The sequence below is a fragment of the Camellia sinensis genome, unplaced genomic scaffold (assembly GCF_055761805.1).
Source record: "Camellia sinensis isolate YWXY unplaced genomic scaffold, ASM5576180v1 Unanchor10, whole genome shotgun sequence".
Taxonomy (NCBI): Eukaryota; Viridiplantae; Streptophyta; class Magnoliopsida; order Ericales; family Theaceae; genus Camellia; species Camellia sinensis.
The window spans coordinates 58876-130964 of NW_028128988.1; the positions used below are offsets into that span (position 1 = coordinate 58876).

Genomic DNA, 72089 nt, shown 5'->3' on the forward strand with positions numbered 1-72089 from the left:
CGAAATGCGTGCACACGGGCACGCAAACCGAGGCAATGCATACGCAATGCAAATGACATGGAAAATGACAAATGGACTTATACTAATATGAGAGAGCCTCAGCCGCACTCACATGAGATGCCGATGGCAGAAAATGAGGTGCCTCGAAATGCGTGCATACGGGCACGCAAACCGAGGCAATGCATACGCAATGCAAATGACATGGAAAATGACAAATGGACTTATACTAACATGAGAGAGCCTCAGCCACACTCACATAGGATGCCGGCGGATAAAAATGAAGCGCCTCGAAATGCGTGCACACGGGCACGCAAACCGAGGCAATGACAAAATATGATGAAATGACATGGAAATGATAGCAATCATTCTAATGGAATTTCAGCAGTAAAATATGGGGGAAAACAGCCCCGAAATGAGGCGAAATGACATGAAATGCATGGAATTGTCCCGAAATGCGATTATGGCACCCGAAATGGCCTACAGCTATGCCAAACATGCATAATTGGCACATGGAATGTAAATACAGAAGTAAGGCAGTCCCAAAATAAGCACTTTTCCAGTTTATAGCATGGCCAAACAGTGGACAAAAACAGGGCAAAATATGCATGCAAAAATGGGGAATAAACACGAGATTAAGAAGCAACTCATAGCTGCTGTCCCCAAACAGGTTCGGGCCCTTCAACAACATTGAAGAGGGACCAAAAATAAGCACTTTCACAGAACTGTAAAAACCTCAAAAACAAACATAGATAAGGCTAAGTTCTTATGCAAGAAAATGGACCAAAAGGTGGCCAAAGAGGCAAGTGGTATATCCAATGCCCAAACTGAAAATTTCCCTTCTACAACATTGAAGAGGGACAAAAAATAAGCATATTTCCAGAACTGTAAAATCCCAAAAACAGTATACAAACATGCTAGAAATGCAATGCAAAATAAGGCTCAAAAGAGGCTATAACATGAAGTATGCAAAATATTCCACAAATGGCCAAAGACCCTTAATGAAACATGTTAAGAAGGTCAAAATAAGGCCATCTCTAGGCCTGTAAATCGTCCAAAAATGGAAGCATGATAGGATGCCAAAGCATGCAAGAAAACGGTATTTAAGGAGGATATTGAAGCAAGTGCAATATGGAGGGCTCAAACAGGGTTGAGCCCTTAATGAAACAAGAAAATGAGCTCAAAAAAATGACCTTTTCAGTTTTGGTCGGAGCTCAAATTAATAAGCATGTATGGCTTAGAGATGGTGCAAGAATGAGCTAGAAAAGAGGGAAATTGGACTTACCTTTGAAGACCAACACTTTTGTTGCTTCTTGGACCAGATTTGCTGACTCTAAGCTGCTAGAATTCTTCCCCTTGCTGCTGGAATGGAAGGGTGATGGTAGAGCTTGAAGATGATGAAGAAATGGAACCCAAAACTTGAAGGAAATGGGGTGCTATGTATGTATCTCCTCCAAGCAAGCCTTGTAACCTCTTTTCTTGAGTTGGGAGGCCAGCAAAATGTAAGAGAGAGAGAGAAGAGCCTCCCCCAAAGTGTAGTGAAAAATGAGCCTTTTTCCTCTTTCAAAAGGGGCCCCGGATGTAGATATTTTTTGGGGGAAAACCAAGGCACAGCTGGAATGCACTCAACCTGAAGAAGCAGGCCGGCCAGTTACTTTTTCTTCAGATGGCCGGCCAGCCACTTAACATAGCCGGCCGGCTAGGTCAAAGAAAAAAACGGCCGGCCGGCCAGAAAAAATGGCCGGTCACCCCCTAGGATGAAGCCCCAGAAGTTAGCTTTCCAATGGCGCAAACCTTGCATTAAAATTCCTCCTGTAGAAAAAGTTATGCCCTTTTCCGTGAAGCCGCGCAGATTCAGTCCAAGCGGACTTCAACCAACCACATCTCTCCCCCCCGGACTTGGACTTGGGAGATTTTGAGTGCAAAATGAAGCCCCGGAAGTAAGCTTTCCAATGGTGGTGGCCTCATATCTTAATTCCTCTTGTGCAAAGAGTTACGCCCGTTTCGGTGAAGCCGCGCAGCTTTTTCTCCTTCCCGGATTCATGCTGAACCACTTTTGACCAAAAAGAAGTTGGCTTTTCGGCAAAATTACTAGCCTCCCACCAACTTTTGGTGTCCTCTCATGTGTGTAGATCACATATATGTGGTTTGGGGTTGGCAACAGTGACTCCAGGGTGTTCAACATTGCATTGGAAAAGGAGGGGCAAAAATGGAAAGAAAAATTAATGGCCGGCCATAAACTTTTAGGGTCCTCCCAAGTGTGTACATCACAGATATGTGGTTCAAAGTTCAAGAAAGTGGGCCCAAGGTGTTCAACATTGGCCCGGAAGAGGAGGGGCAAAAATGGAAATAACAATTAATGGCCGGCCATGACTTTTTTGGGTCCTCCAAGGTGTGTAGATCACAGTTATGTGGTTGAAAGTTGGCAACACTACCCCTAGGGTGTTCAACATTAGCCTGGAAGTTGGAAAAACGGGCGTCGGGAGGCTCCGGAGGAGAGATAATTGGTTGCTGCAACAATTACTGGCCTCCCACCCTTCAGTGACTTCCCTGGTGATAAAACAGAGGTACCTGCCAAAAATGAGCAAAAACCGATGCAAAACGGATGTTCGGGGGCCAAAACACGCAGTTCGGGATCCCGAAAATAGGCTGTTAAGCACCGAAAGTGGCGTTCGGCCACGAAGTGGGTTTCTCAGGCCCCAGTGTCCCTCAAAAGGGAGCAAATAGGAAGTATGCCAAAAACCGGGGCAAACGGAGATGGTTAGGCGGTCCCGAACCGAGGCACATGGCCTGACGGCTCCGAAAACCGGAAACCGGACTCCGAAATGGGAAAAATGGCCTACGGCCACCAAATGTAGCCTACAGACATTGAGAGATGGTCTGCTGGACCTCTCCCTCCCCTCAGGAAAAGAAGCAAAGAAAACCGAGTCTGGTTCGCAAACCGAGACAGGGCACAGAAGAGGGTTCGGAAGTCCGGAGGCAGGGCTCACGGCCGCGACTCCGAGACTTCTGAACGAGCACATCATGCAACATCACCAAGCGCTCAATCGGTGACGTCTGAGTCTTAAGGTCGGTCAAAAATGGGGTGTCTACAGTTGCCCCTCTTTGACAGAACTCGGAAGTCACAAGTGACGGGAGTGAATGTCAAAGCCCAGAGACGACCCATTTTTGACAAGGTCGAAGACTTAGACAAACATACTGGATAAACAGAAATGCGCCCGCAGGCAGGGGCAAAATGCAAAATGATATGCAGAAATATTTTGAAGATTGGACTTATACGCTACGCGAAGCCGGTTTGATAATTGGACTTATACGCTACGCGAAGCCGGTTTGAAGATTGGACTTATACGCTACGCGAAGCCGATTTGAAAGTTGGACTTATACGCTACGCGAAGCCGATTTGATGAGTGGACTTATACGCTACGCGAAGCCAATTTGAAAGTTGAGGATTCATGCAATGCACTGTAATGTAATAACTGAAATGCAATGTAATAGCTAGGAAATGAAGGTACCTCACAGGGGCAATTGGTAATGACTTACCTCATGCTGCTGGGGATCTCTCGCTTCTTCTTGGTTGAACCGCAGGTACTACTTTTCTCCCTGACTATGGTCGCAGCTTTCCCTATTCTCCAACAGGGTGACAGACTAGGTTGGATCAGTATCCAGAATTGAGGTGCATACAGATGCTATCTCAATCTATGGGGCTGCCATACAGATTTCAAGCCGAGGATATACCCCTGGGTATTTAAACCAGACTTTAGTCTCGGAAATCCCGAACCTTTGCGTTCTAGGGATAAGCCATTCGAACTCTAGTTTCCACCGTCTCAGTTGGTCTCCTAAGAACTCACCGCAAACACAGGCAGGTGGCTATACCAGACCATGACGAGTCGTTCGGGCACGACAAACACCAAAGGAATTGCACCTTTAGAGAATTTAAGGTCTCCTAGACCGGAAAGTGCACGAGACGGCGCGAATAAATGCAAATGCGATGCGCAAAACAGCGCGAATGATGATGCAGGATTTAAGGTCTCCTTAGACCAAGGATAAGGTCTTCTTAGACCGGGCGAGTGCACAAGACAGTGCGATGCAGAGTGAATGCACAAAACAGTGCTAAACAGATGCACAAAATAGCCTGATGCTAAAGGTGTACAAAACAGTACGAGCAAGGTGAATGCACAAAACAGTGTGATACAAATAAGGTGCGCAAGATAGCGCGATACAATGCACTAACAAGTACAGGTGAGATGCGCAAGATAGCGCGATGGAATGCATGCAAAATGCAAGTAAGGTACACAAAATAGTGCAATGCGCAAGAAAGCGCGAGTGATTTGAAATGCACAGGACAGTGCGATACGCTAAACAGCGCGATTGAAATGCACTAAACAGTGCGATACGCTAAACAGCGCGATTGATTTTGAAATGCACAAAAAAGTGCGAGTGAGATACAAAGTGTAAGTGCACAAGATAGTGCGAGTGAATGCATGTTCTATGCAAATGAGGTGCATTTTCTATGCAAAAGATACGAGCATTTTCTATGCAAGTATGGAAGAGTGCATTTTCTATGCAAAAGATACGAGCATATTCTATGCAAGTATGGAAGAGTGCATTTTCTATGCAAAAGATACGAGCATATTCTATGCAAGTATGGAAGAGTGCATTTTCTATGCAAAAGATACGAGCATATTCTATGCAAGTATGGAAGAGTGCATTTTCTATGCAAAAGATACGAGCATATTCTATGCAAGTATGGTAGAGTGCATTTTCTATGCAAAAGATACGAGCATATTCTATGCAAGTATGGAAGAGTGCATTTTCTATGCAAAAGATACGAGCATATTCTATGCAAGTATGGAAGAGTGCATTTTCTATGCAAAAGATACGAGCATATTCTATGCAAGTATCATAACGATGTGCGGCACGCATGCAACAACAGTGTATATGAAAATTCACATTCTATGTAGTAGGGGAGTATCAAATATGTACTATGGTGCCTCTGATTTACCTCTTAGAGGACTTTGCAACACACTTAGTTCAAAAAGGGCACACCCTGTTCATGTTGGCGAGAGGTAACATCTGCTGCTGCTGCTTTAATTGCCGTTCTGACTTGAAGCATGCTTAAGCTTGGAGTAGAGGCACGCTCATTCTTCAGGGCACTGGCAAGGCCTGAAGAGGTACATACGGGTTGCAATCCCAGAATTTTCTGAAGGTGAAACACACTCAAATACTCAAAATTTTTCCTATTTCTTTTGCTTCGCAGTCCGGAACTTATATAGCTTCAAATAGGTCCTTGTTTTGCTGCTCTGACAATGACCTGGGTTGAACCCTGCGGTTTTATGAAAGAATGAATCTTGTTTTGCACAGATGTGGAGAACGGTACAGCACTCGGAGCGCAAAACGATTTTATTTTGGAATTGGTAAATGAGCTTTTGACCGGGTATCGGGCCTACGACTGAACATAGCGAAAAAGACCCAACAAGGAAATAAAAGGCACACAACCTAGACACATCGAGTAACACTCGAAACGACTCAAAACAAGAAACGAGACAAACAAAGCAAAAGACATGACACACAGGCGTGCACAGGGAGCCTGTTTCACCGGGTATTATTCCCACCCTTTCTTATTTGTGATTCTCACATCACTCGGCTCTCAAGCTCGGTTTTTCTGAAAAAGCCCTCTTCTCACTTTTTCTCTCATCGCACATCTCTCTATTCTTCATTCTCTCATTTTTCATCCCTCCCCTGGGTGGTTGATGGACGAACAGCAAACTGTGGGCTCGTGTCCCTAGCATTCTGCTAGATTCTCTTTCTTCTGCTCACAACTAGTGAATTCCTCCCATGGAAAGGTTGCGCTACAACTGGGTGTGTAGCAAATCTGCAACTAACATCAGTTGATGATGCTTTGTTGGGGAGTTTGGACGTGGTAAGATCTGTCCGGATGATAGAGTGGAATATCTTGCCCAATTCTAGTTCGTGCTTCGCACTTTGCTCGATACCTCGTTGCTTGGAGGATGTGAGAGCTTTCTGCCCTTTGTTGTGCCCTTTTCTGGCAGATAGAGTGCCCTTCTTGGCAAGTATGTTGACAATGGGAAAGACAGGAAGCCTGACTCAACTGTGCCCGTAGTTCATCATTTTGACCATTTTTTAGTTTTAGTTTTCTCCTAAAAAAAAAATTGACCAAAATGAGAGTTAGATTAACATGCTTGTTCAATTTTCTGATTTAAAATCATGCAAGTTAGGCTATAAGCACTGAAAATTTTCCTCTTTTGGGTCCAAGAAATGGTCCAGTTTTGAAAATGGAATACTTTTCGAGAAGATTAGTCAACCTCAGTAAAAAAATTCTCAAAAACTATTTCGCAAACGGTCACTGCTGAACGAGCACGGAACCTACTCTTGAGATGCACAACCTTGGATCCATAGCAATGAAAAATTGCCCCTTGTCTGAAGGACACTACATGGCAACGGAAAGTTGCCCCTTGTTTGAAATGACACTACGGCGTTTTGAATGGCAACGGAAAGTTGCCCCTTGTTTGAACGGCGCCACGGCGCATTGAATGGCAATGGGAAGCTGCCTCTTGTCTGAATGGCACCACAGCGCATTGAATGGCAACGAAAAGTTGCCCCTTGTCTGAATGGCCCCGCAGCACATTGTAGTCAGTCCTCAGAGTGACGAACACAACCAAATTCTCGGATACAGAGAAAGCGAAGATGATCAAAACCATTACATGGACGCAGTCGAATTTGAAGTGTTTTACGGCTGGACTTCAGAATGAAGTTGCCTACGTATCCCATAGATGGGAATCAAGCCTTACGTAGTTCGGGGTTAAGGTACACTCGGGTATTAACCTCTCCTTTTTATGCTCTAACTTTTGCCAAGGCGCCTGTTGCAGGTTTTCGACCTTGCGAGCTTCGTTTTTCTTTTCTTTTCGATTCTTTTCATTTCTTTTCTTTTGATTTTCTTTTTTTGTTATTTTCTTTGCATTTTTCTTCACTTTTCTTTCTTTTTTTGTTTTCTTTTTTTCTTTTACATTTTTTGCTTCTTTTCTTCTTTTTTGTATTTTTCTCTTGCTCTAACTTTTGCCTGGGTCGCCCTTCCGGGTTTTTGGCCCAGCGAGCCTCTCAAGGGGTAAAAGTGTAACAAGTCCATGCCAAATGGTTTTAGGATCTCGAAGCCATCCGTATCCAAGAGAGTGGCTGCTGTATTGATTTGCAGAAGGATCCATCTTCGGCTCTTCAAGCACATCGGACATTTTCACTCCTAGTTCGAGGGGTGTTTCTGTTCTAGCTTCGCAAGCTTCTTCTGATGAGGTCTGATCTTCCTTATCTAACTTTGGTGCCTCTTGTTCGAAGGCTGTTTCAAATCCGGCCACACAGGCCTCACATCGTAGTTGACTGTCGAACCTTCTGAATTCAAGTTCAAGGTTTGGAAGCGGAGGGGTTGAGTCTCGAGGCTGAGAGCGATCCTAAGCTGCACAATCTCAAGAGCGATTCCACACAGGTCTTCGCAGGACCGCTCAAAACATTTTTTTTGAAAGTTTTTTAAGGAAGCGACAAATCGCTCGCGCTGAAAATAGTGTGAAACCAGTCTGGATCAAGCCAGGGTCCTTCTCAGTACTCACGCTAACAAGCATGATTTCATTCATTAAGGGCTTAGCACGCCTCTCTTTCTCTCAAATGATCAAAGTTTTGCAAATCCCGAGGAATTCCTTCCTCTTCGTTTTCACCGCAGTGTTCAAAAAAAAGTTTTGAAAAACTTAGGTCGATACAATGATTTTGGGGTGCAGAAGAGTAGGCGAAAAGTACTGCCATTTCATTCAAACTTTCTGGTACAATTGGCGCATGGCCGAGACAACCACAAGAGTGTGAAAATCACTGCTGTTTTATTCAAATCTGTTGGCACAACTGGCTCCCCGGCAGAAACAGACTCAAAAGAAAACAAAAGGACAAACACAAAACAAAATAGTGATATCCGAAGTAACACCCCCGGAATCACCCGACTCTAACAAAACAGGACTGACTCGATACAACAAGACAGACACTTAATCAAAAAGACCGACTCAAAACAAAGAGACAAACTCAAAACAAAACAACAAGACTGACCCAATACCTAAGTCAGAATGTACAAAAACTGGTATTTGCAAATTGCTCAGAACAGTGCATGCCATTCCCACGCCTGGAGTTAACTGGGTGCCGCCCGCAGGTGGTTCAACCTCTGATCAGATCACATTATCCCCCCACAAATTCACTGATCAAGTGCCGATAGACTTTGCTAAGCTCGGCGGGAGGATGACCCCATTGTCAAATAGATCCTGTACTTCATGGCGAAGACGGAAGCAGTCGTCGATAGTATGGCCAGTTTGTTGATGGTACGCGCAGTATTGGGTAGTATCATGTGTAGCCGGAAGAGGGTTCGGGAGAGGCTGAGGCTCAAGGGGTTTGAGATGGCCTTGTCCAACAAGGATTTGGAGAGCTTTGGACAAAGGCATATAGAGGGCATGGAAGACCCTCCGACCTCGGGGTTGGTACTTCTGGGTTTGTGGATTTTTGCTGGACGCACCAAGAAAGGGATTGGCAGGTGCTGGCCTGGTTCGCTGATCTCTTCCGAGTGGAGGACTAGAGCTAACAGGATTGCCTCTGGTATAACGACCCTTCTCCCGGTTTTCCCTTTGATTCAGACTGCTCCCAACTTGAGTAGCGAAAGTGTCATCCACAGCTTTTGCAACAACTGTGAGGACTTGCTCTTTGTCCAGTCCCTTGGCTTTCAAAGCCTCAACAGCCAACAAAAGATGTTCATGGGGATCCATGTTCGTCCCTATCTTGTTCTTTCCAATCGCATTTACCTCGCCAAGGGATTGGCATTCCTCAAGTACCGCCCGTCCCAAGACTGGGGAGCCTTTTGACACGAACTCCCTGGTATGAGATGTGGTTGATGACGGAGCCAATGTCCCGGAGGCCAAATCTGTCACAGTTTTTTGAAGATCTTTTATCATTCCCATCAACTCAGAAGTAGTGGGTTCTCGGGTTTGAGATGATTGGGGTTCAGGTGCACCCATCATGCATAAGTCCATACTTTCTGGAATAAACACCTCAGGTTTGGGTAGATGGGCCAGGGTGATGTATATGCTGGGGTCATAGGTGGATGGCAGTATATGGATGAGATTGAGGTAGGCAGGAGATGTTTGGTCATTGGGGTCTGAAGGTGGATACGAAACAGATGCCTCAGATGGGCGTTGCGTTTCAGCACTGGTCTTATTCTGCATTGCAGTTCCCTGATTTAACGCTGCTATCATGGCCACAAATTCTTCCGAACCCTGTGCCATCACGGGTCTGCTGATGATGTGACTGGTGACTGTTGGATCAAATTGAACAAATGAACCCTATCTGGCCCTCCTTTGCCTTACCTCAGCGAAGGAACACTGATTTGCCTTTGAACTGAATTTCCGACCTGACAAAGTCTATCAACACGGATCCAATGTACCCGGGGGATATCGGAGCCTTCTGAAGCTATAGTTCCAGGATTACCCTAGCAAAAGAGAAAACGTGCAGCATCTCAGCTTGATTTCACCTGAACAGATATGAACATAGTTGAATGAGTGTGCTCTCTACTGAATTCTGCCCAAAATTCTGCCGGTGAATCGATACCCTCAGGCAAAACTGATTCCCAGATACTGATTGATGCCCGCAGGCCTGATGCCCAAACTCATACACTGATACATGCATTCTTGTAGAGACGCACTCTAAAGCACATAACAGATAAGTGAGAGCCAAAACACCCCTATGTTGGGGTAGGGTTTCCCTGTCCTATTTTGTCAGGAGCTAGGGTTTCACTATGCACGCAGCGGTTTCAAACAACCTATAAACGGGCAAGCAACCTGTCCTAATTTGGAATAGTCACTATGGATCCGAATATGCACTAGGTCGAATGGTCAAAGAGGGTGCCCCGGTAAAACCGGGGTTTGTGTTCCCATACTGGCAGAGCCCACAACCGGTCAGCCTTATGGTCATGCCTTGACAAGACAAGCCTCCGGCAAACCGTTCAGGAATAGCAGATGGCAAACACGGTGTCCTAGGCGCACCAATGCAAATGCAATGCAAAGAAACACACAAGTGTAGTAAAAAAAACAGATATCATGAGTTCGAGTCAAGTTCTCTAAATCCCCAGCAGAGTCGCCAGAAACTGTAACAAGCCCGCGGGGGACCTCGCTACAGCTCGGACTCGACTTTGTAGTCACGGTTCTAAATCTGAACCAAAGAGTCCAAATCCGGCAAATCGTTTTAAGAAAACAGATTTTTGAAAGAAGTGCCAAACATGGACTGCTTTGCCAGATACAGAGTCGCCACCTAAATATTTTATTTTGGGAAATTTAGGAAACCCTGACTCGGTGCCAAAAGGCCACGTGTCTGTCATCACCAAAGTTGCCTCGGCTCGGGAACTTGGGTACGATTGGGGAAGGTCACTTCGTGAGCACCCCCGCTCGCCCGGTCATAGACCGGCCTCTACTAACCATGATATCAATTTTTGAAAACATTGTATGTTCTTATTCCGGTTATTAGCCTAGGTTACTATGTGATGCTCGCAGCATATAAATATAGACTGGGTCGTCCGAATTGGAACAAAACATTTCATACTTGTTTATTTGAAAATGGTTTGATGGTGCTACCCGCAGGTAGGCTAAGACACGGATTTGCCACCCTCAGGTGGGCTTTTGGAAAAGATGGTTTTGCCACTATCTAGTGGGCTTAAAACAAACATTTGATGAATTGTCCCAATTCAAGTAACCCAACCTTCACCCACAGGCATTCAGGCAGATATTTCACATAAGCACATAGCCTCATGGTAAGCATGCTATTCATGGCAGTCACTCACACACATGTAAGGATGCTAAAGCATAAAACTTACCGAGTACTCCAAGCCAAAATAGGAATTCATTAGAAATCATGCATGATCCTAACTGTACAGAAATGCCTAATGCAACACATGCAAAATGCAATTTATAGCAGACTCGGCTATTCTAAGATGGCATATGAAATGTTACAACTATCATGTATTCAACTTTGAAATTGAAAGTACGATGCAGTTAGTGTGATGCGCCGAGCCCGGTGCATGCAATACAGATGAATGAATGCAAACATGCTGTCATGCTGTATGCTAATTTAAATATGCCCTAATCTAACCATCATAAGCGGATAAATAAAAGGGAGAAAGACGTGGGGTTGGAAGACATACATCACACTCACGCACACTTATTACAGTTGTGGCCCTCGCGCAGAGGGTCCGAATAAATATACAGCCCCAAATAAAAGAATATTACAGTCCAAATATTACAGTCCGAATATGTACAAATTCCTAATTAATTTACAAATTAATCTAGGAAAGCTGTAAAACTGGCATGCAAGCCAGGGACTGCTTCGCTTCTGATGGATGATGCATGTCCGGATTGTCTTGCGCGGAAATCCACCGGAATGCCCCAATTAGCCTCTGTTTACACCTGTTCTTGAAATGCGTGCCAAGTCCCAAAAGGTTGCTGATTCTTCGTTTTGCTGCAACAGAGAGCAGGAAAGGGGCATGGCAATGTATTTTCACAGATATATGCATGTCTCGATCCTCGTGCCACCAATCACGCATACCGAGGCATGATGGCCGAGGAGTCGAAATGCACAACTCAATATAGGATGAATGCACATGAAACTACAGCTAAAACCTAACTCCATCATGGATAATCCGGAGTGTCGGTGACTGGGGAATTGAGACACATTCCGTCACTCGGAGTACGAAATGTACCTCGTTTCCCGTACCCGGGCTAACTCCTATTCCGAACACGATGCAATATGCATGATATGCATGAAATGCAACTAAGATATAATCCTAACATACTCAATGCTATGGAATGATATGCCTCGAAATACGTGCATGCAGGCACGCAAACCGAGAAAATGGCAGAATGCAATCTAAGACACAACCTAGTACGCATAATGCTATAAAAATGATATGCCTCGAAATGCGTGCACACGGGCACGCAAACCGAGAAAATGGCAGAATGCAATGAAAATGAGGTGCCTCGAAATGCGTGCACACGGGTACGCAAACCGAGAAAATGGCAGAATGCTATGAAAATGAAATGCCTCGGAGTGCGTGCACACGGGCACGCAAACCGAGAAAATGATATGTGTCTCGAAATGCGTGCACGCGGGCACGCAAACCGAGGTGATGATATGTGTCTCGAAATGCGTGCACGCGGGCACGCAAACCGAGGCGATGATATGTGTCTCAAAATGCGTGCACGGGGCACGCAAACCGAGGCGATGATATGTATCTCGAAATGCGTGCACGCGGGCACGCAAACCGAGGCGATGATAAAATGTTATGAAATGACATGGAAATGACAGATGGGCCTATACCAACATGAGAGAGCCTCAGCCGCACTCACATGAGATGCCGATGGCAGAAAATGAGGTGCCTCGAAATGCGTGCACACGGGCACGCAAACCGAGGCAATGCATACGCAATGCAAATGACATGGAAAATGACAAATGGACTTATACTAACATGAGAGAGCCTCAGCCGCACTCACATGAGATGCCGATGGCAGAAAATGAGGTGCCTCGAAATGCGTGCACACGGGCACGCAAACCGAGGCGGTGCATACGCAATGCAAATGACATGGAAAATGACAAATGGACTTATACTAACATGAGAGAGCCTCAGCCGCACTCACATGAGATGCCGATGGCAGAAAATGAGGTGCCTCGAAATGCGTGCACACGGGCACGCAAACCGAGGCAATGCATACGCAATGCAAATGACATGGAAAATGACAAATGGACTTATACTAATATGAGAGAGCCTCAGCCGCACTCACATGAGATGCCGATGGCAGAAAATGAGGTGCCTCGAAATGCGTGCACACGGGCACGCAAACCGAGGCAATGCATACGCAATGCAAATGACATGGAAAATGACAAATGGACTTATACTAACATGAGAGAGCCTCAGCCACACTCACATAGGATGCCGGCGGATAAAAATGAAGCGCCTCGAAATGCGTGCACACGGGCACGCAAACCGAGGCAATGACAAAATATGATGAAATGACATGGAAATGATAGCAATCATTCTAATGGAATTTCAGCAGTAAAATATGGGGGAAAACAGCCCCGAAATGAGGCGAAATGACATGAAATGCATGGAATTGTCCCGAAATGCGATTATGGCACCCGAAATGGCCTACAGCTATGCCAAACATGCATAATTGGCACATGGAATGTAAATACAGAAGTAAGGCAGTCCCAAAATAAGCACTTTTCCAGTTTATAGCATGGCCAAACAGTGGACAAAAACAGGGAAAAATATGCATGCAAAAATGGGGAATAAACACGAGATTAAGAAGCAACTCATAGCTGTTGTCCCCAAACAGGTTCGGGCCCTTCAACAACATTGAAGAGGGACCAAAAATAAGCACTTTCACAGAACTGTAAAAACCTCAAAAACAAACATAGATAAGGCTAAGTTCTTATGCAAGAAAATGGACCAAAAGGTGGCCAAAGAGGCAAGTGGTATATGCAATGCCCAAACTGAAAATTTCCCTTCTACAACATTGAAGAGGGACAAAAAATAAGCATATTTACAGAACTGTAAAATCCCAAAAACAGTATACAAACATGCTAGAAATGCAATGCAAAATAAGGCTCAAAAGAGGCTATAACATGAAGTATGCAAAATATTCCACAAATGGCCAAAGACCCTTAATGAAACATGTTAAGAAGGTCAAAATAAGGCCATCTCTAGGCCTGTAAATCGTCCAAAAATGGAAGCATGATAGGATGCCAAAGCATGCAAGAAAACGGTATTTAAGGAGGATATTGAAGCAAGTGCAATATGGAGGGCTCAAACAGGGTTGAGCCCTTAATGAAACAAGAAAATGAGCTCAAAAAAATGACCTTTTCAGTTTTGGTCGGAGCTCAAATTAATAAGCATGTATGGCTTAGAGATGGTGCAAGAATGAGCTAGAAAAGAGGGAAATTGGACTTACCTTTGAAGACCAACACTTTTGTTGCTTCTTGGACCAGATTTGCTGACTCTAAGCTGCTGGAATTCTTCCCCTTGCTGCTGGAATGGAAGGGTGGTGGTAGAGCTTGAAGATGATGAAGAAATGGAACCCAAAACTTGAAGGAAATGGGGTGCTATGTATGTATCTCCTCCAAGCAAGCCTTGTAACCTCTTTTCTTGAGTTGGGAGGCCAGCAAAATGTAAGAGAGAGAGAGAAGAGCCTCCCCCAAAGTGTAGTGAAAAATGAGCCTTTTTCCTCTTTCAAAAGGGGCCCCGGATGTAGATATTTTTTGGGGGAAAACCAAGGCACAGCTGGAATGCACTCAACCTGAAGAAGCAGGCCGGCCAGTTACTTTTTCTTCAGATGGCCGGCCAGCCACTTAACATAGCCATCCGGCTAGGTCAAAGAAAAAAACGGCCGGCCGGCCAGAAAAAATGGCCGGTCACCCCCTAGGATGAAGCCCCAGAAGTTAGCTTTCCAATGGCGCAAACCTTGCATTAAAATTCCTCCTGTAGAAAAAGTTATGCCCTTTTCCGTGAAGCCGCGCAGATTCAGTCCAAGCGGACTTCAACCAACCACATCTCTCCCCCCCGGACTTGGACTTGGGAGATTCTTGAGTGCAAAATGAAGCCCCGGAAGTAAGCTTTCCAATGGTGGTGGCCTCATATCTTAATTCCTCTTGTGCAAAGAGTTACGCCCGTTTCGGTGAAGCCGCGCAGCTTTTTCTCCTTCCCGGATTCATGCTGAACCACTTTTGACCAAAAAGAAGTTGGCTTTTCGGCAAAATTACTAGCCTCCCACCAACTTTTGGTGTCCTCTCATGTGTGTAGATCACATATATGTGGTTTGGGGTTGGCAACAGTGACTCCAGGGTGTTCAACATTGCATTTGAAGAGGAGGGGCAAAAATGGAAAGAAAAGTTAATGGCCGGCCATAAACTTTTAGGGTCCTCCCAAGTGTGTACATCACAGATATGTGGTTCAAAGTTCAAGAAAGTGGGCCCAAGGTGTTCAACATTGGCCCGGAAGAGGAGGGGCAAAAATGGAAATAACAATTAATGGCCGGCCATGACTTTTTTGGGTCCTCCAAGGTGTGTAGATCACAGTTATGTGGTTGAAAGTTGGCAACACTACCCCTAGGGTGTTCAACATTAGCCCGGAAGTTGGAAAAACGGGCGTCGGGAGGCTCCGGAGGAGAGATAATTGGTTGCTGCAACAATTACTGGCCTCCCACCCTTCAGTGACCTCCCTGGTGATAAAACAGAGGTACCTGCCAAAAATGAGCAAAAACCGATGCAAAACGAATGTTCGGGGGCCAAAACACGCAGTTCGGGATCCCGAAAATAGGCTGTTAAGCACCGAAAGTGGCGTTCGGACACGAAGTGGGTTTCTCAGGCCCCAGTGTCCCTCAAAAGGGAGCAAATAGGAAGTATGCCAAAAACCGGGGCAAACGGAGATGGTTAGGCGGTCCCGAACCGAGGCACATGGCCTGACGGCTCCGAAAACCGGAAACCGGACTCCGAAATGGGAAAAATGGCCTACGGCCACCAAATGTAGCCTACAGACATTGAGAGATGGTCTGCTGGACCTCTCCCTCCCCTCAGGAAAAGAAGCAAAGAAAACCGAGTCTGGTTCGCAAACCGAGACAGGGCACAGAAGAGGGTTCGGAAGTCCGGAGGCAGGGCTCACGGCCGCGACTCCGAGACTTCTGAACGAGCACATCATGCAACATCACCAAGCGCTCAATCGGTGACGTCTGAGTCTTAAGGTCGGTCAAAAATGGGGTGTCTACAATCCTCTGACTTGTTATCTGTTCATCAATTGACTTCTGATAATAATTGTTCTATTACTTTTAATGATAAGTCATTTGTTGTTCAGGACAATCTTAGCAACAAGGTGCTATGTAGAGGTCCATACTACAATGGTCTTTACCGTTTTCCTTCTTCATTTTCTGCTGCTCCTACAGCCTTTTCTAGTACTAATTCTCTTGTTACTACTTGGCACAAAAGACTAGGGCATCTATCTTCTGATGTTTTTCATACTATGGAAAATAAATGTGGCTTTCATTTTTCTTATAAAGATTGTTCTTCTCTATGTAATAGTTGTTGTGTATCCAAAAGCCACAGACTTCCTTTTGTGTTGTCTGCTAATAAAACTACATCTCCTCTTGCTTTAATTCATTAAGATGTTTGGGGGCCATTTGTTCAATCTGATTCTTTCAAATATCATGTTGTTTTTATAGATGATTTTAGTAATTTCACTTGGATTTATCCTCTCTCTTACAAAAGTGAAGTGTACTCTAAATTTTTGGATTTCAAAGCTTATGCTGAAAAGCAATTCTCTGCATCTCTTAAGATCTTAAGGACTGATGGTGGAGGTGAATACACTTCAAGACAGTTTCAATTTCTTCTTCAGTCTACTGGTATTATTCATCAGCTGAGTTGTCCTCATACCCCATCTCAAAATGGTGTGGCTGAAAGAAAACATCGCCATCTTATTGAGACTGTCATTACCTTGCCTGCTCAGTCTTCTGTTCTTTTGAAGTTCTGGTTTGAAGCTCTAGCTATAGCCACATATTTGATAAATCGAATGGCCAATCCCAAGTTGGGCTATCTTAGTCATTTCGAAGTTTTATACAAAATTGCTCCAGACTATGCATTTCTCAAGGTGTATGGGTGTAAATGTTATCCCTGGTTACGTCCCTATACCTCTCACAAGTTGGAGCCTCGATTCGAGGCTTGTGTGTTTATTGGCTATCATCCTAGTTACAAAGGTTACAGGTGTTTGGATCCTCTCTTTGGTACTGTTTATATCTCCAGACATGTAATTTTTGATGAGCTCTCTCTTCTTTTTGCTTCCTCACCTGTAACTCTTCCTCATTTCCTTTCTTCTACGGATGCTATTACTTCTTTTTTCTAGGGTTCTACTCCCTCTTCACCTACTAATCCCTCTGCTTCTATACTTTCTGCTTCAAGTTCTGCATCTTTTTCTTCTTCTAATTCCTCTACTTCTACACTTCCTGCTTCCAGTTTTGCATCTTCTGATGCTGTTTTACCTGGTTCTGGTTCTTCTTCTCCTACATCATCTTCTACAGCTCCATCAGCTCCTGGCTTTATTTCGTCTCCTATTTCTTCTTCTCAACCAGGTATTTAACTTAATATTCCAATTTTACCTCCACCAACTTCTACTAATTCTCATTATATGGTTACTAGAGCTAAAGCTGCTAAAGTTGCTAAAGCTGCTGCTCCTCAATTTGGTCTCACTGCTCTTTCTTCTTCTTTCTGTTCTGTTATTACCTTTGAACCACACTCTTATAAAGAAGCTCTTCAATGTCCTCATTGGTTTAATTCTATGCTTGAGGAGTTTACTACCTTACAAGATCAGCATACTTGGACTCTGGTGCCACCTTCTCCTACTCAAAATATTGTTGGCTGCAAATGGGTGTTTCGAATTAAAAAATGGTCAGATGGTTCAATTGCTAGGTACAAATCTCGTCTGGTTGCTAAGGGCTATCTACAGGAAGAAGGCATTGATTTCTAGACACTTTCAGTCCAGTTGCAAAGCTGCCTACAATTAGGGTTTTTATTTGTATTGCTCTTTACTATACCTGGCCTATTCAACAATTAGATGTGTCCAATGTTTTCCTTCGTGGTCATCTTGAAGAAGATGTTTTCATGTCTCAGCCTCCTGGCTTTGTTCATTCTCAATTTCCTACCTATGTTTGCAAGCTTAACAAGTCTCTTTATGGCTTGAAACAAGCTCCACGAGCTTGGTTTTCCAATTTCTCTAATTTCTTGCTTACCCTTGGTTTTGTTCATAGTCATTGTGACAATTCTCTGTTTGTTCAAGCCACTTCTTCCTCATTAACCTATCTTTTGGTTTATGTAGATGATATTCTAATTACTGGCAGTTCTCCTTCTCATCTCAAGCATCTTATTACTCAATTACATTCGGCCTTTTCTCTTAAGGAATTAGGCAATCTCTCTTACTTTCTTGGCATCTCTGTTACTTCTACTCCTTCTGGTTATTTTCTGTCTCAATCCCAGTATGCCTCTACTCTGCTCAAGCGTGCTGGCATGACAAATTGCAAACCAGCTTCTTCTCCTCTTTCTGCTAAACCAGTTATCTCTTCTTCTGATGTTCCCTTCTCTAACCCTGCTCTTTATCGCAGTCTTGTTGGTAGGCTTCAATACTTGACTATTACTCGTCCAGATTTGGCTTTCGCTGTCAACCAAGCCTTTTCTGTATATGCATAATCCTTCTCAAGCTCACTTTGCTATCGTTAAGCGACTTTTACGTTTTGTTAAAGGTTTTTTACAGCCTGGTTTGACATTTTCCTCTAGTGCATTTGATCTTCATGTTTTCTCTGATGCTGACTGGGCTGGTAGCCCTTGTGATAGGCGTTCTACCTCAGGTTTTTGCATCTTTCTTGGTCCTAACTTGGTGTCTTGGGCTGCTAAGAAGCAACCCACTGTTGCTCGATCTTCTACTGAAGCCGAACACAGGGCTATGGCTCTTGCAAGTGCTGAAGTTGCTTGGCTTCAAATGCTTCTTAAAGATCTGCATATATGTCCTTCATCAGTTCCTGTACTTTGGTGTGATAACTTGTCTGCTCTTTCTCTTGCTGCTAATCCAATGTTTCATGCACGGACAAAGCATATCGAAATCGATTATCATTTTGTGCGAGAAAAATTTTCAGCTAAGCAACTTCTTATTCGTCATGTGGCTTCTTTTGATCAAGTGGCAGATATTTTTACCAAATCTCTTCCTGTGTCTCGTTTTGTTTTTCTTCAATCCAAGCTTTTAGTTGGTCTCCCACCTTTCAGCTTGAGGGGGACTGATAAGTCTGATAAGTGTTTAGCTCAAGACCACCCAGCTTCATCTACATCAGCTGCATCAACTACATATCAGCTGCACCAACCACTACTCCTACTTCTGTTATATTAGCTGCACCTGCTACATCTAATACATCTGCTACAAATGCTATATGTTCAGCTACTACAGGTGCATATAGGAGATCTGCTAGACCTGTTTTTGTATGGTAGTTGCAAGTCAGCTATTGGTATGCATGTTGAAAGACCAGTACATGCATATGGTCTATGTACATGAGATCATTGGTATATGTAACAAATTCACAACTGATTCTGTAACAAACTTAGTTAGAGCAAACCATACTTAGTTAGAGAAAATCATACTTAGTTAGAGCAAATCATATATCAGTGTATATAAGTAAACTCGTGTAAGGTTGTATGTGAGTAACTGAAATGAAAGATATCTTTTGAAGTTTCTTTCTCTCTCTCTACATATCTTTCTCTTTGTCTACTTTCATCACTATTCATCATCCAAAATCTTTTATGAGCTTTACATTTTTATTTAATTTGAATTTTTACCTCCATTTTGGGAAGTTGTATATACTTTTCTTACTATGGTGCTGTTTGGGAAGCCATAAATGAGGCTATTATAGCTTATTTTGAGAAAAAAGCCCAAAAGCAACACTGTTGGAAGCTTTTTCAAAAAAAAAAAATATACATATATATATATATATAGGTTGCACAACCGGCAGTGTAGCCTACACTGTCAGCTACAGCACTTGTTCCATCAATAAATAAATTACGATTTTACCCCTTGATATCAATTTAAAAAAAACATATTTTTAGGGACAAATTTGTCATTTTAAATTTAAACATCATTTCAACACACTTTCCAATACAACAACTCAACTAAAAATTCATGTCATCTTCTCAAACACAAAACTAAAATAGCCTACTAAAATAGCTAAAAAGCCAAATAGCCTACTAAAATAGCCACTTCCCAAACGAGGCCTATGTGTTTGTTTCCAGAAATGAATTTGTAGTGGAATTTCACAGTCACCACCCTATTGAGATATATGGGTTAGGTGAGAGAGAGGGACCGTTGCTACTGATTTCTGCCTATATATTAATGTGTCCATTTCCATCATCACTCTCTTCGCACGCAAGACAGAGAGAGAAAAGCAAGAGAGAGGGCAACGTGTGACGCTCTGCCAAGTAAGGTGGCTTAACAATTGTCGGTAAAAATGTCATTTAAAATATTTATTTTATTTAATATAACGTTTTAAAAAAAATTAATCATTTTTTTATTATTTTAATAAAAAAGCCAAAAATTGAACTTATTTAAATCATTCCAAACAATCCTTTAACTTAGTTGAAAGAAATTATGTTTCAAATGATAGTTTTGTTTTTAATTGATTTGATGATTGTGAGATAAAAATTACAATGATTATGGAGTAGATGTGATATTTTGTCTTACTAACTGTTTTAATTTATTTTATATTTAGTGATTATTTTAGCCAAATAATCTCTAACCGAACAAGACTATAATATTGTTATTTTTTTTAGGGTAAATTATAAACACTCCCGAGATTTGTTTAAAATACGAATTGTCCCATGTGATTTGAAAAATTACAAATACCTCCTTGCCAGAATTTTTTATTTAACAAAATTAATTAAAAAAGTAAAATTTTTAACTGTTCATCTATACAATAATAAAATTATCTGAATTATTAATTGAATTTTTTTTAACATTATTAAAAACTGTTAATTAACTTGATAATTTATTAATAAAATGACATATTTGTTATAAAATTAGAAATCTTAGGAGGCATAATGTAATTTCTAAAACTATAGGAGGTAATTTATAATTTAAGTAAACTTTAAGGAGTGTGTTTATAATTTACCTTTTTGTTAAATAAAAAAATAAACAAGAAATTGAAGTAATGATTCATGTGCAATGTAACTACCTAATCTACACGAGGACCACGAATAATTCCTATACAGCAATGATAGGTATCATGAAAAACCTTTTATGAAAATAATCATGAAAACTTTGTGATCCTTAGATTACACTTAGAATAAAGCACCACACACTAATCAACATGATCAATTTCATAAAAAAATATTCATGATCCCTAATTTTTCTCCTTCCCATAAGCAAGTTTTAGTCTATATCAAGGTTTAAAAATGCGGTGTTACGTAACGGTTTCGGCCGTTACGTAACGGTTTCGGCCGTAGGCACCACGCGTTACCCCCGATTTTGCGGTGTGATTGAAATTCACAGGTGTATCGGCCGTTACGGCCGACGCAGCGGTTGTAACGGCGGCGTAACGGCCGTAACGGCCCGTTACACCCGTTACGGTGCTTTTTTCGCTGATTATTTTCAAAAAAAAAAACAAAAGAAAAGGCTGAAGATGTGGTAGTAAGGTTCTGAAGATGTTGTACACACCTTTGTTGAGCTTTTCTCTTTTGTCTTTACAGCACATGAACCACTTCGAGGTGAGATTCCATCACAAATTTTCATATCTGGAAATACGGATGAGTGAGAAATAGAGAGAGAGAAGAGGGAAGAGGGAGGAGGAGAGAAGAGAGAAGAGAGAAAAGGGAGGAGATGAACCTGTGTTGAATCTTCAAGCTGCCTCTGTTCTGTGTTGAGAGTCACTGGTCTCCGGCTGCCCCTTTGAGTTGAAGACGAAGTGCCTTTGATATGTTTTCTTTTTTCTTTTCTTTTCTTTTTTTTTTTTTTTTTTTCAGCTTCCTTCCTGGGGAAGATACACATTTGCTGACCTTGGAAGATATAGTATAACATTTGTTTTTTTTTGTGTGGACCACCGGTCTCCAACTGACCATTTTTATTTTATTTTATTTTTTTGTTTTTAACAATGATTTTCGGGTTTTAAATTTTGTAAAACTTACAAAATTTATGTAATATATTTAGTAATTTTAATTTAAATATATATATATATATATATATGGAGCTATGTATTTATTTTTAGTATTTTATATATAATAATTAGTTATTGATTTTTTTATAATATCTAAAAATCATAACACCTATAATTATATTAATATATTGTATATATGTCAGTTTTTATTGAAATTTTTTTTCTTGCAGGTTATTCAAAAAGATAACAAATACTGAAGTGATTAAAGCTCAAAAAACAACTATGTATGAATTTTTTTCTTTATAATTTATTTTTTAATTTTTATATGATTGCATTAGTATGTAAACTCCAAATGTATAAATAGTGATTGTAATTTTTTTTATAATCATTTCATTTAATATTTAATTATAAATATTTTTTATTTTGTTATTGTAATGTGTTGTGACAACAATGTTGAAGTCACTGTTTTTTTTTTTTAAATATCTTTTCAAAGAAAAAAAAAATCAATGCCTCAAAAAAAATTCTTTATAATTTATTTTTTAATTTTTATATGATTATATTAGTATGTAAACTCCAAATGTATAAATAGTGGTTGTATTTTTTTTATAATCATTTCATTTAATATTTAATTATAAATATTTTTTATTTTGTTATTACAACACTGTTAAAGGCACAATTTCATTTTAAAAATATCTTTTAAAAAAAAAAATCAATACCTCAAAAAAAATTCTTTATAATTCATTTTTTAATTTTTATATGATTACATTAGCGTGTAAAATCGAAATGTATAAATAGTGGTTGCATTTTTTTATAACTATTTTATTTAGTATTTAATTTGAAATATTTTTTTTTTAAAAATTTTGTTATTGTAATGTGTTGTGACAACAATTTTGATGGCACAAATTTATTTTATTTTTAAAAAAAATGTCTTTCTATAAAATAAAAAAATAAAAAAAAATAGCTCGAACAATGCCATAAAAAATGTCTTTATTCCTAATTACATTAACATGTAAAATCCAAATGTATAAATAATGGTTGAATTTATTTTATAATCATTTCATTTAACATTTAATTATAAATATTTTTTTATTTTGTTATTGTAATGTGTTGCGATAACAATTTTTTTTTTAATGACAAAATTTGTTGTGACAACAATTTTTATGGCAAAATTTTCTTTTTTTTTAAATATCTTTATAATTTATTTTTTAATTTTTATATGATTACATTGGCATGTAAAATCCAAATGTATAAATAGTGGTTGCATTTTTTTATAATTATTTTATTTAGTATTTAATTTTAAATATTTTTTTACAATCATTTCATTTTAAAATATTATTGCATTTTATAAAATTTTATAAATAATTTTAAATATTATTGCATTTTTTTTACAATCATTTCATTTAATAAATGTAAATATTGTTTATTTAGTTAGTTCAAGTTTTGCAGAAAACTAATTTTGTAAACATTTAAAATAAATTAAAAAAATGTATCAATGATGCAGAATTCAAATTGAAAAATGCCACGACAAAAGGGTGCCAATGATAAACCCCCAAGTGATAATATTGGTTGAAAATTTGAAACTCAAGTTAAAGGCACTAGGCATCGTATTATTTGCAAATTTTGTGGACATCACATTAAAGGTGGGGTTACGCATTTCAAACAACATTTAGCACATCAAGCGGGACAAGTGCATTGTTGTCCTAATTTTAGTAATAACATTATGTAAAATTTACTCTCTGTTATTTGTGATTTATGCTATGATGTTATGTACTTTGTCAAGTTCTTCAATTAAGAATGTATACTTTTTTAAAACTATTTGAGTTAAAATATACATATGCTTCCACAAGTATAATAATTAAAAATAATTTTATACATCTAAGTCCAATAAATAAATAAAAATTGCCACAAGTGTAATATGGATTTATGACATATAAAGTCATTAATTATTGAAATAAAATGTTAAAAAATTCATTTTCTAGTGATTTAAAAATATGAAATATATTGGATCATACTTAAAAATTATGAAAAATTTATCAAAATTTATTTTAAAACTCAATAAATATGATTCTAAAAAAAAAATATGCGTATCGGTAAGTTTTTTGCAAATTGTGCGAAAAATAAAAAAATTCACAGTTCCGGTAACCGCAACCGTTATGCTGCGGCCTTTACACCCCGCAATCGCAATCGCGCCACCGCTACCGTTACGGCGACCGCAACCGCTTTTCAGAACCTTGGTCTATATATTCTCCAATTCTTTTAGATAATCTTTGTAGAAACAAAACTTCAAATCCCAATTAAGCAGAAGAAAAGATTAGAGGAATGGAGGTGACCAAAACCATGGAGAAGGAGATTAAGGTTGAGATCATTGCTAGAGAAACCATCAAGCCATCTTCTCCTACTCCTCATCACCTCAGAAACTACAACCTCTCACTTAGAGATCAGTACTGTACACTTCATTACATATCAGTGGCATTCTACTACTCTACTCCCACTAGTATTGGTGATGGTGAATCTGAAGAGATGGTCGGTCTACTATCGGAACGCTTGAAGGTTTCCCTCTCTAAAACCCTCACACGCTTCTACCCACTTGCCGGAAGATTGAGAGACAATCTCTTAGTCGATTGCAACGACGATGGTGTTGATTTTGTTGAAGCTCGAGTCATCAACAACTTCCATCTTTCAAACTTTCTTGATGAACCCAAACTTAAAGTTATCGACCATTTGGCTCCACCCGAACCAACAGATTACTACAAGACCCCTCTTTTACTCGTTCAAGCCAACTTTTTTCCATGCAACGGAGTTGTCGTTACTGTGAGGATGTCCCACAAAATTGCTGATGGATTCTCCTTTGGCATATTTATAAAGGGTTGGTCAGACATCGCTCTTGGATCTCCTGACGCCGTAGTCCCAGATTTTAATGCTGCCTCCTCTCGCTTCCCTCCAAGAGACGATATCCCTATAATTTCTCTTACCTTCAAGGACATAACCCAAAAGGTAGTTAAAAAGAGGTTTGTCTTCGATGCCTTAAAAATCGCTTCCCTCAAGGCCAAAACAGCCAGCGAGTGCGAGAGCGAACAGAAACCCACACGCGTCGAGGTTATTACAGCACTTGTTTGGAAATGCGCAGTGGCTGCATCAAGGTCAAGATTTGGGGGGTCTCCAAGGCCTTATGCATTGATGGGAGGCGTGAATATGCGGTCAAGGCTTGTGCCACCCATGCCAAAATACTCATTTGGGAATATGGTGGGAATGTTGTGGGCAATGCTTGACAACGATGATCACGACTACGAGAGTCAAGCAACAAACCTGGCCAACTTGGTGTCTCAGTTGAGGAAAGGGTCTCAAGAGTCAAACGATAACAATAAGAAAAAAAAGATTGCATCTTTGAGGCAGGTTAAGGGAGATGATATGGAGATGTATACGCATAGCAGTTGGTGTAGGTTTCCTCTGTATGAAATTGATTTTGGATGGGGGAAGCCGACATGGGTGAGTGCAAGTCGTGAGGGTGGCCCAGTTGGAATTGAACTAATGGATGCAGGAGATGGTGAAGGAGTTGAGATTTGGGTGAATCTGTTTGAAGAGGACATGGCTTTATTTGAAGCTGACCAAGAGTTATTGGCTTATGCCTCACCCAACCCAAGTGCTCTGTTAAACAACTAGCCTATTGTATTACTTTCTATATATTTCCTAATTTATATTTAATGTTATATTAATCGTCCTTTTATGTTATCTTTATTGTACTATTTCGTGTGTGAGTATTATATTGAAGACGAATATTAACAATGAGATCTATTATATACTAATATTGTATTCATACATAAAATAGTACTATGTAAGAATTAAAGTCTTGAAATCTCTAGATTATGGTATTATTGGTCCATTTTATTTCTTTCTATTTATATATATATATATATATATATTTTTCCAAGAATTCCCTGTTCTCTGTCCTACTTCCTTCCTCAACCCAGATAGGTCTGCCAAGAAAGCTGGGAAAAAGAAGGTTCGGATGGAAGGTTTTTCTCGGTTTGCTCGTCTCTATGGTCATCAATCTACAGCAATCGGTAGGCTTCCATCCAAGTCCGTTATTTTCAGGCCAGCAGCAGTGGCCCTTGCACATTCTGAGCTGTCCGAGGGCGAATCAAGCATGCATACCTATCTCCTCAAGGAAGCGCAGGCCACTGTCCAATTGGGGAAAGATCTGGGAATTAATTTCTGTGGTCAAGAAGAGGGTGTGGTTGATAAGATTATTGAGATGGAGCTTAAGGATAAGGAGAGATTTTTAAAAGATGGAAATACTTAGATGTAAAACAAGGTGTAATGGGTGTGTGGAGTGGGTGTTCTGCATCAGGAGGATCCTTTTTCAGTGTTTGGGTTGTTACCAGTGGAGCTTATGCAGTGGGTGTGTGGAGTTTAGATCGGAGTAGAAGTTTTGTTTCATGGGTGTGTCGGTTGGATGGTTGTAGTGTTCTGATCTTGCAATGGGTGCTCAGAGATTGGCCTTGGGTGTATTAAGTTGCAATGGATTCTCAGTGGGTGCGTTTCTCAGTGGGGCAGTTAGTTTTTGGGGGGGGGGGTTTGGTGTTAAGTTCTGCTTAACCTTTATTAGCCTCTGTTTTTAGTTTTTTTTTTTGGTTTTTTTCTTTAAAAAAAAAAATTTGTGAGGCTGAGGGGTTGGTTGTTTGGGTGCGAGTAGCAGTAGTAGGGGTAGTTTATACTTTCCGAATCTCTCTCGATACACTTCATCTTCCTGTACTCTTAATTTCATGCTGTTAATGAAATTTTTCTTTGCTGATCAAAAAAAAAAAAAAAAAAGATAAGCGTAAAAGTCTGTCTTGTAGATATCGTGTGATGGTTCATTGATCTTCTTTTTATTTTAAAAATAAGAGTATCGTGGATCATGTGATCATGGATGTGTTAATCTATAACAATAATATTAATAGAATATTTAGCACAATTATTATAATAATAATAATGACTATAAACAACAATTTATATAGACAAAAACAAGAGTATAAGAAATATGGGCGTGTTTGGTTTGTGTTTTGAGATAAATTTTCAAAAAAATAAAAATTTGGGGAGAGAGTTTGGAATTTCTTTTTTTGTTTGTTTGGTTGTATATTTTGAAAATAGTTTTGAAATTTCGGAGTTTGGAATGATTTGATATTTTGTTATAGTTGAGTAAATATGTGTGAGGGAAAAAGCGATTGAGAATGAGAGAGGACAGAGAAACAATGATGAATTGATGTATAATAGAGATAGAAGTAATTTTGAATTTTTTTTGAGAAAATTTGTAATCAAACATGTTCTTGAAAATTTTCTTCCAAAAACATGTTTTAAAACACAAACCAAAAACATAAGTTTCAGATTTTGGGAGTTTTGTTGTCACTGTCCTAAAACTTGTTTTGCCTCCTCTCGTAAAGGTACAATTAGAAAAAAACAGTTCTAAAATAAAATTCATGTTACTCACAGCATCCCTCACCAATATTTATGATCACATGAGGGTTCAACCATATCACAAATCACAATTATCCAAAATATCAATATAAAATATAGAGAACTCTCTCTAAAACTTCTCATTTTTTAAATTACATTTTCTGCTCCTTTACTACTGTTGTGTTTTCTCAAAACCTATATTCCCTCATAGATATAGCAAACTATATATATTTATATAGAAGAATAGGTATAGATATAATTAACTATCAATTAAACTCATATTTAATATCATAATTATCTTGAAATAAGTCCTCATAATATGATTGTAATGACAATATAAATTTTGCAACTTAAAACATATATAATTATAAATCTTGTAACAATTAAATAATAAAATCATTTAATCATAAATACTATTTTATTTTCGTTAAAATATCCCAACAGGATTTTATTTTCGTTAAAAACCTCTGTCTTCCTTCAGCGAATTGGTATCTTAGATGGGTCTGCCTCTACCCTATGCATATTCTGTCAAGCTCAGCAGGAAACAGCAGAACATGTACTCATCTCCTGCCATCTGGTATGGAAAGTTTGGACCGGGTTGTTACAGTGGTGGGGGATTACTTGGGTTGTCCCAAATTCTATCTCAAACCTGCTACTTTGGTGGTCAGGTTTTGATTGCAGAAAGTCTGAACGTCGAATATGGAATGCTATTCCTCTTGTAACTCTATGGTCCATCTGGAAACATAGGAACGAGTGTCTCTTCCAAGCATCTTCGCCAAATCTGCAGGAGCTGCAAGAGCTCATTGTCACCAGGATTGCCATTTGGTTGAAAGCTACGTCCACGAAGCTCCACTTTTCGATCAATGATTTTCTGCACAACATCTCAGCTATTAGGCATTGCATCAACGAAGGTTAAGCTAGGGTGCTGTCTGTTGACCAGCTTTGGATTCTGGGGTGTCTGCTGCGTAGGAATGGATGCTTTGGAGTTTTGCCACTGCTGTGTATTTTGCCACTGTCTGATGTTTGCCACTGCTGAGTTTTGCCTCTGTCTGATGTGCCACTGCTGTGTGTTCTGGAGTTTTGCCACTGCTGTGTGTTTTGCCACTGTTTGCTGTTTGCCTCTGCTGAGTTTTGCCACTGTCTGGGGTGCCCGTATATGCTGATTTTGTGCCACTGCTGGTTCTACTATCTTCCTTAGGCATTGCTCTAAGTTGTGTGCCTGCTGTTTCTTCTTGTTTTCTTTGCTTCTGTTCGTTTTTCTCCTTTTGTTGGTTTCTCACCAACCGGAACTTTGAGCTTCTTCTAGCTATGAGTTCCTCTTTATTGATGTCTCTCTCTTTTGTTCGATCCCATCAAAAAAAAAAAAAAAACAGGATTTACATTAGCTTTCTTTTCCAAGTTTATATTTTAAAAGTATCATGTGAGGATCATGGTGATGTGATGGGAAAGATTATGTGGTGGTTGTGTTCCACGAGGGTTGAATTTCTCATATTCAAGTTTTAATATTATAGCATTTGAGGGATTTATAAGATTTATTATGAATTTTGTTTTGATATTTTGAATTGCTATTATATAAGATTTTTAATATATCTCATCTATAAAGAAAATTAATTTGTTCTAATAATTATAATATTTTTATTTTGCTGCACTTATTTTCTAAAAAATGAACGACAAATAAAATTTTGAAAATAGACCATTTGTGTTTTTAGAGACAAACAAGACAATAAAACAAAAAAATTATAATTATCGAATCGATTTAATTTTTTCATCAATGATACACATTTAGAGTCTTATAAAATTAACGATTCGAATCATCAAAATAAGACCCATGATAAGGTCCATAGACCCCGAAAATTCTCCAATGTTGAGATTTGAATATGAGAAAAATTCAACTCTTACATTTAGGCCTCGTTTGGTAAGTGTCATTTTTAGTCAAAAAGTTAAAAAGTTACTAAAAAAATTAAAAAGCCAACAACAAATACCAAAAAGTCAAACATTCTTTTTTCTCTCTACTTTTTGCATATCTTTTCATAAAAAGTCAAAAAGTCATGCCAAATATACTAATTTTTTTTATATCACATTTTAACCAAAAAACTAAAAAATTACTAAAAGTCTGTTTCCAAACAAGGTGTTAGTAGTTAAACTTGGGGAGTAAGTACTTTTTGTTATAATTTTAGAGGACAAATTGGCAAATGGCAAAGGAAGCTCCGGACAAGCGTATTTAGCTCGCAGAGGTCTCTGCTAGGTTGGTGCATATTTTGTTGAGTGAAGTTCCCATTTTGTGATGGTGGCCGGACCCTCCACCCACTAACGAAAAAATAATAATAATAATAATAAAGAAAGTAATACACTACAATATTATAAAACTATCAAATAATCACTCAATGTGATGGGCCATTATCCTCCATTCGACAAATTTTTGTAACTTATCATGGACAATTTTTTTAGTTATATATAAAACTTATTAAAAAAAATAACAAAAATAATATGATAATGTTATTATGATAAATAAATTCATTTTTATAAATATATTATTTTCAAATAAATAGATTTTATTAAATCACATCATTTTGTGAAAATTTTCTATTTATATATTATAATTCTATTATAAATAAATTTTTTGCAATCATTTTGTATAAGATTTCAGTCACACATTTTTATAATATATTTTACCGTCTACTCACAATGAAAGTGGGTCCCATATCCTGTGATGATATGAAATTTATTCCCATTGTGAATAGATGGTAAAAAAAAATTGTAAAAAAAAGTGTGACTGAAGTTGGACTCGCAATATAAATACATTTTTTCATTTGTCTTTCTGACTTCACATATTTATTTTCCTCTCTATGTTATGTATTGTGTTATGTATTTATAGATTTTCGAATTCTTTACATTCAAATGACATAAGTAGGATGATTTTGAACAGCTTACATAGCAAATTTAACTAAATTTGTTGTTTGTATTATTTTAAAATATGTATAATATTTCTTGTTATATAAAATTCCTAGAACTGTAAAGCCGAATCGAACCAAACCAATTCAATTTCTATGATTTTGTTTGGGTAAGGTTATATAATTTTACCAGTTCAATTATGGTTTTAATTTTTCTAGAACCGTAGGAAGCTATTTGATTACACCTCTAATAAAAATTTGTGAGAATTATAATGCGTCAATTACACTCACCCTCTTCTAAGGGTTGGAAAAAATGTAATTAGTTGCACACTTTTAACATAATTACACTGTTATCTCCTAAAGGTTTACTTTACATAACAATCAAGTCATTTTTCATCAAGAATTCCTTATTTGTATGTAAGAAAAAATGATATTGTTATCTCTTTTTTGATCGGCAAAGAAGATCTTTATTGATGAAAGCATGCGAAAGATACAAAACATCAATAAAGAGGAGCTTGGAGCTAAATGAAGCTCCAAGCTCCAGTTGGTGAGAAACCAACAAAGAAACAAGAAGAAAAACAGAACAGATCAGCAGCCAAGAATCCAGACCAAGACTGGAGACCCAGATCACTACTGAACCACTGACCACAACACAGCCCAAACTCAGCGGATCAGACCAAACTAGACCTTACAAGGCAGACTTGAGCCTAAACCAGAGAGCAGATCAACAGATCAGACCAACCAAAGTGCAGACCAACCCAGAATCCAACAGATCAGACCAACCCAGAAACCAACATCCAGCAACTGAAGATTAGAGTCTAAACCAGAGAGCAGACCAACAGATCTGATTCAGAACAGAACTGAAACCGTCCAACACAGTACAACAGAACATCAGAAGAATAGTGCAGTAATTAACACACAGCCATCCAACTCTGTCAAGATAGAATAGTGCAGCAAACCTTCTAGCATAGAATCTGCCTAACATGCTGCAAATTTAACACCAGCTCCTGAACTGAGTAGAAACTATCCCTTGACTCAGCTTTAAACCATAAGATGACTCTTGTCTTAATCAGTTCCAACAACTCCACCATCAAAGGTTGTTTCCCATTAAACACACACTCATTTCTCATCTTCCAAACAGACCATAGAGTGGCCAATGGGATGACCTTCCAGATTATGCCTTCGACTTTTCTCCACTTAATCCCTCTCCACCAATCTAGCAGGCCTACAACACTTTGAGGTGAAACCCATTGCATCCCCCACCACTTAATTAGATTTGGCCATACTTGCCAAACAACAGGACATAAAAGCATAACATGGTTCAAAGATTCTAATTCCTCATTACAAAAAACACAATCAGACCTGGTATTTTGATCCATCAGCCCTAAGCTTTGAAGATATGCTCTTGATTTGATTATACCTTTCCAAAAAAGCCAGCAAAAAAATTTAACCTTTGGTGGCGACACGTTCTTCCAAATAAGCTCAGTGGCTGGTAAAACCTGCCCAGAAGTAAGTTTATTGTAGACAGCAGCAGTGTTGAACAACCCATTTGAAGAGGCCTTCCAAACCAAGGCATCAGCTTTCTCAGTCAAACATGGGGTATTGCTATTTAACTTGTCCATTAGTCTTACAGCTTCAAGTTCCTCCCAAGCCCTCAATCTCCTCCTAAACTTCAGGTCCCACCTTGCTGTGATTCTTTTTCTTTCAACCAGATGAGACAGAGGAACCTCTTTTTCCAATGACAGCTCAAATAGCCTTGGATATTCCTCCTTGAAACACTTTTCACCCATCCATTGGTCTTCCCAAAATCTGATTCTAGTTCCGTTCCCCACTTGAATTTCACAGTTTGCCACATAGAAACTGTAGAGTTGAGTGTTACTAACAGCCGTATTAAGAATGTCACTCCACATTTTCGATCTCTGCTGACCCTCCGCAGTGAATGGAAGCCATTTTCCACCAGCGCTGCCATATTTGCTAATTAAGATAGACTTCCACAATGACCTATCTTCACAACCATATCTCCACCACCATTTAGCTAACAAACAGTTGTTTACCAATCTTAACTTTCTAATTCCCAAACCCCCAGTGTCTTTGCTCTTTGAAACCTCCTCCTATTTGACCAAATGCAACTTCTTTTTTACCTCTGAGCCACCCCACAAGAATCTGGCCTGGATCTTGTCAAGTAGTCTCACTACACACTCAGGCATTTTAAAAACTGAAAGATAAAAGATGGGTAGAGATGACAGCACTGCTTTAACAAGTGTTAATCTGCCTCCAAATGATAGAAGCTTCCTTTTCCAAGAAGCCAATTTAGCCTTGAATTTGTTAACTACAGGCACCCAAGTACTTCTCCTCCTTGGACTTGCGCCCAATGGCAACCCAAGATGCATAAATGGTAGTGTTTGACACAAACAATTCAGTTGTTTCGCATAAACTTCCCCAACAACCTCATTGACCCCAACCCCGCACACATGACTTTTATGAAAGTTAATCTTCAGCCCCGATATCACTTCAAAGCACCTCAAAATCCTTTTTATATTTTGAATCTCAAGCTCATCTGCTTCACAAAAAACTATTGTATCATCCGCAAATTGAAGGTGGGTAACATTGATTTCCCTATGTCCAATTGCAACTCCTTTTATGAAACCCAAAGATCTAGCTCTTTGGAAGAGCATATTCAGGCCTTCCGCCAAAATGTTAAAAAGGAAAGGCGACAAGGGGTCCCCTTGTCTAAGACCCTTCTCTGGACTATACTCTGCCGTAGGAGAACCATTAACAAGAATCGAAACCCTTGTTAAGGATAAGCATTCTTTCATCCATCTAATCCACTTATCTTGGAAGCCAAACTTAGACATGAAATCCAACAGACAGCCCCAATTAACTGTGTCATAAGCTTTTTCAAAATCCAGTTTAAGAATTATCCCCTTCTTCTTTCTTTTCTTCCACCAATCAATTATCTCATTTGAGATCAACACCCCATCCAAAATGTTCCTACCACCTATGAAGGCATATTGGGCTTCACCTATAATTTGAGATAAAACTTTCTTAAGTCTATTAGCAAGAACTTTAGATAGAATTTTATAAAGAGACCCAATAAGATTGATAGGCCTATAATCAGCAAGTCCACCAGGATTCTCTATCTTGGGAATTAGTGTTATAAACGAGCTATTAACTCCTTTAGCCAGGCATCCATTAGAGTGGAACTCTTTAAAGAACTTAAGGATATCTCCCTTAAATACATTCCAACATTGCTGGAAACACAACATATTGAAACCATCGGGCCCCGGAGCTTTGTTACCATCACTATCTCTCACTGCTCCCCAAATTTCAACTTCAGAAAAGGGAGCTACCAACCCAGAAAATTTTTCATCCTCTCCAATACGCTTGAATTCACCCATCAACTTGGGTCTAGACTTCCAATCCTCAGCAAATCTACTTTGAAAGTAATTAAGCATTTCTTCCTTTACCCGTTGCGGCTCTTCATGTACCTCCCCATTCACTTCAATTGAATTCAGCAAATTCCTATTCTGACGACTTGTGGCCACCACATGGAAGAATCTAGTATTTTTATCTCCCTTCATGCTCCAGTTCATCCGAGATTTTTGTAGCCAAAGCCATTCCTCCCTTCTACTAAGAGACCAGAACTTCTTCCTAATTTCTTGCCTCCTCCTTATTTCCTCCTCATCCAGACTCCTAGTTTCTGCCACTAGATCAAAGGCATGAAGCTCCGCTTTAGCAATCTTTAGAGCCTCAGATACATTCCCAAAGACCTCACAGTTCCATTTTTTTAGTGCGAGCCTTAGGTCTTTTAATTTACGCATAATCACATACCCTGCCCAGCCGGATATAGATGAATCCTCCCATGTTTTTTTCACCAACTTACGGAATTGTGGGTGTAAAGACCAAGCATTGATGAACCTAAATGGCCTAGGGCCCCAATCCCTACCATCCTCCATAAGCAACAAGGGGCAATGATCTGAGATTGTTCTCTCCAAACCCCACAATTTGAGTTTAAACCTCTCCACCCATTTCGAGGCCATGAGTACCCTATCTATCCTACTCCACCTTTCACCATCATTGGAGTTGCACCATGTAAATTGTCGACCCATCATAGGAGGATCTGTGAGTTCCATAGTCTCAATGAACTGATTGAAGTCCATCATTCCTTTATCTCTTCGAGAACAACCTCTCCTTTCCCCTAGGTGCCTTATTTCGTTAAAATCTCCAGCAAGACACCATGGATTATTAAAATCAGCCCTCAACTTTAACATAACTTCCCAGAACTTTCCCCTCTTGGACACATCATTCGGTGCATATATGTTTACAAATACACAGTCAAAATCAGGTGAAAGAGTACTTGAGAGGAGAATGCAATTCCTCGTACAACAGCACTGAGTTAACTTGAAGACATTTGTTTTCCAAATGCACAACAAACCTCCCGCCGCACCGTCAGAATCAACCACCATGAAATCCATATCATCCCCAGGCCATAATGACTTCACAAACTGTGCAGAAATATCTGATTGTTTTGTTTCTTGGAAAAAGACCATATCAGCTCCTTTTGTCTTAAGGAGTAGTTTGATCTGCATAATTATCTTTATTATTTCAATATTCACCTACTATCTACATTAATTTTAGTTGATTTGGTGTTACAAAATAGATATCAATATAATTATATCAAAAGTGTAGAGTTAACTATATTTTTTTCAAATTTCAAGAAAAGAGAATCTAATTTACACTTTATAAAAAATTTATAATTCCTAAATTATTTCTCAAATTACGAAGCAAATAAAATAAAAGATACAAGTACTTTATGAGAAACTTTATTCATCCAGAAAAAAATGTGAAAAACCACAATCAATTTTTATTTTCTTACCTACAATAGAAATTACAATCAATCAGTCTTTTATTTTCATGATCCGTATGTAGTAGAAATCTTTCATATTAGAGGAGATTTTTTTTTTTTTTTTTTTTAGGGAAAGTTAGAGCATCTCTAATCTTTTATCAAACTTATATCTAGTTTTTAACAAGAAATTTATTAAATGAGAAATGAATTAAATCTTTCATCAATTTTTCAACAGCTGTTTTTTTCACTAAAGTTTGTTAAAATTATTGAAAGATGAAGGATTGGTGATCATTTTTTTTTTAAATGAGTATTTTGGGATAAGTATTTAGAAAATATTTGATGACAAAATTGATTCTCACCATTGAAGTGAATTATAACAAATCAAACTTTTGATATAAAAATTGCTTAACAAATTTGATTAAAAAAGAGGTGAGGGTTTTTTTTTTCCATTAATTTTGAGTAAAAAATTGATCAAAATCTTAATTTGATGCGGATACTCCAATAGTTTTCATTGAAGTGAGTTATAATAAATCAAACTTTTGATCTAAAAATTGCTTAATAAATTTGAGTAAAAATTTGTTCAAAATCTTAATTTGATACGGGATACTCCAATCGTTTTGGGAAATTCTATTTACATATTACTAATCCGTACACAGCATTAACAAATTAAATTTATATTTCAATAATATCTTCAAATTAAGAGACAATTAAAGATAATATGAGGGTGTATTCTACTCATTCAAAGATTTAATATATAAAAACACAAAATACCTTTCGCACACCATCATCACCTATAGGCATATAAACAACAAAATAAATTGATTTTGAAGGTAGCATTTGGTTTGATTTTAGAATCATGATTTGGATAAAAAAAATTCAAAATTCTTTTCAAAACTCATAATTAAACTGTTAGAATAGTAGAGAGAGAAAGAGAGAGAGAAAATATTATGTATTGTATTGAATGTATTAATCTTATATGTTAGGTTTTTATTCTTGACAATCTCGTTTGACAAAATTTCTTTTAGTTGTAATTTTATTTGCTCTTTTATTTCATTGAAGCTATGAGTATTTAGAAGAGTGAAGGTGACCAAAACCATGGAGAAGGAGATTAAGGTTGAGATCGTTGCTAGAGAAACCATCAAGCCATCTTCTCCAACTCCTCATCACCTCAGAAACTACAACCTCTCACTCAGAGATCAGCACGCTGCATTTCATTACATATCAGTGGCATTCTACTACTCTACTCCCACTAGTATTGGTGGTGGTGAATCTGAAGAGATGGTCGGTCTAATATCGGAACGCTTGAAGGTTTCCCTCTCTGAAACCCTCACTCGCTTCTACCCACTTGCCGGAAGATTGAGAGACAATCTCTTAGTCGATTGCAACGATGATGGAGTTGATTTTGTTGAAGCTCGAGTCATTAACAACTTCCATCTTTCAAACTTTCTTGATGAACCCAAACTTAAAGTCATCGATCATTTGGCTCCACCCGAACCAACAGATTACTACAAGTCCCCACTTTTACTCGTTCAAGTCAACTTTTTTCCATGCAACGGAGTTGTCGTTACTGTGAGAATGTCGCACAAAATTGCTGATGGATTCTCCTTTGGCATATTTATAAAGGGTTGGTCAGACATCGTTCTTGGATCTCCTGACACCATAGTCCCAGATTTTAATGCTGCCTCCTCTCGCTTCCCTCCAAGAGACGATATCCCTATAATTTCTCTTACCTTCAAGGACATAACACCAAAAAGGTAGTTAAAAAGAGGTTTGTCTTCGATGCCTTAAAAATCGCTTCCCTCAAGGCCAAAACAGCCAGCGAGTGCGAGAGCGAACAGAAACCCACACGCGTCGAGGTTATTACAGCACTTGGTTGGAAATGCGCGGTGGCTGCATCAAGGTCAAGATTTGAGGGGTCTCCAAGGCCTTATGCATTGTTGGGAGACGTGAATTTGCGGTCAAGGCTTGTGCCACCCATGCCAAAATACTCATTTGGGAATATAGTGGGAATGTTGTGGGCAATGCTTGACAACGATGATCACGACTACGAGAGTCAAGCAACAAACCTGGCCAACTTGATGTCTCAGTTGAGGAAAGGGTCTCAAGAGTCAAACTATAACAATAAGAAAAAAAAGATTGCAATCTTTGAGGCAGGTTAAGGGAGATGTATACGCATAGCAGTTGGTGTCGGTTTCCTGTGTATGAAATTGATTTTGGATGGGGGAAGCCGACATGGGTGAGTCCAATTGTTGAGGGTGGCCCAGTTGGAATTGCATTACTGGATGCAAGAGATGGTGAAGGAGTTGAGATTTGGGTGAATCTGTTTGAAGAGGACATGGCGTTATTTGAAGCTGATCAAGAGTTGTTCGCTTATGCCTCACCCAACCCAAGTGCTCTGTTAAACAACTAGTCTATTGTATTACTTTTTATATAATTTGTATTTAATGTTATATTAATAGTGCTTTTATATTATCTTTATTGCAATATTTCGGCTGTGAGTATCAAAGACGAACGTTAACGGTGAGATCTATTATATACTAGGGCAAATTACAAATACCTCTGTCGAAATTTGATGAAAATATAGATTCTTCTCTAAAGTTTGAGAAATTATATCACACCCCTTGAAGTTTATATTTTTATAACAAATTACTTCTTGAGGTTTTTATTTTCATATAGATTCCTTCCTAATTTTTCCTAATTTGTTATGAAAATTTGACCCTCAAGAGGCCAATTTGTAATTTCTCAAACCTCAGGGAGAAATCTGTATTTTTACCAAACCTCGAGGGGGTGTTTGTAATTTGCCCTATATACTAATAATGTATTCATACATAAAATAGTACTACAGAATAATTAAAGTCTTGAAGTCTCTAGATTATGGTATTATTAGTCCATTTTATTTCTTTCTATTTATATATATATATATATATATTTCTAAGTCTATATTTTAAGATGAGCATAAAAGTTTTGGAGTCTTGTAGATATCGTGTGATGGTTCATTGATCATCTATTTATTTTAAAAATAAGACTATTGTGGATGATGTGATCATGGATGTGTTAATCTATAACAATAATATTCATAGAACATTTAGCACAATTATTGTAATAATAATGACTATAAACAATAATTTATATAGACAAAAACAAGAGTATAAGAAACATGGATGTGTTTGGATTGTGTTTTGAGATAAATTTTCAAAAAAAAAAGATTTGGAGAGAGAGTTTAGAATTTTTTTTTGGTTTGTTTGGTTTTATATTTTGAAAATAGTTTTGGAATTTCAGAGTTGTAGTTGAGTAGATATGTGTGAGAGATAAAAAGCGATTGACAATGAAAGAGATAGAGAAAAAGTGATGAATTGATATGTAATAGAGATAAAAGTAATTTTGAATTTTTTTTGAGAAAATTTGTAATCAAACATGTTTTTGAAAATTTTCTTTCAAAAACATGTTTCAAAACACAAACCAAACACACCCTATAAGTTTTAGATTTTGGGAGTCGTGTTGTCACTATCCTAAACTTATTTTGCCTCCTCTCGTGAAGGTACAATTAGAGTAAAGCAGTTCTAAAATAAAATTCATGTGACTCACGGCATCCCTCGACAATGTTTATGATCACATGAGGCTTCAACCATGTCACAAACCACAATTGTCCAAAATATCAATATAAATTATAGAGAACTCTCTCTAAAACTTCTCATTTTTTAAATTACATTTTCGGCTCCTTTACTACTTTTGTGTATTCTCAAAACCTATATTCCCTCGTAGATATGGCAAACTATATATATTTATATAGAAGAATAGGTATAGATATAATTAACTATCAATAAAACTCTTGTTCAAAGAAAAAAAAAAAAAAAAAAAAACCTATCAATTAAACTCATATTTAATATCATAATTATCTTGAAATAAATCCTCATATGACAATATAAATTTTGCAACTTAAAACATATATAATTATAAATCTTGTAACAATTAAATAATAAAATCATGTAATCGTAAATACTATTTTATTTTCGTTAAAATATCCCAACAGGATTTACATTAGCTTTCTTTTCCAAGTTTATATTTTAAAAGTATCATGTGAGGATCAGGGTAATGTGATGGGAAAGATTATGTGATGGTTGTGCTCCACAAGGGTTGAATTTCTCATATTCAAGTTTTAATATTGTAGCATTTGAGGGAATTATAAGACTTACTATGAATTTTGTTTTGATATTTTGAATTGTTATTATATAAGATTTTTAATGTATCTCATCTATAAAGGAAATTAATTTTTCTAATAGTTGTAATATTTTTATTTTATAAAACTTATTTTCGAAAAAATAAACGATAAATAAAATTTTAAAAATATACCATTTGTGTTTTTAGAGACAAACAAGACAAAATAATTTTTTTTTTTATAATTATCGAATCGATTTAATTTTTTCATTAATGATATACATTTAGAGTCTTATAAAATGAACGATTCAATAACTTGATCAATTTTACAAAAACCTCCTCTCTCTCTCTCTCTCTCTCTCTCTCTCTCTCTCTCTCTCTCTCTCTTTCTTTAAAAACCTCTCTTTTCTTTTTCTGAAAACCTCCATCTCCGACCTCTTTTTGGGCCGGCTAGCCGCCGCCTTTGGCGATGGCGGTCGGCTGACCTAGCTTGTTCTTTTCCTTTGCCTTGTCAGTTTTTTCATTTCAATAAACTTGAGTCCCTCGTTTTCATCCCTCCTTGGTGTGCTTCGTTGCTGCGGGTTAGTGGTTGGTGTGTCCAGGCTTTGTCTTCAGTTTGTCCTCGTCTGCTTTAACCTTGCTGCAGTAGCTATTTCAACAGGGGCTTCCAGGTATTTCACTCGAGCGCTTTTGGCGAGTTGGAGCTTGAGGGGTGCGATCTAATTCTGTCTGGTTGTCACTCGAGCGCTCCTCATCGAGTAAGAGTTTGAGGGGTGAGTTTCTACCTTTGTTTGGAGGTGTCCTAGCAGGTGGTCGGTGCTCGGTGGGTGTGCAAATCCACGGCGTGTGATTGAAGACCTGTTGGTTTTGGTGCTTGGCAGTGGGTATTGGGTGCGAGAAAGAAGAGAACCTGATGTAGCAGAGGAGGTGTAGTTATTTTTTGGTGGGCTGCAGCACAAGTTAAGGCGTGGGGATTGGGTGTGAGCAAGAAGAAGATCTGGTGGGAGATGCTATGTGGGTGTCTTCGGCAGTGGGTGTTGTTGTGTAGGCAGTGGGTGTTGCAGCCGGGGTGTAGTTCTATCGGCAGTGGGTGTTGTTCCCGGCAGTGGTTTTTGGAGTCTTCTTGGCAGAGGCGTGGCTTGTTGGTGGAGTGGGTAGTAGCTATGGAGTTGCAGCAGCTTAGAGGTGTCGTGGGCAGCAGCTAGGAGAGGGTGGTTGAAGCTGCAGAGGCTTGTCTTGTTCGAGTCAAGAGCCTCTCCTTGCAGGCCCGTCCTTGCGTCCGTCCTTGCAGGCTTTCGGGTCTACTTTTAGGCCTAATTTTGATAATCTGAACCGTTCATATTTTATGATTTATTCAGTATACCATACCTGTAAAAAATCAAGTTGATCGGATATCAGAAAGTATGTGTTCGAAAAATTGAACTAAAAACTATTTTTTAAAGAATTTAATAAACAGTTTTCCTAACACATGCTTTCTAATATCCGATCAACTTGATTTTTTACAGGTATGATATAATGAATAAATCATAAAATATGAACGGTTCGGATTATCAAAATTGGGCCTAAAAGTAGACCCGAAGGCCTGTAAGGACGGGCGCAAGGATGAGGACTGCAAGGAGAGGATCCTCATTCGTCTTGTTCTTACAGCAGCGTCAGAGGAGTGGACTTGGTAGAGGCGTTGGTGTTGATCCCGGGGTTGGTTTAGTTAATTTAGTTTAGTTTGGGTGCAGGGTAGTTCATTTAGTTTGTATTGGTTGTTTTGGTGGGTTCAATATGTGGGGATTCATGTATTTTAATTCTCTAGTTAAGTTCTTCTTAACTTTTTTGCTTAAAAAATCGAGAGGCTTGGGGCTTGGTTGTATGGATGCGAGTAGCAGTAGTAGGGATATTTTTATACTTCCGAATCTCTCTCGATGCATGTCATCTTCCTGTACCTTTAATTTCATGCTATTAAATGAAATTTATCTTTGCTGATCAAAAAAAAAAAAAAATGAACGATTCGAATCATCAAAATAAGATCCACGATAAAGTCTATAGATCCCTAAAATTCTCCCATGTTAGAACTTAATGTTGGTGAATCTTCACTATATTTAAAAGATTTAATTCTATTGTGTACACAACAACAATTAGAATTTAAAGAAATAAAGAAAAATGAGAGAATTTGTTTGATTACAAAAATCAAATTCGAAATAATAAATAAATAAATAAATAACAGATTTTATTTTGTTACAAAAACAAAATTTAAATCTGATTTAATAAATAAAACAATACTAAAAATAAATTAAATAACTTACGTGATTTAATTTCTTCGAATTATTTTCTGATCAAGTCCAGTGTTTGACACTGTGTCCTTAAGACAGATTCGTCCTCTCCATGGTATTATCAGAATTTGGATGTCTATCTCCCAGGATGAAATGATCTACCACAAACAATAGCAGCACTACAAATTGTTTGCCTTACGAACACACTAAGTGTTTACACTCTTTCTTTCAGAAATAAAATGCAACAAAATGAAGAATAGAATAAGCAGAGGTGAAATACGAAATTTCTGAATTTTAACATCAAATGAGGGTGGTCCTATTTATAGATGTAAAGGTGGCTCTTGGTTTTAAATTGAACAGGTATGATACCTGTTGGTTTTGAATTCAAACAGATTTGAATCTGTTAATAATTCAAACAGATAGCAAAAAAGGGGAAGGGCCCTGTTTAGGTGTGCACTAATTCCAAACTAGTTTATTTCTGTTTGAAAATGGGAAAGGCCCTGTTTGGATGTATAGAAAATCCAAATCAGTTTAATTTGAATTCTGGATTTTATTTTACCAAAAAATAAAATTAAATTCAAATATTTTTGGCCCAAAAAGATTAGAAGCTCAACCCAACCACACACCACGCACCACGCACCCGCGCCCAGCCCGACCGGACGGATGGCGGCGGCGCGCGCGTGGTGATTTTTGGGTCCGATGGGTCTAGCCCATTCTGCCCATAACCTCTCCCTCTAAAACACTTGGGTACCCCTTGGGGCACACCCCAAGTATCTCACCCAAGCCTTATAAACCCTTTCAAAACTTCCCACCAAATCAATGTGGGACAAGCCAATTTACAACCTTAAGGAATTTCCACCAAAACTCCATTTCCATGGAGCACACTTTGGCTTCAATTTCCCATTCACTCGATAATGGTTTTGAGCAACCAAATATACCACGTGAATCACAACGCGGCATAGAACGCGTTACCACTTTGACCCAAGTAAATCGACGCTCGGGGCCCACCTAAAAAATAGACCAAACTTGAGAAAAAATTCTGGTTTTACCCAGAATTTTTCTACCATTTCCAACATTTAAATATGAGAAAAATTCAACTCTTACTTTTAGTAGTTAAACTTGGGGGAGTAAGTACTTTTTGTTATAATTTTAGAGGACAAAATGGCAAATGACAAAGGAAGCTCCAGACAAACGTATTTGGCTGGAAGAGGTCCCAGAGGTTAGCGCATATTTTGTTGAGTGAAGTTTCCATTTTGTGAAGGGGGCCGAACCCCCCACCCACTAACGAAAAAAATAAATAAAGTAAGAAATGCACCACAATACTATAAAACTATCAAAAAAATCACTCAATGTGATGGGCCATTATCCTCCATTCGACAAATTTTTGTAACCTATCATCGACAAGTTTTTTAGTCATATATAAAATTTATTAAAAAAAATAACAAAAATAATATGACAATGTTATTATGATAAATAAATTCATTTTTATAAATATATTGTTTTCAAATAAATAGATTTTATTGAATCACATCATTTTGTGTAAATTTTCTGTTTATATATTATAATTCTATTATAAATAAAATTTTTGCAATCATTTTGTATAAGATTACAATCACCCACATTTTTATAATATTTTTTACCATCTACTCACAATGAAAGTGGGTCCCATAACTTGTGATGATATGAAATTTATTCCCATTATGAATAGATGGTAAAAAAAATTATAAAAAAAAGTGACTAAAGTCGGACTCGCAATGTAAACATTTTTTCATTTGTCTTTCTAACTTCATTTGTCTTTCTAACTTCACATATTTATTTTCCTCTCTATCTTATGTATTGTGTTATGCCACTACAACATTTTCTTAATTTAGTGACATCTGAAAGTGTCACAAAACTATTGGTTTAATGACATTTTTTAGTCTTGTTGCATTTTGAACAAGTGTCATTTGTACTAGTGCCACGGTAGATATTTGCAAGTGTCACTGCACCATCATGGCTAAAAACTTTTAATTTACATTTTAATGTCATGGTAGATATTATTTGTGCCACTATCAAGCGCCACTAAAAAAAGAGTTAGAGACACTTATAAGTGTCATTACACCATCAAGACTAAAACCTTTCAGTGACACTTTAATGTCATGGTAGGCACTATTCGTGACACTATCAAATGCCATTAAAGAAGACTTGCAATCTAAAAAATGCCACGAAATGGATTTTTAATGACGCTTATTATGCCACAATTGATATTTATAACACCTTTATAAATGCCACTAAATCTAATTCATTTGTGCCATTAAATAGATATAAGTGCCATTGGAACTTATTTTAGTGACACTTTGCAAAGCTACTATCACTACTACAAAATGCCACTTATATATTTTTTTCATTGACACTTTTAAAAGCTACAATTATGCATGCGTAAATACCTATAAAAATTGAATCAATTTTATAAACAATTAAATATTAATTGCCACATCATATATTAATTTGACATCCATTCATCCCGTAATATTTTCATAATAAAAAATAAATATTACCACCATAAGATCATCACATCAAAAATAAAAAAAAAAAATTCAAAGCACAATCAATTATTTATTATTGAAATATAAAATTATTTATATTGCAAAAAAAATCCCTTGCCAAAATTATTAAATATTCTACCACACTAACAAAGTTAAAGCAAAAACAATTTAAAAGAAAATTATTCCAACCATAAGTTTTGAAAAGCCATAGTGATATGCATATTCCGGAGAGAAAAATTATCAAAAATAAAATCAGTTCCCAAATTCTCAACCTCACTTGTATAAATATTTTCGGCTAGCATCCATAACTTGTGAAATCTGCATCCAAAAGATAAACATACGAAGGTAATTGAAACTATATTAAGTTAATATAAATTTGTTAATAAAATGAGTATTTACGAAAGAAATATACCACAAATGGAGCAGGCCAAGCAACATGAGCTCCAATAGCTTGTCCAATTGTTTTGACAAGTCCATATGATCGGATCAAGCTCTCATTAGGTTTGATTGGCACTTGAACATGTACCTCCCAATAGTCAGGTCCCAATTCTTCCCCTTCTACTTCTTTAGATGCGTCTGTGCTTTTAAGTACTCCGATTACAACTGTTTCTGTTGGCCTAATGATACTTTTTAGAACAACTATATCTCCCACCTGTAAATCAAGATTTAACTACTTAAGTAATTGTATATTTAAAATTAATAAATAATATTTAAAAAAAAACTAGTACAAAGTGCTAGAGTGAAGATGATCACAACTGAAAGTGATATGGATTTCTCTAATAGATAAGCAAGCCAAATGCTTTAATCACTTAATAGGTTCACTACACTACAACAAATTATATAAAAGTAACAACCATAAAACTTTAGACCATATCAACAATAGCTTAAAAAATCAATAACAACCAAAAGCACCAATCAACAACAATCAAAACCATGTCCATTATCAATATCAAGATCACCTAACCTCAACGATGTAAATCAAATGTAATTGTGAAAAATGACAATCAACTAATTACTTTCAAGCAATATTTTGAGAGAATCAGAAAGAGCCCATGCGTTAATAAATGATTGAGAGATGTCTTGTTAAAGCTTTAGAAGAAAATTAAATTAATTTTTTTTAAAAAAAATAGCACAAGCTTCGTCATGTCATGATTTAGACTATGTAGCACATTTTGTCTTGATTTAAATAATGAAATTTATGTCCGCAATATTCATTCCTTGGTTAATTGTAAAATAAGTGTTACATGCTATTCTAAAATAAAGTTGGAAGTAATGTGATATATATGATTAGCTCTTAGTAGGTACCTGAGTAAGAGAAGTATCTTGTATCGATGACAAAGACCATGCTTGATGTCGAGCTACCATGTCGAGAGGAGTAGAAGTTGTTGTGGCCTAACCAAATTTAAACTATTTAATTTTGCAAACACACACACATAGATATATGTATGCATATATAAGTGTAGGAAAACAATAATAACTTATAAATTCTATTAAAAAAATTACCTGATTAGATGTGTTTGTCAAGTTATTCGGAGCATGCTGAACATGGGAAACTTTGGACCTTAGCTCCGAATTTTCAGCTTCCATAACATCCATTGTTGTGTCTTGGTTTGCTTTATGACCAGATGTATCTCTCCATAAATTAGACGGGGAGACACCTAATCCATACATGCGAACTCGTCCATGTTTTTCTTTACCCATCACTTGTCCAAATGCATCATTAGGGCCCTTATTTGATAAATTTGCATTTAAGGTTGTCCTCTCATTCATTTCATCCTATAAAGTTGCAAAAAACATGACTTAATATATACATTTCAATAACTCAACACTATAATGTGGAAATTTTAACTAATCTACAAGTTCAAATCGACATAATTATTTGGTACATACTATCATTGCTTTCGTTGCCTCAGGGGTTCCTGTCTCCTTTGTATAACATAGTTTAAACATGTGAGCACGAGTTGGAGAGTGTCCCAACTTATTTTTCTACAAAATAATATATTCCAAAATATAAATTATATCATTATGTCACATTATGTATACCTTATCATATTAAATATACAACATGAAAAGATGAATTAACATGCTCCTTTTGAACACGTGAAATTTTTTTTGTTCCAGTAGTATGATTATACTTTCGCTCTGCACGACTTGCTTTGTTTTTATCACTTTGTGCCTAAAATTACAAATGCATAAATTAATGGTGTCCAAACTACAGCAGGTAAAATAACATATAATGATCAGATCGAGTATACCTTTACTTCTTCGATGGCCCAATACTTAATAAGGTGTTCCCACTGATCAGCATATACTCTACTATCTTTATAATGTTTTTGTTCGTCAAAACTCAAGTGGTTCTTATAATAATTTTTCTTTATGTTTGCCTTCCAGTCTTTTAACTTCTTACTAGAGCACTTCATAACCCACTTCCTAGCATGACTTGGAAGATCAAACTTTGACTGAAAAGAGAAAGAAAAAAAGAGAGAGAGAGGGAGAGAAGAATACAATAATAAAAAATTAATCTTCCCACATAAAAAATTAAAAATAAACAAAATTATAAAGAGTGTTGTTTTAATCACATTACTCATGTTTATTATTTTTCACATGTGATCATCTTTCGCACAATAGTGTCATTTACCTGTACAAGTGCCCATATGTGATCTTTGTAATGTTCTGGGACTTTATGCCAATTCTTGTAAGTGAGTGGTGCGTTTTTCCCATCACACACAATAGTTCCAATGAACGATGATAACTTTGTTGCCAATTTGTCATCAGGTTGGCCAAGTTTGTTCCAATTGACTGTTAGGCGCTCATCATCACGAGTACCCCAAATATTATGCATTTGCATGGGACCTCTAGTTTTCTTTTGTCCACTAGCACCATCTAGTTATAAAAAATAGGAAAATTTACCCATAAGTCCTAGTTTCTGAAAAGTTGAACCATTTAGTCCTAAAAGTTTTCTTATGCTCCATTTAGTCCCATTTGCACATTAATCTAATGTTCGAAACATTAATCTAATGTTCGAAATTTAATGTTCGAAACATTAATCTGATGTTCGAAATTTAATGTTCGAAACATTAATCTGATGTTTGAAACATTGTAATGGGACCTTTCAGTCTATAAAAAAACTTTTAAGACTAAACAGTGTATAAATTATTAATTTGGGATTTATTGGTGCATCCCCCTAAAAAATAAATAAATAATAATACTAATAATAAATTATATACGAAAAAATAATAACATTTTTATAATGTTTGAACTTGCATGCCTGCATTATCATTGGATTGGCTAGAATTTGGTTGTATCTCAGATGGAGTTGACTTAAACTCACCAACATTGCCTGAGCGAAACTGAAGATATGGGTCCATAGGCTTTTTGCTTTATAGATGAATCCTAGTATGATTCAAGTAAAATAGACAAATCAAATTGTAAACTTAGAATGATCCAAATAAATTATTTGCAAATGAACAAAATACTTGAAGAAAATTAACAAAAAAAAAAAAAAAAAAAAAAATTGTGAATTCACCTTTATTGCGTTGCTATCTTGGTAGTGACTAAATGTAACATATAGTGAATAAATATTTTGTAGCCACATATGAAAACCACATAGTTAAATTAAAAACGCATTATTCATTCTTCAATCAATCAATTAAATTAACAAAAACAATGATAAAGAAAGAGAACAAAATGAAACTATAGAATTATTTTCAAATATAAATAACTAGCAATGTTCAATAAGTTTAACAGTCACATAAGATCTAATTCTTCCTCATCTCCATCATCATCTCCATCATCATGAACATTGTTGTCTCTTAACACTTGAGAAAGTAGTGTATCTACAATTGCAGCAGACATGTCTGTCCGAACCAAATCAAAATTATTGTCCCCATCACCACTTTGTGTATTGCATACAACACTCTGCAAGTATGCCTCCACATTGTCCACAGAAGACCCCGCATTCATATCGTAAAAATCTCTCGGATTTATCTTGATAGTAACTTGCCAATCTTTGTGTTTCAGGTCTTCTACATACATTACATGTTCTGCTTGAGAAGCCAACACAAAAGACTCAGCATCTTTCATTAATCGTGCAAAGTTGACTAGTGTGCAATCTTTATCTTGTCTTTTCCCTGATTGTGACACCCATTCACCTTTAAATAACACGACCCTCTTCCCAAACAAATAATCTAACTCAATTATATCTGTTAACACGCCATAAAATGTAACATCTCCAGGGACCGGATTTCCATCTCTACCACTTGCAAAGCTTCGTGTTTTTGCCGGACAATAATCCCACTATTTTGAGTTTTTTTTCTTTCGCTCAATCTCCTTAGTATGGAACCTAAAACCATTTATCAATTATCGCTTATATTTTGTGAAAATTCTATTTGGACCATGAGCCAAACATCTAAGCTCTTCAGTTATTTGACTATCCCCTGCATTATGCAATTCCTTAACCTGTTTTCAGACAATTGACGACATAACTTTTGTAAGTGTGGAATGAAATTGAAGTTAATATCAAATCAAATTTTAAGGAACTTCAAAACACTGCTTACATGTTTATCAAACAATGTTGGAAATGTTTCACTATGAATGCGATCAATGGCCATTTCACGAAGACATGGATTTTGTACGGAAACAAGTCTACGGTGTTGTCTGTATGCCACATAAAAGATTTGTGAGGGTGTGGCAAAAGTATGTAAAATAATAATAATAATAATAATAATAATAATAATAATAATAATAATAATAATGAAATTGATTACAGATGTTGAGTGTCTTACTCAATAAATTTATTGATTGTCTCACAATTAAATAGCACATATCGATGTGCCTTTTCTTTTGTGTCATCATCCATTGTGTCTATCACGCCCTTACCTAATGGTTGGCCAGGCATTGAGAAAATAGATAATCCTTTGGTACCATTACCCCCCTCATCATAATTTCGAGACATCCGGTTGAATCGTGTCTTAACACCTTCCATATACCTCGAGCAAAATGTCAAGCATTCATTTGCAAGGTATTCTTTTTCCATACTACCCTCCGGTCGGCTTCTATTTTACACATATGACTTTAATCTATTCAAGTACCTATGTTTTGGTAAGTTCAAAAAAAAATTTTTTTGAATGATTTTCGATAATAACAAAAGTAAAATATAATAATGATGGTAAAGAAATATGTAATTTAATATAAACTTTTCCTCTCAACAGAATACATCCAACGATAATGCACAGGTCCTGCTAATCTAGCCTCAGATGCTAAGTGAACCACCAAATGCACCATAATGTCAAAAAAGTTAGGGGGAAATATTTTTTCAAACTTACAAAGTGTTATCGGAATTTGCCTTTCAAGACGCATAAAGTCTTGTGCTAAACTAACTTTAGAACATCACTCTCGAAAGAAATTACTTAACTCAATCAAAGGTGAAGTTACATGTGAACTCAACATTCCTCGAATTAATAAAGGGAATAATTGTTGCATCAAAATATGGCAATCGTGACTTTTAAGTCCAAAGATTCTACGTTGCTTTAAGTCGATGCATCGTGAAATATTTGCTACATAACCATTAGGAACTTTAATAGTCTTCAAAAATTTACAAAAAACATCTTTTTCTTGTTTCTTTAATGAGAAACAAGAAGAAGGCAAGATGGTTTTATTTGCTGCATTTTCTTTTGGATGGAGTTCAAGCCTTATACCTTGAAGTTTCAAGTCAAGACGTGCATTTAGATTATCCTTTGTCTTCCCCTCTAAATTCAGTAGTGTTCCAAGCAAGCTCTCACATACATTTTTCTCAATGTGCATCACATCAAGATTGTGACGCACTAAATTATCCTTTCAATATGGTAATTCAAAGAATATGCTTCTTTTCTTCCAATTATATGGTAATTCTAGATTAGTACTCATCTTTCCATAAGTGATATTGAAGCCATGTAACATATCCAATACCATAGAACCAGTTAAAGGATTGGGTCCAGTTCTTTTTTCTTTAGTACCATCAAAAGATCGCTCATCATCTCGAAATGCATGATGTTTGTCCAAGAATCGACGATGACCCATGTAACAATGTTTTCGGCCATGCTTCAACCACTGGAAGCATGTGTCTTTGTGGCATGAAGGGCATGCATACTTCCCCTTAGTACTCCACCTTGACAAATAAGCATAAGCAGGGAAGTCGCTGATAGTCCACATTAATGCTGCAGGTAATTGGAAATTTTATTTAATTGATGCATCATATGTCTCTACTCTATCCGCCCATAATTCCTTTAATTCATCTATTAAAGGTTCCAAATACACATCAATATTATTTCCAGGTGCACTACGACCAGGGATAATCAATGATAATAGAAAATTGGTTTGCTTTATACACATCCATAGAGGCAAATTTTACGGTATAAGAATTACAGGCCAGGTGCTATACGTGCTGCTCAATGTTCTGAAAGGGTTCACACTATCACACGCCAACCCAAGTCTGACATTTGTACAATCTGCTTCAAAATCAGGATGTAGGTGGTCAAAAGTCATCCAAGCTAGAGAATCGACAGGATGTCTCATACAACCATCATTGGTGCGACCTTCTTTATGCCACTTCATAGTTGATGCTGTTTTGGATGACATGAATAACCTTTGTAGCCTTGGTATCAAAGGAAAGTAACGTAGAACCTTAGAAGGTGTTTTATAGCTTCCTTTTTTAGAGGATGCCTCGTTGCCTGAATCATTTTGCTCTGTTACATACCTAGATGTATGGCAAACATAACATTCAGAATCAGTTTTGTGCTCATTCCAATATAACATGCAATCATTGGGACATGCATGAATCTTCTCATAACTAAGTCCTAACTCCATGACTATTTGCTCAACTTCATAAACAGTATTAGGCAGTGTTATACCCTCTAGGAATGCCTCCTTCAATAACTCTAATAACATGGTGAACGATTTATTACTCCATCCACCTAAATTCTTGATATGAAATAACAAAAGGATGAATGAGAGCTTTGTAAAATTCCTACATTATGGATAAAGCTCCTTTTGTCCATCATGTATCAACTTGTAGAACTTCTCTGCTTGTGGATTTGGTTTATCTCCCAAATCTTCAGGGTTGTCTCCATCGACTCTATCATCGTCATTTGAGATTCCAAATGCCTCATGAACTAATCCATGTGTATCAATATTTAATTGTGGCCTATTCTGCATGTGCGTATCAAGACCTGTTGTAGCAACAGATGATGCTTCACCATGTAAAACCCATTTAGTGTAACCCTTTGTGAAGCCATCACATACTAAGTGATCATATGCAATTGACCGAGTGACGGGAAGTGTAAGTCCACACTTGATGCATGGACATATGATCATATCCTCATAACTTGCATTAGTAAATGCAAAATCGAGAAACATGTCAACACCTTTCTGGTATGCATCACTTAATCTTGATCGATACATCCATGTGTAGACACCCCATTTTTTACCGACCTTAAGACTCAGACGTCACCGATTGAGCGCTCGGTGATATTGCATATTGTGCTCGTTCAGAAGTTTCAGAGTCTCAGCTGCGAGCCTTGCCTCCGGACTTTCGGGCTCTTTCGTGTCTTGCCTCGGTTTGCGAACCAGGCTCCCTTTTCTCTGTTTTCTCTTCCCGAAGGGAGGTAGAGGTCTTGTAGATCATCTCTCAGTGGCCGTAGGCTACGTTTCGTGGTTGTAGGCCATTTTTCCCGTTTCGAGCCCGGTTTCCGATTTTTCGGAGCCGACGGCTGTGTGCCTCGGTTCGGGACCACTTAACCACCTCCGTTTGCTCCGATTTTTGGTATACACCCCACCACCATCCATTCCAACAACTTGGAGCTGTTTTTTAGAGTTTAGGAGTACCATTTCTCATACCAAGCGCTGCTGGTCCATTGGTCTTCAAGGGTAAGCTTCTTTTCCCTCTTTTTTGTTCCTATCTTGCTCTATATCTAAGCCTTGCTTGCAAGCATTTTTGGGCTCCGACTCAAACTGTAAATAGTCATATTTTGAGCTCCTTTTCATGTTTGATTAAGGACCTTTTGTTGTTTGAGATCTCCTACTATCACTTGCCTCTTTAACTCTCTTTTAGGCCTATTTTTGCATGGTATTTAAGGCTTATTTGTGAGCTGTTTTGTGGCTTGATGTAAATTGTAAAATGTCTTGTTTTGAACCTCTCTTCAACTTTGTTAAAGGGCTCTCTTCAGTTTGAGGCCAGCAGCTACCACTTGCCTCTTTATCTCTCTTTTAGGCCTATTTTTGGGGGGAAATTTGAATTTCATTTCCCCTCCTTTTTCCTCCACTCCTTTGCCTATATAACCAGCACCCCCAGCTGTGTTTTCAGAGTTACAAAAATTGGTTCTAAGCCTCTTGCATTTAATCCCTCTTCCCTTCTATTCCAAACATCAAAACCCTTTTGTTCTTGGACCATTCCTACACCCTTTACTCTACAACCCATAGCACCCTCCTCCTCACTCCATTCCAGAAGCTTGAAGGCCATTTCCAGAGCTTAAGAGTCCTCAAACTTGGTCCAAAGGCTGTCAAAGATTGGTTCTTCAAGGGTAAGTCTTCTTTTCCTCTTTTCTTGCTTTATTTTGATCTATATTCTAGCCCCTTGTGCTCGCATATTTGGGCTCCGACCCTAACTGAAAATAGTCGTATTTTAAGCTCTATTTCATGTTTGATTGAGGGCTTCTCCCTGTTTGAGGCTTCTTTTTTACACTTTGTGATAAAAACCTCTTTTAGGCCTCTTTCTTGCATAGTATTTTAGGCCTATTCGTAAACTGTTTCGAGCTTTCCTATAAACTGTGAGTTGCCTTATTTTGAGTTCCTCTTCAACTTTGTTGAAGGGATCTTCACTGTTTGGGACTTCCCTCTATCACTTGCCTCTTTATCCCTCTTTTGGCCCCTTTGTTTGCATGTTTTTTTTAGCTCCTTGTGCTTGTATTTTTGGACTCCGACCCGAACTGTAAAGAGTCATATTTTGACTCCCTCTTCATGTTTGATCAAGGGTCCTTTGCTTTTTGAGGCTCCCATTTTGCTCTTTGTGTTTAAACCTTCTTTTAGGCCTATTTTTGGATAGTGTTTTAAGCTTACTTGTGCACTATTTTGGACTTGGTCATAAACTGTAAAGTGCATTATTTTGAGCCCCTCTTCAACTTTATTGAAGGGCTCTTCTTTGTTTGGGGCCAGCTGCTGTCCCTTTGTGTTTAATCTCTATTTTAGGCCTTTTCTTGCATGATAGATTAGCCCTATTTGCATTCGTTTTTGGGACAACTGGAAATATGAATGTTTTGGGACTTTTTTTGATTCTGTCTTCATACTTCATGATCAAATAATGCATGTTATGTATAGCTATAGGCCAATGCATATGCCTAGTTTTGTGTTTCGGGTTCATTCCATGCATTGGGTGCCATATTTCCATGTTTCGGGGCTGTTTTGCATCATATTTCAGCACTGAAATTTGCATGTTTGCATACCATGTTTCATGCCTTGCCATGCCTTGTTAGTGTTGCATGCATGCTATGCCTTGTTAGTGTTGCGTGCATGTGTGCGGCATTTCGAGTGTCTTATTTTTCATCTCATGGCTACTAATGTGAGTGTGGCTGAGGTCCACTCATGTTGGTGTAAGTCCATTGTGCATTGAGTATGCCATTTCATTTTATAGCATTGCGTATGCTAGGTTGTATGTTAGAGCATTGCGTATGCCTTGTTACATCGTGCATTGTGTATGCCATCCCATAACATTGTGCATGCTAGGTTGTATATTAGTTGCATTCATGCATGTCATGCATATTGCATTGTGCTTGGGATAGGAGTTAGCCCGAGCACGGGAAACGAGGGACGTTTCGTACTTCGAGTGACGGAACGTGTCTCAATTCCCAGTCACTGACACTCCGGATTATCCATGATGGAGTTCAGGTCTTGTTGTGTTTATATGTGCATTCATTTCATATTGAGTCGTGCAATTCGACTCCTTGGCCATCATGCATCGATATGCGTGATTGGTGGCACAAGGATCGAGGGCTACACTCCCCGAAGAGTAGTCATGCATACATATGTGAAAATACTTTGCCATGCCCCTTTGTTGCTCTCTGTTACAGCAAATCAGAAATCAGCAGCCTTCCGGAGCTTGGCACGCATTCCAAGAACAATTGCAAACAGAGGCAAACCGGGGCATCGTAGTGGATTTTCGCACAAGGCAACCCGAGCATGCATCATTCATCATCCGGAGCAGATTTGAGGCAGTCCCTGGCTTGCATGCCAATTTACTTCTTTCCTAATTTAATTTGTTAATTAATTAGGATTTTGTACATATTTGGACTGTAACTATTAATTTGGGACTGTATATTATTTATTCGGACCCTCCGAGTGAGGGCACAACTGTAATAAGTGTGTGTGTGTGTGATGCATGTCTTCCAATCCCACGGCTTTCTCCCTTTTATTTACCAGCTTATGATGGTTATATTAGGGCATGTTTCAATTAGCATACAGTATGATAGCATGTTTGCATTCATTCATCTGTTTTGCACGCACTGGGCTCGGCGCATCATACTAACTGCATTGTATTTTCAATTCCAAGTTGAATATGTGTTAGCTGTAGCATTTCATATGCCATGTCTAGAATAGCCGAGCCTGCTATAAGTTGCATTTTTGCATGTGTTGCATTAGGCATTTCTGTATAATTAGGATCATGCATGGATTTCTAATTAGCTTCTGTTTTGGCTTGGAGTACTCGGTAAGTTTTATGCTTTAGCATCCTTGCATGTGTGTGAGTGACTGCCATGATAGCATGATTACCATGAGGCTAATTGCTTATGTGATATAACTGCCTGAATGCCTGTGGTTGAAAGTTGGGTTATTTGGATTGGAACAATTCATCAAATGTGTGTTTTAAGCCCACTAGATAGTGGCAAAATCATGTTTTCTAAGCCCACCTGAGGGTGGCAAATCCACGTCTTAGCCTACTTGCGAGTAGCATCCTCAAACCACTTTAAAAAATAAACATGAAATGTTTTGTTCCAAATCAGACAATCCGGTCTATACTTGTATGTTGTGCGCATCACATAGTAAATCTAGGCTAATAACCGGAATAAGAATGCATAAAGTTTTCAAAACTAGATATCATCGTTAGTAGAGGCCGACCTTTGATCGGGCGAGCGGGGGTGCTCACGAAGTGACCTTCCCCAATCGTTCCCAAGTTCCCGAGCCGAGGCAACTTTGGTGATGACGAACATGTGGCCTTAGGCAAACGAGTCAGGGTTTCCTAAGTTTCCCCAAAATAAAACATTTAGGTGGCGACTCTGTATCTGGCAAAGCAGTCCATGTTTGGCACTTCTTTCAAAAAAATCTGTTTTCTCAAAATGATTTGCCGAATTTGGACTCTTTGGTTCAGATTAAGAACCGTGACAATTTGAGAGTCCTGAACTGTAGTGAGCCCAATATCGAACGGAACGGGGGACTCGTTCCTCTCGGGGCGTTCGGGGACATCTACAGTTTCTGGCGACTCCGCTGGGGAGTTTGGAGAACTTGACTTGAACTCATGATATCTGTTTTTTACTACACTTATGTGTTTCTTTGCATTGCATTTGCATTGGTGCGCCTAGGACACCGTGTTTGCCATCTGCTATTCCTGAACGGTTTGCCAGAGGCTTGTCTTGTCAAGGCATGACCATAAGGCTGACCGGTTATGGGCTCTGCCAGTATGGGAACACAAACCCCGGTTTTACCGGGGCACCCTTTTGACCATTCGACCTAGTGCATATTCGAAATCCATACTAAACTTTCCAAGCTAGGACAGGTTGCTTACCCGATAGGTTGTTTGAAACCGCTGCGTGCGTAGTGAAACCCTAGCTCTTGACAAAATAGGACAGGGAAAACCCTACCCCAACATAGGCGTGTTTTGGCTCTCACTTATCTGCTATGTGCTTTTAGAGTGCGTATCTACAGGGAAATGCATGTATCAGTTTATGAGTTTGGGGCATCAAGCCTGCGGGCATCAGTCAGTGTTTGAGAATCGGTTATCTGTGGGTATCAGATTCAGTCTTTGGGGACAGTGATTCAGGGATAATGATCAGTGTTGGAGGACAATGTGTATTCAGCTTATCGACCGTGTGTTGTTATGCCCAGCCGTGTGTTGTGTATTTACTTTAAACTGTTATGCTGTCCGTTTATCTGTTTATTTATTTCCTTATTGCTTTATTTACCTTTTTACTAGGGCAGTTTTAGCACAATTGCTTCTGACCCAGTAGATATTCCCCAAGCACTTTGGACAAGAGGTCGCCGGCTCAATCGATCCGAGGATCTGGTTGACGGACAACCAGTGTTTCATTCTCTACCCCCAGTTGTCAGAAGAAGGCCAAGAAGACGCAGTGTGTCTGAGCAGAGGTTACCAGAACAGTGGTCTACCCTAGCAGTGAATAGTCAGGCTGAGGTTTTAGTTTCTTCCATAGAAATACACATACCAATCAGTCAGCAGGATCAGCAGAGTGTAGCTGGAATGGAGGAAATGATGCGTCAGCTCCAAGAGAACATGAAGCAAATGCAGGAGGACGCTGTCTGCCAAGCAGAATTCTCTAAGCAGCAGGCCGCAATCATGGCCCAACAGGCGGAGATAATTACCCGGCTCCAGCAGCAAGCCGGAGCGTCAGCCTCACATCCAGTTCCTCCCCCACTAGGGATCCCGTTACCAGAGCAGACACCAATTGTCCAGAATGTCCTGCCAAATGCCCGGAACACCTTACCAAATGTCCAAAACGTCTAGGAGGACACAGACCTTCAACGGGGCCGGCTCCGCCCCCACTTCTGCCTCAATTGTCCAAGGCGCCTACGCCTATCAACCAACCGAACTCTTCCTTCGAGTTCGAGGTAGACCATACAGCACTGAAACTGAGCAAGCTCGAGAAGCTATTCAAAAAATCCCAAGAGGTAAAGGCTATCCTGGATATCGAGGACGGATATACCGACGTGGCCGTAACATTGCCGGATAGATTCAAAATGCCGTAGATTGATCGCTTCGATGGATCTGGTGATCCTATGGTCCACCTCTGTTTATTCTCAGATATATTACGGCCAATGGGCCTCACTAGACCCCAGAAGCTTTCGCTATTCGGCCGGACCCTGTCGGGTGTAGCTGCCATCTGGTATGCAAAGTTGGAGGACGATGTCAAGCGAAGTTGGGATGAAATGGCTGAAGCCTTTGTTGCGCAATACTCTTACAACACCCAAATTGAGGTTACAACTCGTGATCTTGAAACAACAAGGCAGGAGCCTAAGGAGAGTTTCGCGGATTTTGTGACCTGGTGGAGGGCAAAGGCCTCGATGATGACTTTAAGGCCCACCGATAAAGACCAAATCAGGATGATTGTGCGCAATCTCCAGCCAAAATTGATGCAAAAGATGATTGTACTCCCCTTCCCCACTTTTTCAGACCTGCACGAGATGGGGGTACAGATTGAAGATGCAATGAAACAGGGTCTGATCGATCAAGATAGGGAGCAACCAAGGAGGACTTTCAACCGTAACAACAATGCAGGCCCGAGTGGCACTGCAACTGCAAGAGCTTCAGAGGTGAGCATGGTCACCACCATTCCCCCTCCCTTTCCAAGACCCATGGCAGCCACGCCCTTCTCCGGTGCATCCGGAAGTAACACCCAAACCACCAAATACCAACCCAGAGGCCAAAGAACCTTCACACCCTTATACATGCCCCTGTCCAAAGCCCTAGGGGTACTAATCAGGAAAAAGCATTTGAAGCCCCTGGAGCCTAGGCCACTACCAAATCCACTCCCTCCCTCTCATGACCCAGCAAAATACTGCGCGTATCACCAACAACACGGTCACGGCACCGACCGTTGTTTTAGATTGCGTCACGAGATCCAGGATCTTATTGACAAGTAGGTGATTGCGCCTCCCGATAAACCCAATGTCACAAACAATCCTCTCCCACCGCATAACCAAGCTCCCCTTCCCAATAGAATCAATTTCATCCAAACTGGGGTCGCATCTTACGATCCTAGTATCTACATCACCCCATCCCACCTGCCCAAGCCGGAGGTGTTCCTTCCTGACTGCACCGACTCTTTGTGCATATTGGACATCTCCGCAACCCAACCAGAGCCGACGGTGGTGACCATTGAAGATGGGACAGGGCAGACTTCAGAAAAGAATGGAATTGTTGAGTCTAGAATTGAACAGTCTGAGAGTTTTGCTGGGGAAGCCTACGATCCAAGTGAGTACATCTTGTCAACAGGTCAGATTGGGCTGGGTATAGAATTGCCAGAGAAGAAAGAGCTGTATGTGATCCAGGGGGATGGATTTGAGCAAGGGGCAAATGATCTGACGGCTGTGGAGGAGGACTTTGCCAACCTACAGTTTTTCGATGACCAAGAATCAAGGGGCGTGGCAGTCAACTGGTTTGATTATGAGGAATCGGCTAAGGCCACTGGATGGCTGGATGATCAACCAGATGTGGTGGAAGAATCCCAACCAAAACAGGGCCCGGCAGGAGCGAGAGTATCAACTGTGGCCGGAAGGGCCGGAAGTCAGGTTACATTGCCGGAGAGCGCCGGTACGAAGAATTTCGCTCGGGACTTGAGCATTGTGGATGCACAGAAAGTTGAACAACAAACCACACTGACACAGGCAGAACAAGAAAAGTTTTGGGATTCTGAGAGAATCAGAAAGGCAAAAGCCCATGAAGGGGCCGAGGATGCTATGTGCACAAAAACAGAAGATGTTACGGGCATGCAGGCAGAAGGTACTGATAGTACGAACATACCGGGACCGGACAGGTGTCTGTCGGCCGCCGACGGGATATGGTGGGAAGACGATGATTTATGTCTTGCCCACACAGATGAGGATTGGGGAAGTAACCAGCCAGACGACACCTGGTATGTCGAAGAGGTCGACCATATGACGAGAAGCGGGCGGTATTTCAAGCCCCCGCACCTGGACCAGCCAGAGGCATCTGGGAAGGATAAAGAAGCTGAGAAACAGAAGGAGAAACAGCTTGAAGAGGAGGCTGTACTCAAACAATTAAAGAAGATACAAGCAGACATCTCCATCTGGGGACTGCTTATAGCTTCACGAGTGCACAGACAGGCTGTCCTTTCAGCCATGGACAAAGCCAAGCTTTCTATAGACACCACGCCAGAGCAGCTGGTTGGATTGGTTTTTCCGAGAGGAGGTTCCCCGACGTTGACCTTTTCTGACAAAGAACTACCGTCTAAGGGCGCAAATCATAACAAACCCCTTTACATCTCCTTGGAATGCAGAGGCAAGTGGGTGCCAGTGGTTCTCATCGACACGGGATCCGCCATTAATGTATGCCCGTCAAGGACGGCATATGCGATCGGGTTAAAGCCCGCGGACTTCGTGCCGGCTACTCAAGTGATCAGAGCCTATGATAACACTAGCAGGGAGGTGATGGGGACTGTCAAAATTCAGACCCAGGTTGGTCCAGGACAACACAACATTGAATTCCATGTCTTGGACATTCCCGCAACCTTTAACCTACTTTTGGGGCGACCGTGGTTGCACCAGGTCAAGGCAGTCTCTTCCACTTTGCATCAAATATTGAAGTACCCTCACGGGAAAGGGGTAGCTATTGTTTTCAGGAATTCATCAATCCATCCACCGCCGGAAGTGTCTACACCAGTCTTGGAAATCGAGCATGGCATGGAAGATTTGTTCTTATCAGGGTTTACTTTGGCTGAGGCCCAGGTTGTTCAGAATATCATGGCCGTTAATGAGGGAGTATATGTCAGTGCTCAATCTGTATACCTCATGAACAAGCTTCAACACATCCCCGGGATGGGATTAGGAAGGAGCGGTCGGAAGGACGTCGCAGCATTGGCCGAAGTGCCACACAACCCTCATGCCTTTGGCTTGGGATATCTGCCCACCAAAGAGGACTGGGTGAGGAAAGGAAAGGAAATGGCTGGGAGAGCCAAAGCAAAGAAGGCAGGGAAGCCTTTTGAGTTAATGCATCGACCCATTCAGGGTACCCTGAACGGACGCTTCGTCCGGGAGGGGGAGGACTTCCCATTTTGTGGCTTCCCAGAGCCGTGGCTGAACGCGGAGAGGAAGCGCATGCCTGGTTTCGAGATCTTCTTCGACCTGCAACTATCCGGGGATGACGTTGCCGAAGAGCAGACGGACCCATCAGCTGAGGTTGAACAGTGTAAGAAAGTGCAGTCTAAGGACACCGAACTTGAAATGGGGGTAGCGTTGGCGTGTCTACTTTCAGATCCTCCAGTCGGCCAGGAGTGCTTGGGGGATAGCTTCTCGGTATGCGTGATCGGGAATGGAACGGTTGCGGGCCCGCCAGCAACTATTTTGGATGCATCTATCGCACCCTCTCTCATTTGGTAGTATGAAGAGGGATTTTTGTCCAGCAGCACCGGGTCAGGTAGTGAGCCGGAATCTGATTCCACCGAGTCTTGTGAGTCGGAATTAGGTTCCAGCTCGACTGAGTCTGAGTCTGGTAATCTTAGGGATGATAACTCGGATGCCACAGTCTTGTCCAGGTCGTCTTTTTCTTTCCCTTTTGAGTCTGTTGTAACCGAAGAATCGGACGATTTGGATGTGCTTAATGAGAATCAAGTAGCTGTGGTTTCTGAGTACTTTTCTGTGCCTTTAATTTATTGCATTAACTCAGACTTTCAAAATTTTGATGAAAACGACGAGGACGAAGTTCCTCCGATTTTGCAACGCTTAATTGAACAAGAGCAGGAAAGATTTGTTAAACCCCTGGTTGATGAAATCACTACAGTATATATTGGTACTGAGGAGGACCCGCGGCTGGTCCAGATCGGGTCCACGTTGTCTTCAGAGGAACGCGAGCGCTTAGTCACTTTATTAAAAGATTTCAAAGATGTTTTCGCGTGGTCCTACGAAGACATGCCTGGAATCGATCCTGAGATTGTACAGCACCGGATCCCTCTTGACCCCGAGGCCCGACCTGTTAAGCAGAAACTCAAGAGGATCCGCCCCGACTGGGCTCTCAAGATTAAGGAAGAGGTAACCAAGCAAATCGACGCAGGCTTCCTGCTGGTATCCAAATACCCGACTTGGTTGGCCAACATTGTCCCAGTGCCGAAGAAGGATGGCAGGATCCGAGTCTGCGTGGATTTCAGGGATTTGAACAGAGCTAGTCCGAAGGACGACTTTCCCTTGCCGCATATTGATGAGTTGGTGGATTTCACAGCGGGACATGCTTTGCTTTCGTTCATAGATGGCTTCTCAGGTTACAATCAGATAGTGATGGCACTAGAAGACAGGGAAAAGACTGCTTTCACCACCCCGTGGAGGACTTACTGCTACAGAGTGATGCCGTTTGGATTAAAGAATGCTGGAGCTACATATCAACGGACCGCGACTACAATATTACATGATATGATCCACAAAGAGGTTGAGGTGTATGTGGACGACATGATTTTCAAGTCCAAAGAAAGAGAGGGCCACTACACCGCCTTGCAAAAGTTCTTTCAAAGGATCAGAGAATTTTGGTTGCGGCTAAATCCTCAGAAGTGAACGTTCGGTGTTACAGCGGGAAAAATGCTGGGATTTCCGATTACACAAAGGGGCATCGAGGTCGACCCTTCAAAAATCAAGGCCATCTTAGAAATGCCACCACCAAGGACTGAAAAGGAGGTGCGAGGCTTTCTCGGTAAAGTGCAATTCATAAGACGGTTTATCTCGAAATTAACCTTGACTTGTGAACCACTTTTTGGTCTCCTGAAGAAAGGCAAGAAATTCCAATGGGATGGCTGATGCCAAGCTTCTTTTGAACAGATCAAGGAATATTTACAGAACCCGCCCGTGTTATCACCACCAAAGCCGGGGAAACCGTTGATATTATACCTTTCAGTGACTGAGACCACAATGGGCTGTATGCTCACGCAAGAATCTGAGGACAAGGTGGAGAGGGCTATCTACTATCTGAGCAAGAAGATGCTAGAGTATGAGACTCGCTACACACCATTAGAGAAGGCTTGCTTAGCTTTGGTATGGGCTACTAGGAAGCTGCGGCACTACCTGTTAGCTCACTCCGTAATGTTGGTTTCACGACTCGATCCCATCAAATATCTTTTCGAAAAACCAGCACTTACGGGTAGGCTAGCTCGTTGGCTGCTGTTGCTCTCCGAATTCGATCTGAAATATGTAACACGCAAGTCAGTCAAGGGAAGAGCAGTGGCAGAGTTCTTAGCCGATCATCCAGTCGAAGGAGGTGAAGCAGTTGAGTACTTATTCCCAGATGAAGCCATTTTGCACATCGACGACGAATATTGGACGGTGTACTTTGACAGAGCGTCAAACCAATACGGGTATGGAATAGGAGTGTTGTTGATAGCACCCGACAATTCCCGTATCCCTCTAGCCTTCAAACTCCGATTCAAAGTCTCGAACAACGAAGCAGAATATGAGGCATGCATTGCCGGTCTAGAAGCAGCACTGGAATTAGGGGCAAGACGGTTGGACGTCATCGGTGACTCGAACCTTGTTGTGTCTCAAGCAAAAGGAGATTGGAAAGTCAAAGAAGAAAAGATGATGATGTATCACCAGACCTTGGACTTGTTAATTCCTAGGTTCGAGAAGCTAAACTTTGCTCATCTTCCAAGAGAGAACAACAGGTTCGCAGATTCTTTAGCAACTTTATCTTCCATGATAGACATCCCGTTTGGAGTCCGGATGCGTCCAGTCATCATTGACTATAAATTTGCGCCAGCCTATGAGTCAATTGCTGCTATAGATGAGGTTCAGGACGAAAACCCCTAGTATTACGACATTTGGAACTTCTTGGAGAAGGAGGCATATCCGCTTGGGGTAAAAGCCAAGGATAAAAGGGCAATCAGAAGAATGGCCATTCAGTTCATCATCTGTGGGGGTTAAGCTGTATAAGAGAGGTCATCTGGGAATGCATAAGTTGTGTGTCGAAGCCGAGGAATCGAAGCGCCTGATGGAGGCCGTCCACGGAGGAGAATGCGGTGCACACATGAACGGAGTAATGTTAGCACGGAAGATCCTCAGACAGGGTTACTATTGGTCCACCATGGAGAAGGATTTTGTTAGTTTTGTTCGGTGATGCCACAAATGTCAGATCCATGCAAATCGCATGAATATCCCGCCGTCGAAGCTGTACAACATGACTTCGCCATGGCCATTTTCAGTTTGGGGAATTGACGTGATCGGGGCTGTCACTCCGAAGGGGTCGAATGGGCATGAGTTCATCCTGGTCGCGATAGATTATTTCACAAAATGGGTTGAGGCCCAGTCTTATACGGTGTTGAAGGCGTCGCACGTTGCGAAGTTTATCAAAAATAACATCATCTGTCGCTATGGGGTCCCGAACGAGGTCATTTCAGATAATGGTTCCCACTTCAAGAAGGAAGTGATTAGCTTGTTGGAAAAATACAATGTGGCTTTTCATAAGTCATCCACATACCGGCCGCAAACCAACGGAGCGGTCAAAGCCGCCAACAAGAATATCAAACACATACTGCAGAAGATGGTGGAAACCTACCGAGATTAGCCAGATAAGCTACCCTTTGCTCTGTGGGGCTACCGGATGTTAATCAGAACTTCTACCGGAGCGACTCTGTATTCATTGGTTTATGGGATGGAGGCCGTTCTACCTATCGAGATTGAGGTTCCGTCATTGCGAGTATTAGCTGAGTGTCAAATAGCCAAAGCAGATTGGCAGCAGAGCAGGTTTGAGGAACTCATGCTTTTTGATGAGAGGAGACTGAAAGCACTGTACCATGTTCAAGGTTATCAGCGCAGAATTGCCTGGGCTTTCAATAAGAAAGTTAAGTCCAAGAATCTAAAGGAAGGAGATTTGGTGCTCAAGGACAACCGAGCTCCCATCCACGACCCAAGGGGCAAGTTCAGACCTAATTGGACTAGTCCCTATATCATCAAAGCTATCTGGTCAGATGGAGTTGTGGTTCTGATGGACCTAGATGGCTTGGAATTTTCCCAACCGATCAACATAGACAAGTTGAAGAAATATTACCCCTAAGAGGCTCGCTAGGCCGAAAACCCGAAAGGGCGACCTAGGCAAAAGTTAGAACACAAAAAATTGGAAAATATAAAAATGAGCTCGCAAGGTTGAAAACCCGCAAAGGGCGACCTTGGAAAAAGTTAAAGCGTAAAAGGAGAGTGAGAATACTCAAGTGAACCTAAGCCTGAACTACGTAAGGCTTGATTCCCATCTTTGGGATACGTAGGCAACTTCATCCTGAAGTTCAGCCATAAACTTTTCCCCAATCAACTTTGTCCATTCGATCATCTCAGTCATCTTTGTATATCAGCATCCATTGGAATCTCTGATGTAGTGCTATTCAGACTAGGGGCAACTTTTCGTTTCCATTCAGTGCCGCGATACTCTTCAGACTAGGGGCAACTTTCTAGTTCCAGGGATCTGGGGTTGTGCATCTCAGTGATAGATCTTAGGCGTGTCCAGTTCTGATCCATATCGAAAATGGTTTTGAAAATTTTTAATAAAATTTGACTTTGTTCAAATTATTGTCTTTACAACGAAGACCATTTTTGGACCAAAGCGGAAAATTTCAGTACCACAACCTTCAATTTCATTGATTTCAAAACAGAGTTCTCCTGCTCTTGCATACAATCGAAGTTGCTTTTTATTACATTCATAAAGAAAACTTGAAAGTACTAATAAAGTAATAAATCCGGGGCATAGTCAAGTCAAGTATCCCTGCGCCCCCCTCCCAGAGCTGGTCGAAGCCTCTGATGCCAAGTTAGGCCCAATCTGTGCCTCCTCATTGAGCCAATCCAAGCACTCGTTAGACAAAGTGCAACTGAAAGTGGGAGCGAGGGCCAGGAGCTCTCTTGTCCTCCAGGCTGTGGCATATCGGGCAAGCTGTGCGCCTCGAACCGGGAAGGCAGCCGGATACTCTATCCCCTCTGGCGGGCAAACCTGGTCATGGCCGAACTGGCCCTGGAACCGGAATGGGAAATAGAATACACAGTGAGTCAAGCCAATCAATTGAATCCCAGTCTGTCGGGACATGCTGTAACTCATTGCCGGTAGGTTGAGCCAAGGGCACCGCCAAGCAATGCGGTTACCAGACAAGCTGCACATCCAGTCGAACCACCATCCCTCATCAAGGGCATCGACTAGGCGTTGTCGGAAGAAGTAGCTGCGAGCTGAGTATGCTGGGCAAGAGTCCACAACCTGCAACTTATCCATCAACCACACCTGGGAAGGGACGAAATATGAGAGAATAAAGAATAGAGAGATGTACGATGAGAGAAAAGTGAGCAAAGGATTTTGTGAGAAAAATCCAGCCTGAGGGCCAAGTGATGTGAGCAATATATACGTGAGATTGGGTGGGAAACATTACCTGCAGCCGTAGTGGACTCCCCGTAAATCTAGTCGTCTCCCGGCGATGGAAAGCATCCAAGCCCATCAGCGTCTTAGCCAGTGTCATCGCAATACAACTCTTTCCATCCTTCAAGCCTTGAGCAACTTCAATCAGGCGAATGCTAGATCCACCAAAGCCCGATGCAAGCAAAAAGTGAGATAGCATACACAAGCAAAGGGCATGTTGTCGGAAACCTTGCCAATGATGGTCGCCACGGTCATCGGCATCAGAAAAACGGCAAATCAAACTCGGAACATCCAGCATTTCGTCACAAATCAAAGATCGAGCATCGTGCATTGTGAGCCCATACATTCGCCCTAAGGCTTGGGCATGGCCAAAGCGAAGCTGAGGCAAGACTTCTTCGTTACGCTCGGATTCCATCAAAGCTTGGAAATCTTCGAAGGTAGGACACACCTCTTGCCCACCAAAGCTAAAGACATGTGTTACCGGATTCCAAAACCTTGCCGCAGCATGGAGAAATGAAAGGTGCAGCGGAGTACGGCCCAGCGTGAATAGTGCATTCAAGCCGAAGCCTCGAAAATTCAGCTTTTTTGAGCCGTCCAAGTTGGCAACCCAAGCTATGAGATTCTGGGCAAGAAACTCTTCCATTTGGAGCAAATCAGTGTTGGATTGAGAAAAACTACATTCTGGTGGCCTTTTGTAGGGGATAAGGTGTGAGTGGAGGACAGATGTCAACATTCTGGTGGCCTTTTGTAGGGGATAAGGTGTGAGTGGAGGACAGATGTCAACATTCTGGTGGCTTTTTGTAGAGGATAAGGTGTGAGTGGAGGGCAGATGTCAACATTCTGGTGGTTTTTGTGGGAGATAAGGTGTGAGTGGAGGACAGATGTCAACTTTCGGTCGATTGGTCGAATCTGTTGGCTGATGGCCATTTCTCGAGGCCGGTGTCCTTTCTTCATGGCCGAGGGTCTCCCATCTTGCTCCATTAGCTATTTAGAAGTTGAACATGCTGAGAATTTGGGGAATGCCATAATTTCCAATGCCCTCCCAATGATGATTTTTGCGGTGTCACGCCCATTTGCTTATCGAGTCCTTGTAAATTTGCTTTTCGAGTTGTATTTCTCTCTCCTTAAGTTATTGATTTGCTTATCGAGTTGTACTCGCATTTATTTGGCTTATCGAGTTTCCTTGTTTTGTTTATTGAGTTGTAAGTCGGTTCACTACCTGATTATTACGATGCAAGTGCTCAATTTTCAAACGAATTTCAATTTCATTCACATTGTTATGTGATGCCACGCGATGCGATGCATAGAACGTGCAAATGTAACACCTTTTGAACAAAATAGCTGTTTCATTTCCCTCATGTGTTTTGCAAAAATACACACTTTTGAAAAAAAGTAAAACCTGCCTGAGGCAGTGCAATGTGCTTAAACCACCTTTTTTATAAAAATAAAATAAAATAAAATAAAATAAAAAAACAAACAAAAAAAAAAAAGGGGGAAAATAAAGCAGGACACAGCTGCATCAGTGCTATTAACTGCAGGAGTAAAAAGCTCTTCTCCGTCCTCTTCTGCGGAACAACCTCTGCACCATCATCACCATCTTCATCATCAAAGTTTGGGCTGCGTGTTCAACTTTCCACAAGTGTGTGCTGCGTGTTCACCTTCAAAATGGGCTGCGTGTTCATCATCAAAGTTTGGGCTGCGTGTTCAACTTTCCGCAAGTGTGTGCTGCGTGTTCACCTTCAAAATGGGCTGCGTGTTCATCATCAAAGTTTGGGCTGCGTGTTCAACTTTCCGCAAGTGTGTGCTGCGTGTTCACCTTCAAAATGGGCTGCGTGTTCATCATCAAAGATTAGGCTGCGTGTTCAACTTTCCGCAAGTGTGTGCTGCGTGTTCACCTTCAAAATGGGCTGCGTGTTCATCATCAAAGTTTGGGCTGCGTGTTCAACTTTCCACAAGTGTGTGTTGCGTGTTCACCTTCAAAATGGGCTACGTGTTCATCATCAAAGTTTGGGCTGCGTGTTCAACTTTCCACAAGTGTGTGCTGCGTGTTCACCTTCAAAATGGGTTGCGTGTTCATCATCAAAGTTTGGGCTGCGTGTTCAACTTTCAACAAGTGTGTGCCGCGTGTTCACTTTCAAAATGGGTTGCTTGTTCATCATCAAAGTTTGGGCTGCATGTTCAACTTCTTTCAACAAGTGTGTGCTGCGTGTTCACAATCAAAATGGGCTGCGTGTTTAGAAATTCAAAAGCTTGGGCTGCGTGTTCAACTTTCAAAAAGTATGAACTGCGTGTTCACGACAAAAAGTTTGAGCTGCGTGTTCAGATGTCAGAAAAGATGGGTTGCGTGTTCAACACAAAAAGTGTGAGCTGCATGTTCAGAAATTCAAGTGCTTGAGCTGTGTGTTCAAAATGCAAACCAAATGCTGAGTTATGGACCGAGTGTTCAGATCGAGCAGTGTTATGACCTGTGTGCCTGAAAACGAGCTACCTACCCGGAAAATGAGCTGTGTGCCAAATGAATGGAATGCTGTGTCATAAAGTTATGTACCAAGTCCTGCATTGTGCATGCAGTTCATTCGCGCTGTTTTGAGCATTGCACTTGCATTTATTCGCACCGTCTCGTGCACTTTCCGGTCTAGGAGACCTTAAATCCTCTAAAGGTGTAATTCATTTGGTGTTTGTCGTGCCCGAACGACTTGCCGTGGTCTGGTATAGCCACCTGCCTATGTTTGCGGTGAGTTCCTAGGAGACTAACTGAGACAGTGGAAACTAGAGTTCGAATGGCTCATGCCTAGAACACAAAGGTTCGGGATTTCTGAGACAAAAGTCTGGTTTAAATACCCAAAGGTATATCATCGGCTTGAAATCTGTATGACAGCCCCATAGATTGAGATAGCATGTGTATGCGCCTCAATTCTAGATACTGAACCAACCTAGTCTGTCACCCTGTTGGAGAATAGGGAAAGCTGCGACCATAGTCAGGGAGAAAAGTAGTACCTGCAGTTCAACCAAGAAGAAGCGAAAGATCCCCAGCAGCATGAGGTAAGTCATTGCCAATTGCCCCTGTAAGGTACCTTTACCTCTTAGCTATTACATTGCATTTTAGCCACTACATTACAGTGCATTGCATGAATCCTCAATTATCAAACTGGCTTCACGTAGCGTATAAGTCCAATTTTCAAACCGGCTTCGCGTAGCGTGTAAGTGCAATTATCAAACCGGCTTCACGTAGCGTATAAGTCCAATTTTCAAACCGGCTTCGCGTAGCGTGTAAGTGCAATTATCAAACCGGCTTCGCGTAGCGTATAAGTCCAATTATCAAACCGGCTTCGCGTAGCGTATAAGTCCAATTTTTAAACCGGCTTCGCGTAGCGTATAAGTCCAACTTTCAAAACTGGCTTCGAGTAGCGTATAAGTCAAATTATCAAACCGGCTTCACGTAACGTATAAGTCCAATTATCAAAGTCTTCCTGCATATCATCTGCATCCTGTCCCTGAACTACGCTGGTTTGATTCCTTGCAAAGGGATAGGTAGGCAGCCTGCGGGCACAACCATTTATTTATCGGTATTTTGTTTGTTTGTCCAAGTCTTCGGCCTTGTCAAAAATGGGTCGTCTCTGGGCTTTGACATTCACTCCCGTCACTTATGACTTTCGAGTTATGTCAAAGAGGGGCAACTATAGACACCCCATTTTTTACCGACCTTAAGACTCAGACGTCACCGATTGAGCGCTCGGTGATATTGCATATTGTGCTCGTTCAGAAGTTTCAGAGTCTCAGCTGCGAGCCTTGCCTCCGGACTTCCGGGCTCTTTCGTGTCTTGCCTCGGTTTGCGAACCAGGCTCCCTTTTCTCTGTTTTCTCTTCCCGAAGGGAGGAAGAGGTCATGTAGATCATCTCTCAGTGGCCGTAGGCTACGTTTCGTGGTCGTAGGCCATTTTTCCTGTTTGGACCCGGTTTCCGATTTTTCGGAGCCGACGGCCGTGTGCCTCGATTCGGGACCACTTAACCACCTCCGTTTGCTCCGGTTTTTGGTATACACCCCCCTACCATCCATTCCAACAACTTGGAGCTGTTTTTCAGCGTTTAGGAGCACCATTTCTCAGAGCAAGCGCCGCTGGTCCATTGGTCTTCAAGGGTAAGCTTCTTTTCCCTCTTTTTTGTTCCTATCTTGCTCTATATCTAAGCCTTGCTTGCAAGCATTTTTGGGCTCCGACCCAAACTGTAAATAGTCATATTTTGAGCTCCTTTTCATGTTTGATTCAGAACCTTTTGCTGTTTGAGGTCTCCTACTATCACTTGCCTCTTTAACTCTCTTTTAGGCCTATTTTTGCATGGTATTTTAGGCTTATTTGTGAGTTGTTTCGTGGCTTGATGTAAACTATAAAATGTCTTGTTTTGAGCCCCTCTTCAACTTTGTTGAAAGGCTCTCTTCAGTTTGAGGGCAGCAGCTACCACTTGCCTCTTTATCTCTCTTTTAGGCCTATTTTTTGGGGGAAATTTGAATTTCATTTCCCCCCCTTTTTCCTCCACTCCTTTGCTTATATAACCAACACCCCCAGCTGTGTTTTCAGAGTTACAAAAATTGGTTCTAAGCCTCTTGCATTCAATCCCTCTTCCCTTCTATTCCAAACATCAAAACCCTTTTGTTCTTGGACCATTCCTACACCCTTTACTCTACAACCCATAGCACCCCTCCTCTTCACTCCATTCCAGAAGCTTGAAGGCCATTTCCAGAGCTTAAGAGTCCCCAAACTTGGTCCAAAGGCTGTCAAAGATTGGTTCTTCAAGGGTAAGTCTTCTTTTCCTCTTTTCTTGCTTTATTTTGATCTATATTCTAGCCCCTTGTGCTCGCATATTTGGGCTTCGACCCTAACTGAAAATAGTCTTATTTTAAGCGCTATTTCATGTTTGATTAGGGGTTTCTCCCTGTTTGAGGCTTCTTTTTTACACTTTGTGTTAAAAACCTCTTTTAGGTCTCTTTCTTGCATAGTATTTTAGGCCTATTTGTAAACTGTTTCGAGCTTTCCTATAAACTGTGAGTTGCCTTATTTTGAGGCCCTCTTCAACTTTGTTGAAGGTCTCTTCACTGTTTGGGACTTCCCTCTATCACTTGCCTCTTTATCCCTCTTTTGGCCCCTTTGTTTGCATGTGTTTTTTAGCTCCTTGTGCTTGTATTTTTGGGCTCCGACCCGAACTGTAAAGAGTCATATTTTGACCCTCTCTTCATGTTTGATCAAGGGTCCTTTGCTGTTTGAGGCTCCCTTTTTGCTCTTTGTGTTTAAACCTTCTTTTAGGCCTATTTTTGCATAGTGTTTTAAGCTTACTTGTGCACTGTTTTGGACTTGGTCATAAACTGTAAAGTGCATTATTTTGAGCCCCTCTTCAACTTTGTTGAAGGGCTCTTCTTTGTTTGGAGCAAGCTGCTGTCCCTTTGTGTTTAATCTCTATTTTAGGCCTTTTCTTGCATGATAGATTAGCCCTATTTACATTCATTTTTGGGACTTGTTATAAACTGGAAATATGCATTTTTTGGGACTGTCTTGATTCTTTCTTCATACTTCATGATCAAATAATGCATGTTTTGTATAGCTATAGGCCAATGCATATGCCTAGTTTTGTGTTTCGAGTTCATTCCATGCATCGGGTGCCATGTTTCCATGTTTCGGGGCTGTTTTGCATCATATTTCAGCACTAAAATTTGCATGTTTGCATACCATGTTTCATGCCTTGCCATGCCTTGTTAGTGTTGCATGCTATGCCTTGAGTTCGGTCCTCAGTTTGCGTGCATGTGTGCGGCATTTCGAGTGTCTTATTTTTCATCTCATGGCTACTAATGTGAGTGTGGCTGAGTTCCACTCATGTTGGTGTAAGTCCATTGTGCATTGAGTATGCCATTTCATTTTATAGCATTGCGTATGCTAGGTTGTATGTTAGAGCATTGCGTATGCCTTGTTACATCGTGCATTGTGTATGCCATCCCATAGCATTGTGCATGCTAGGTTGTATATTAGTTGCATTCATGCATGTCATGCATATTGCATTGTGCTTGGGATAGGAGTTAGCCCGAGCACGGGAAACGAGGGACGTTTCGTACTTCGAGTGACGGAACGTGTCTCAATTCCCAGTCACTGACACTCCGGATTATCCATGATGGAGTTCAGGTCTTGTTGTGTTTATATGTGCATTCATTTCATATTGAGTCGTGCAATTCGACTCCTTGGCCATCATGCATCGATATGCGTGATTGGTGGCACAAGGATCGAGGGCTACACTCCCCGAAGAGTAGTCATGCATACATATGTGAAAATACTTTGCCATGCCCCTTTGTTGCTCTCTGTTACAGCAAATCAGAAATCAGCAGCCTTCCGGAGCTTGGCACGCATTCCAAGAACAATTGCAAACAGAGGCAAACCGGGGCATCGTAGTGGATTTTCGCACAAGGCAACCCGAGCATGCATCATTCATCATCCGGAGCAGATTTGAGGCAGTCCCTGGCTTGCATGCCAATTTACTTCTTTCCTAATTTAATTTGTTAATTAATTAGGATTTTGTACATATTTGGACTGTAACTATTAATTTGGGACTGTATATTATTTATTCGGACCCTCCGAGTGAGGGCACAACTGTAATAAGTGTGTGTGTGTGTGATGTATGTCTTCCAACCCCACGGCTTTCTCCCTTTTATTTACCAGCTTATGATGGTTATATTATGGCATGTTTCAATTAGCATACAGTATGATAGCATGTTTGCATTCATTCATCTGTTTTGCACGCACTGGGCTCGGCGCATCATACTAACTGCATTGTATTTTCAATTCCAAGTTGAATATGTGTTAGCTGTAGCATTTCATATGCCATGTCTAGAATAGCCGAGCCTGCTATAAGTT

General features: G+C 39.9%; 3 protein-coding genes and 1 pseudogene across 3 annotated transcripts; 2 read left to right on the forward strand and 2 right to left on the reverse strand.

The window, feature by feature from the left end:
• Positions 1-24012: 24012 nt before the first annotated feature.
• Positions 24013-25636, forward strand: LOC145814390 (akuammiline synthase 1-like). The gene has a single exon (XM_082911173.1). It carries the CDS (start codon positions 24057-24059, stop codon positions 25395-25397), a length of 1341 nt encoding a protein of 446 aa, XP_082767299.1. The 5' UTR covers positions 24013-24056; the 3' UTR covers positions 25398-25636.
• Positions 25637-27894: 2258 nt separating this feature from the next.
• Positions 27895-31971, reverse strand: LOC145814463 (uncharacterized). Its single transcript, XM_082911298.1, has 2 exons — positions 31513-31971; positions 27895-28041 (listed from the first exon to the last, which is right to left on the reverse strand). Exons 1-2 carry the CDS (start codon positions 31969-31971, stop codon positions 27895-27897), a joined length of 606 nt encoding a protein of 201 aa, XP_082767424.1.
• A 4031-nt stretch (positions 31972-36002) lies between these two features.
• Positions 36003-37317, forward strand: LOC145814464 (akuammiline synthase 1-like; annotated as a pseudogene).
• A 6597-nt stretch (positions 37318-43914) lies between these two features.
• Positions 43915-45878, reverse strand: LOC145814388 (uncharacterized). Its single transcript, XM_082911171.1, has 5 exons — positions 45739-45878; positions 45352-45624; positions 45154-45240; positions 44261-44500; positions 43915-44166 (listed from the first exon to the last, which is right to left on the reverse strand). The coding sequence occupies exons 1-5, from the start codon at positions 45796-45798 to the stop codon at positions 44122-44124; spliced, it is 705 nt and encodes a 234-aa protein (XP_082767297.1). The 5' UTR covers positions 45799-45878; the 3' UTR covers positions 43915-44121.
• Positions 45879-72089: the final 26211 nt, after the last annotated feature.

Coding starts and splice junctions, on each gene's coding strand:
- LOC145814390 (XM_082911173.1), top strand. CDS start 24,057: ATGGAGGTGACCAAAACCATGGAGAAGGAGATTAAGGTTGAGATCATT.
- LOC145814463 (XM_082911298.1), bottom strand. CDS start 31,971: ATGTGGAGTGACATTCTTAATACGGCTGTTAGTAACACTCAACTCTAC. Junction 28,042..31,512: donor AGAACGTGTCGCCACCAAAG/GTTAAATTTTTT, acceptor GATGTTGTGCAG/AAAATCATTGATCGAAAAGT.
- LOC145814388 (XM_082911171.1), bottom strand. CDS start 45,798: ATGTTTAAACTATGTTATACAAAGGAGACAGGAACCCCTGAGGCAACG. Junction 44,501..45,153: donor AAGATACTTCTCTTACTCAG/GTACCTACTAAG, acceptor CTTGATTTACAG/GTGGGAGATATAGTTGTTCT. Junction 44,167..44,260: donor CTTGGCCTGCTCCATTTGTG/GTATATTTCTTT, acceptor TTTTGGATGCAG/ATTTCACAAGTTATGGATGC.